Below are 72,089 nucleotides of genomic sequence, written 5' to 3' on the forward strand. Positions count from 1 at the left end.
GTTTGTTTAATAGTTTTTGAATTAGAGAAAAAAATCTCACAAATTCACGTTATTAATTCCTAACTAAAGAGTACATATCTTCTTTAGGTTTTCTATTTTTTCTTTACTAGAAGTTCAGAAGGCTCATTTCAACTAGAATATATTAGAGTCATAAGATGTAGGTTTCATTAAGATATAGAAGCTTATATTGGCTGCATTGGCTTACATTTTATTAGCATATATTAATTATACATAATTACACAATAATCGCTTTCATAATGACATTTTCATTATGTACATCCACTTAAGGTTTAGAAATTACTATTGTCTTTTTTTTCCTATTCTTCTTTCTAGGTTTTAAAACCCATGAAAGAATTTCAAATACCCAAACCCATTTTAAAATGTTTAGTTTGACAATGATATTACAGGTCATGTGAAACAGATTTAGACTGGATTGGGAAATTAGGAGTTCATGGAATTAGGTCGTTGTCTTAATTATTTTTTTTCCTGTGTAGAGATAGTGTAACATGTATGCAATGCTTTGAAAACCAGTCTGTATCATTCTGCCAATTGTAATAATGTGTAATACCTAGGTGTAGGATAAGAATAGAGTGGTACTGTTAATTCCATCTGCCACTGCCCCATTTTTATTGTGCTTATGTTTGCATAATATTTATAAAATCACTCATACACTTTTAAGTGTCCCAGATTCAGTGTTTAGAGAATACATATATGTGGACCCATAAGCTCATGGTATCAACATAGTGTTTTTAATCACACATTCATAAAAAAGTAAAAATTCAGTAATTCACAGATCAAATCTACATTGTCTAATTCCAGTGCTCATCATTGACCAAATGATGCTAAACATAGAAGACTGCAGACCATAGACTTTTACTGTTGTTACTAAGATTGAGCATAGCTTCTGTATTCATTTTCCTCATTGTTATATATCACTGATTTATAAATGATACCAACATCTAAACAAACAAAAATTGTTAGATATATAATGTATATTTCAGAAGTTCTATGACTATAACTTATAAAAATTATTTCTTTAACACACAAGTAGTTGAAGTTAACTATTACAATTGTTACAAAGTATTTGAATATCCTATTACTGACTGAAAATGGAAAAGATTCATTTTTCTCAGTTCATGTCATTCACCATTTGCATATGGTTATATATTTTAAATGCAGATTTTTAACTATGTAGCGGGAAAGGGTAATAGCACATTTTCTGGCTGTTCTATTCACACAAAAAGCTATTTATATCATGTCTTCCTATGTTTAGAATCATTGCTGAAACATTGTTAATGTTGCTAATCCCTAATAAATATTGAGAACAGTATTAGATTCCTGCCTGCATCAGTATTTCCTATAATGGAATTTTAAGTGTATCTGTCCACTGATCTTTTAAAACTGACGCATGCTCTAACAGCAGCATTTACTCATATTTACTTATAGAGGTGTAGCATTTGATGGTGTTTAGTGCACTGGTATAAATATTTCCTATTTTATTACATAACATTACACACAGATATTTTCATAATCTTGATATTAAATGTTACTTTATATGTAACATTAAGACTATACCAAGCAAGTCAAACTGACAATAGAAAGCAAAGACTGAGTGAAAACAAAACAAAAAAAATTATAGAAATCTAAATTAATTGTTGAATTTTGTCAAAGAATTAGAGAAATGGGGACTGAGGAGATGCATAAAAACCCATGGGTGTTTGCCTTGCTGCTCTTCTAGAAGACTCAACTTTGATTCCCATCACCTGTATTGAGCAGTTCACAATCACCTGTAATTCCAGCACTAGGAGGATCTAATGTCTCTGACATTTGAATACATCTACACTCACATGCAAATAAATAAACACACACACACACACACACACACACATACACACACACACAAGTAATACAAATAAATACTAAAAATCAGAGAATTTTAATAGATTTCATGATTTTCCGCAAGGAAAAATGAAAGCAAGAAGAAATTTTTGGGATTCACTTTTTTGGAAGATTTGTTTCTCATCATTTTATGTATATGAATGTTTTGTCTGCATTAGGTGAATGTAGTGCCTGCAAAACCCATAAGACTGTTTTAGATCCCTTGGAACTGGAGTTACACATAGTTGTGAGCCGCTATGTGAATGCTAAGATCAAAACCTAGCTACTCTGCAAGAGCAACAAGAGGTTAAGTGATCCTAACCTCTAAACCATCTCTCTAGTCTCTTAATCTTTTTTTTTAAAAAAAATAATAAAACAAGATAAAAAAAAAAAACCAGCACACCTGAATTGGACAAAACAAACCAACAGAAGGAAAAGAGACCAAGAGAGGGCACAAGAAACAGAGACCCACTAGTTTGCACACTCAGAGATCCCATAGAAACACTAACCTGGAAGCCATTAGTATATTCGGAAGACCTGGGGAAGACCTGTGCCAGCTCTGTGCATGCTACCTCAGTCTCTGTGAGCTCCTACGTTTTTTGATGATGTTGATTTATTGTGTCCTCCATTCCTTCTGGCTCTTATACTCCATTTCTGAGAGATTCCCTGAGCTCTGAGGGGAGGGATTTGATAGAGATATCCCATTTAGGACTGAATGTTCCAAAGTCTCTGACTCTGTTTCTGTCTCTCTGTCTCTGTCTCTGTCTCTGTCTCATTCTCTCTCTTCTCTCTCTCTCTCTCTCTCTCTCTCTCTCTCTCTCTCTCTCTCTCTCTCTCTCTCTCTCTCTCTCCCTCTCTCTCTCTCTTGCTGGCTGTAGGTCTCTATATTTGTTCCCATTTACTGCAGCAGGAAGCTTCTCTAATGACGGCTGAGCTAAGGAACATAGCAGAATGCTATTATTGATTTATTCATTTAGCTGAACAATAGTACTTGGTTTTCCCCTAGGTCCATCTGGGGTCTACTCTCAGGTTCTTTGTCAACCAAGTTGCACTGGGTATGGGTTCCATCTCATGGAGTGGGCTTTAATTTAAATTGAATATTGGTTACTACCACAAACTTTGTGCCACTGTTGCACCAGCTTATCTTTCAGGCTGGTTAGTTTTGTAGCTCAAAGGCTTTGTAGCTGGCTTGGTGTTCACCTTTCTCCTTTTTTACCTTCCTGTACCATGAATACAAGTCCCTAGGGGTGAAGGTTCTAGGTAGGCACCAGATCAACTTCTCTGTATTCAATGATTTGTGTAGATTTTGCCCTTAGCATAGAGTCTTGTCATCAGCTTGTAGAGTACAACTTCCAGCCTTTGCAATAGTCTTCATTGTTTGAAGGTACCCACGGTAAGATTTAGGCCAACAACTCAATTTCATGTTACCCATTCCAAGTACTGGAAGCTTCATTTCATGATGAGCAATGTCCAGTCTGCCTTCTTATTTGGCAATTTCATTTACATCACCTTCGTATCTGTATATATTTTAGGAAGCTTCTACTATTTTAGGTTTGCGAATGACCTCTCAAATGACCCTGATTTTACTTTTTCCTCCCTGTATTCCCTTCCTGTTCCTGTTTTACCTCCCCATCCCTGTTTGATTCTCCTATTTCAGTCTACCCCCTTCATCCATATATAACATTTGTTTTATGGTATGGAGTGATGAGCTATATATTATCAAAGGAAGATTTGATCAAACTGTGATTAGCATAACTATCTCCTGATAATTTTTGTGGTTTAAATAAACAATAACACTACTTTCTGCTATTTTTATATAAAAAGTACTTTTTTTTTTTTTTTTTTGGTTTTTCGAGACAGGGTTTCTCTGTGTAGCTTTGCGCCTTTCCTGGAACTCACTTGGTAGCCCAGGCCGGCCTCGAATTCACAGAGATCTGCCTGGCTCTGCCTCCCGAGTGCTGGGATTAAAGGCATGCGCCACCACCGCCCGGCTAAAAAGTACTTTTTTATTTTGAAAACTTGTCCAGCTATTCTTTAGTTTGTCTATTCTTATGCCATTTTTAGCATCAACTTTCATTTTTCAATGCACAAAAAGCAATTCTCAAATTTAGAACATATTAAACCCATATCTCCTATTAAGTATTTACATGTTATTTAGCAGGCCTATAATTCTAATCATAATATATATTCATAAGCTTTTTGTTTTATTCCTATATTCTATCAGTATCCTAAAGGTATGAGTTTCACTGTTCCCTGAAATAAAAACAAGAAACCAAAAAACTATTTTTCATAAAATCCTATATGAACAGATATATTTATTGCAATCTGAAATTTTCATAACTGTAATTTATATTTATTGGTTTCTTCACACAATAAAGAATCAAATCCTCTTTACATGTCATACTTTCTCCCCTATATTTAGATATTTTTCACATATCCCATTTTCTATCTTAGAAGATTTTTGCTTTGAATTCAGACTTGAGCAAGTCCTTCATGTGTCAATATATTTTGCCTACTTTCATCTGGACAGTTGTACATTTTTATGAATGAAACTGATAATGTGGAATACTATATTAAGTGCTTATTGACAGTAAAATAATTGTGTTTGAAATCATGATTAAAAAATAACGATATTTTTTGTGATTCTAACAAATGCCCTTTTATTTTTCCTTAACGGTTGAATTAAATATTAAATTATTTGTATTTTCTTTAAATATCTTAATATATTAAAATATATACACATCTTCAATAGTGAACACTGATCTTAATAGCCCATCTCTTAATGAACATAGGTAATTTTTCATTTATCTTCTTACTATAGAAATGCATAATAGTTGATTCAAAACAAATTTGTCATTTAAGTATCACTAGTGTTAATATTTCATTTAATGATTTGCACTTACAACATTTAGTTAACATGAATGTTTATGGTTGGATTTCTAATAATTTCTTTTTCTCTCTCTCCTTTTTTGTTTCTCCTTCTCCCTCCCTCTATCCTTCCCTGTGTTTTCTTTGTCAGTATACCGTGGGCTGACAAACAGTACCTGTGGTATCGAGACTGGTATGGACTTGTTGTCCGGGACGTATATATTTGCGGTCCTGTTAGCATGCGTCGTGTTTCAGTCTGGCGCCCAGGAGAAGAATTACACGGTCCGAGAAGAAATGCCAGAGAACGTCCTGATAGGCGATTTGTTGAAAGACCTCAACTTGTCGCTTATTCCCGACAAGTCCTTAACCACTCCTATGCAGTTCAAATTGGTTTACAAAACCGGGGATGTACCTCTGATTCGGATTGAAGAGGGTACTGGTGAGATCTTCACTACTGGTGCTCGCATTGATCGTGAGAAATTATGTGCTGGAATCTTGTTGGATGCCCGTTGCTTTTACGAAGTGGAAGTTGCCGTTTTGCCGGATGAAATTTTTAGATTGGTCAAGATACGCTTTCTGATAGAAGATATAAATGATAATTCACCGTTATTCCCGACAACTGTCATCAACATATCAATTCCAGAGAACTCGGCTATAAACTCTCGATATTCTCTTCCAGCAGCCATTGATCCTGACATCGGAATAAATGGAGTCCAAAACTACCAACTAATTAAGGTGCGTTTTAAAAAATATTGTGTTAAAGGTATTAACTCCCTTATAGAGTATAAGACTTTTTTGAAATTATGAGTAAATTTTCATCTTAACTTTTCAATATTTATGCAAAGCGAACTAGAGAAAATTCACTAATATACATTTTTCAATCACACCTTTTTTTAAAAACATGCTCTGTGTATATATTTGTAGATGTAATTCTGCTACATTGGGTGCCAAATGTAGTGTAATTCTAAACGGTCTTATTATATAAGAAACACAGAGCCAAATAAAGAGTTAAAAGTCCAGAGATCACAGCAGTAGCCAAGAGCTAAGACCACCTTATCTTACCACTCGCTGCTCTCCTTCCCCTGAGAGAGAGACCTTCTTCCTGTGTCCTGTCTTTTTAATTTCCTTTCTGTTCTGCTTTCTCATTGGTTCTAAACCCAACCACATGACTTTCTCATCACTGCCTGTTTGTACAGACCTCCAGGTCTCTATGGTTCCTACTGAGATTAAAGGTTCTGGTCACTGCCTGGCTGTGTCCTTGAACACACAGAGACTCTGCCTGCCATGTGATTGGATTAAGGGCATGTGCCACCACCGCCAGACTTCTGCTAAATGGCTTGCTCTCAGCTCTAATCCCCAGGCAACTTTATTTATTAACATACAAATAAAGTCACATTTCAGCACAAATAAAATGTCACCATATATATTCCTTTCCAAACATTTTTGTCTACATTAACTAATATAGGCCACAGACAAGGAGCTCAGCTATACTATTTACAAATCAACAGACTTTGGTATCTGACTTTGAATCTGTCTAGTCATGGCTCTGTCATAAACTTCACCTAAACACACAATTTTAAGTGAGGAGGGGAGAGGGGGATCTTTGGTATGTAAAATGAGTAAAAAATATTCTCTAAGTGGGACAATTAATATTTAAATCATTATTTCAGACAAAAAACAATCTTAGCACTTGAAAAGATGTCAAAATTATGAGAGGTTAATAGTAGAACATTGTTCTTGAGGATTTCATGCATTGTATAATGAAATATGTTAGTATATACCCACATCACCTGACCCCCAACTCCTTCCATATCTTCCCAATATTTCCCCATCTAAAAGTTTTATTAACAGCTTTTCTGAATGTATTTGGATTATTGATGAAATTTTTCACGATGATTTCAAGTTAAGGCTAGATCCCTAATCATCTTCACAATCCACAAAGTGTGACTTAATGTTAGCCACTGTTCTTTTAGTTCTACATATTTTTGTCTGAATTATTTGAAAACATGGAATTCATTTGCTCTTATAAAAAATTTAAGTAGTTTTGTGAAAAATTTTCAGTTCATCTAAAGAATTTAGGGTAATTTTTTTGTAATTACTAGAAAGTTTGTAGAATAGTTGAAAGTTCAGGTATTGGTATGCAAAATAATAAAATGTACATAATGGTCTTCAGATAGTGAACATATTTGCAGATATCATATTGATATAGAATATTTTTTTAATTTATATTTTTGCAGATTATGTGCTACCAAATTACAATTAGCATAATGACTACTGTTGTAAAGTACTGGAAGAACATACACATATTGCATTCTGATCATTATAATGTATAGATTTTGACCCAGGGGATGTATAATATGGGGAAATTGCTCAACTGATCCTGTTGTTTTCATAAGATGCATATGTTTAAAATGAAATTGAAGACACCAAACTTCCTGAGTGAACTCAAATTAATGCAGATATTTGAGTGTGTAAATTAATTCTAAAAAGAAGGTTTTATTTGAAGTAGTGATAAAAAACAGTTTAGGAGATTTGAAAATAATTATTTTAGATTAGGTCTCTATAATAATGTTTGCTTTTCTTGTGAACTGGAAAAAATACAGAAAAGATATTAATCAGAATTTTGTGCACATTTCTTTTTTTTTACAAATTCATTTTTTAACAAATGTCCTACCTCCTCAATTTTCTCTCTTTAAAAAATATGTATATGGGTTGTTCTGTAGTTATTAAAGGGCTAAAGTAGGAACAAAGCACAAAGCACAAAGTACAGAAGCATATATGAAATGTTCAGGAGATATATTCAAATATTTGACTACTTAAAAATGTGAATTTTAACACTTTAAAATGTAAACTCTATAACAATATTGATTCTCAAGCAACCCTTTCCAATAAAACTTTCTTCAGTTATAAATGTTCTCAGACTTTGTTAAACAAAGGGTAGCCTTTAAGTATATGTTACTTGAGTACCTGAAAAGTTGCAAAGGATACCAAGAAACTGAATTATTTCTGTGTATGTGTGTAGCATATTTTGATCAAATTCTCTCACTCACTTCCTTCCAACTCTTTCCATATTTCTATCACTTTTCACTCCAAACTTCATGCATATATATACATATATATATATATATATATATATATATATAAAGAAATTTTCTATTCATTTTACATATCAACCAAAGATCCCCTCCCCTCCTTCCTTCCTTCCACCCCCAGCCTTTCTCCCCATCCTATCCACCATTCCATCTCTTCCAGGGCAAGGCCTCCTGTGGAGAGTAGCAGAGCCTGATACACTCAGTTTAGACAGGTCCAAGCACCTTCCCCTGCACCAATGCTGTGTAAGGTGTCCCACCATAGGTAGTGGGCTCCAAATGATGCCCTAGGCATGGGTCCTGATCCCACTGCTAGGGGGCTTCTTAAGCAGATAAAGCTACATAGCTGTCTCACCTATGCAGAGGGTGTAGTCCAGTCCCATGGAGGCTCCACAGCTATTGGTCCACAGTTCATGAGTTCCCACTACTTGGTTTGGTTGACTCTGTAGGTTTCCCCATTGTAGTCTTGATGCCCTATGCTCATAGAATTCTTTTTTTTTAACCCAGAGTCTGTTTAATGCTTCCAGAATCCTCTAACTTAATATCAATTTTAATAGCCATAATTAATAAGTGACTATGGTACTGTACACCAGATCCTAAACACAAAGTGTTTATTTAGGAAACAATAGGATAAATTTAAATTAAAAAGGGGTCTTAAAAAACTGAAACCAGACAATAGGACTATCATGGGTCCCTCGACTAGACATTCTGAAAAATGTGTTTTTTAAAATGCTAGACTTCATTTAAGGAATAATTTTGCCCTTAGGACAACATTACACAGTTTCATATTTATCTTGAAAATTGATTAGCAAATTTAAATGAAACAATTCTGCTGGAATGATTCCAGCTTTGTTAAAATATGTTTGTTTACATTTTTCACTTTCTTAAAAAAAATGCCATGAAATGGTAGATATAGTCTCACTATACAATTGTCAATAACTTGTAGAAATTTGGCATATAATTTCTTTCTGCTTCAGAACACATGACACAACAAAATAACTATATATTGTACCTGAAGTACTTGGGCATTTGTATAGGACCATGAACAAATACTGTTCGAAGTGCTTGTTAAAAATAATGAGAATGGAATAAAAGTATTGCCCTGGGCACAAAAATGGCTATGACATGGGTGACACTAACTGAATGCACTTTGACTTGCAAAAAAATGTCCTGTCAGGAAAGTGGCATGTATTCTGTGGGAGAAGTAGCTAAAACAACAACAACAACAAGAAAAAAAGTGTTCTGATTCATCAATATGTTTGAAAGTAAGTAGGCCAACAATAATAATTTCTAGAAGACTTGCTGTCTTACAACACAGGTTGATATTTAATTGGTATTAATCTTATCTATTTCATTGAATACCAGAGTAGCAAAATTGCAGTTGGTAGTAACTAGGGTAATATAAAATATATATGTAAAGGTCAAATAACAGAAAGAAAATAAAGAAAAAATTCTAGGGAAATTTAGGTCTATTTACAGTTTCAAATTAACTAACTGAATTAAAAGTAATGGTGAATATTTATTAAATGTATAAATATTTCTAGAATATATAAAGTATAGCACAGAATAGTAGTAAAACTTTAGTTAGTATGTAAATGTTTTAGTAAAGTTTGGGTTCATATTATCCTGTGATTTTATGTATGCTCTGGCACAAACCAAGAAAGTATTATTATTCCCTGTGTATAATATGTAAAAAATGTGTCTTAGAATGGTAATTCTCCTGTAACTTGTAAGCAATATGATTAGGAACTGGAATGTACTTTTTGACTCTTAAACTTGATTAACAGACTGACAGATAAACTTGAGATACCAGGACATAATTTAATGCTAGAAGAGTGAAAGGAGAGATGATGGAGAGAGTGTTCGATGAAAGCATGAAGTTATTCTGCTTTATTAAAAAAAGATTTTTAATTTTTAGAATAATCAATTTAAGAACTAAATTAGTCATTTACATGATGTTGGTGAGGTTTATTTTCAAGCTTTTAAACAGAACATTATGATTTTAAGGAAAATAAATAAATACAGGCATCTTTAGAAAAAAAATCTAGATGTGAAACATTTTTTTCTCTGCTTTAAACAATATAATGCAATTTGAATTCCCATGAATTTAATTTTCAAATATATTTTCTCCTCAGATGAAACTGTTTGAAAATTTGGTATATCTATCTATCTATCTATCTATCTATCTATCTATCTATCTATCTATCTCTCTCTCTCTCTCTCTCTCTATCTATCTATCTATCTATCTATCATCTTTATATGTGCATCTATGCAAAACGTATTTATATTCAATACATCATAAAAAGAGTTAAGCTGGATCTAAGAAATTAAATATCTCTATCTGTTTAGGTTTCACTTTTTAAAATTCTAGTACCTTTTATTCCTAAAACCCCTTTGCATTCTCTAGGTCTTATTGACAGATAAGTCAGTGTTTTCACAAACAGAAACATCCCTCAGGCACCCTATCTCACACAGTATATAGACAAAAACCAGAGGTACACACTATTTCCTGTTTGAAACTTGGGAAATAGTGTGTATGATGAAGTTACATATGTCTTCAACATATGTTTTGCCTCTGATTTCCTTTTTTTTTTTTTGTAATATGTCAGCAGTAAACTTCCTATACCATCCCAATGACAGTGAGCTGATTGGTTCTCTTGAGAGAAAATGACAATGTTTAAACTATGCTTGTTTTGTGCCTAAAAGAGCATAAAGACAAAATTTACCCTTGATCATCCCTATCAAAGCACAGATGTGTTTATATACATCTCTAAAGCATTATAATTTTTTCCATCAACCAAAAAGAGTAGTCTATTTTATGTAAAGCGTTTAGGCTCTTATTTTTATGTATATACATTTTCCCATTGATAGGAACCTAAACTTGCATGACTACAAATGACCATAGAGTTACATTTATTGTAAAATATGCTCTCTGAAATTCAAAATTTATTTTCTGCCACAAGGTTTGGTGATGTTAATTTGAGATTATTGATATGAGTCATCAAAAATATGCTGTAGAGAAAAAACATTCAACATTCATTTTTATTGTCAAAAAAGTAATTTTATTTAACTGTATCTCAATGTGTCATATAATACTAAATGGGATAAAAGATTCATTAATGATATAATAGGCAAAATATACAAAAATCACATGTGTAAATGTTTTTAGAAACTGTATAGATGTTATTTGCTCCCCAAGAGTCTCAGAAGAGTTTCAGTACAAATACATCCTCATTTATTAACTATAAAATAGTGTACTTAGACGTTTATTCTTTCAGTTTTAAGATTACTTGAATTCATATTCTTTAGTTCTATGATGTGTGGATTATCATTTCTGATCTCTGTAGAACAGAAATAAAAGAGGACTATTAAATGCTAATGACTGTTAGGTCCCTAAAAGCTGGGGTTATTATCAAAGCGCACCTCCAGTGAGGAAAACCAACAGCATAAAATTCATTGTGTTCATAAATGGATCTTTATTAGTGCTGTCGGTTTTTATTAAAGTGAGAATGTAACACTAATAAGATCAAGTAACTTTTGACTTCATTGCAATTATCACAGTCCTGGTTAGTATTCATAGTCCAATAATGAATTACATTAAATACACTTGTTAGTAATAGTCCCACATGGAACCATATATGTTAGACAATCAATTCAGTAATTTATAAATCAAGACTTTGAAGAACAAATGAGTTAGCAAATCTTTTCAGTTTTTTCACATAATGATTTTTTAATTTAGTATTAGTAAGTAAATATAAGAAACTACTAAATATTACTATTAGGTAAAGACTTTTTGATCTTTTAATCTTATTCATCTGATATATAAATGATAACTATTTTAGTGCTTAAATTGACTATTAAAATATTTTAATATTAATTTTACTATTAAAACATAAGTAAAAAAAATTACCACTTACCAAAATTAAATAGATCCAAACTGTATACATCTTAATGTACAATGCTTAATTTTATGAATGTCAAAAGGAATCACTTAATAGCTAAGACAAAAATGCACTGACACAGGGACTGAGGCAATGGACTAGCTACTAAAGGCGAATAGAGCAATAACAGAAAGACATAACTAAATTTAAACAAGAAAAACCTAACTTGGCACATAACTCTTCAATTATAACAAAGTTTTTGTCACAAAAAGCTGGTTAACACTCAAATTTAGTCAATGATAACAATGTAATACAGGAAATGTACCAATGTAGGTATTATGTTTGGTACAAATTGTTCCTTTTGTTTACTATTCTAACAGCTATAACAACACTCTGCTGTAGAAATATGAAATGAAGTATGCTCTTTTAGTCTTAGCTCAAAAACTTAATGTAAGCCTGGTGGTGGTGGCACATGCCTTTATTCCCAGCACTCAGGAGGCAGAGCCAGGCGGATCTCTATGAGTTAATGCATGGGTAAAATTTTTATATCAAAAATGTTGAATTTGTATATCACACGTGTATGTTTTATGCAATAAGATAATTCTGATATAAGTTATGATTTCATTTATGCTTCTTCTATAAAAATAGTTGATATAAATTTGTGCTTTTATTAAGATATGTGTGTTTAGACATGGTTTTGACAAATATTTTCTTCAGCTGAAAATACAAACTGAATGTAAAAAGCTCTCACTTAGAAATAGAACACTAGGGCCTTGAGAGATGGCTCGGCAATTAATAGCATTGGCTGCTCTTGCAGAGGGCCCAGTTTTGGTTCCTAGCACCCATATGGTGTCTCACAATAATCCATAACTCCAGTTCCAGAGGATCATGATGCATTCTTCTGACATTTGTGGGCACCATGAAAATGGTGCACAGATGTACACACAGGCAAAATACACATATACATAAAATAAATCTAAAAATAAATAATAAATAATAAAATCATAGGTGCAGGAGCTATGGCTCATTGTATAATATGCTTGCATGCAAGTTTAAGTACATGAGTTAGAATTCCCAGACTTCATGTAAAACTGGATTACTGCTATGATAAGATGCTTGGGGGAAGCAGGTGAATTCATGGAAACTTTAGGGCCAGCCAGCTTGGCGTGCACAATGCCAAACAAGTGACACTATCCAAAATGAACTGGAATCTGGGGAATGAGGTTTTCCTTTGACTTTCACACATGGATCATTGCATGTGCATACCTACATTCATAAGCACACCTACACATATACACATGTATACTCACATACACACACACAAATTCTAAATATGAAATAAATTAATAGCTTTCCTTTTCATTCATTCATCTCAAGCTTCATGAAACTGAATCAAAATATGAATGAAGAAATAGCATAATAGATCAAATTATCTGCTTTAAGTATAAATAAGTTTCAATATATTTTTCTTGGAAGTACCTTTTGGTTTACAGGTACAACTAGCAACTAGGTACACCCATAGAAGACAAACATGGACTTCAATTTATTCTAATAACATACAGGCTACTTTTATTACATATTATTTAAATGTTCAATATTCACTGTTCGTTTGCTTGTGGAATGCAATCTTTGCCAATCTTATTCCATAAAAATGTTACAAAACACTTTATCTAGAAATGTTAACTCATCCTTAATAAAGAGCTAAGTATATGAGAATAGATTACATGCACTCAAGTATTTTTGCAAAATGAACACATGTACCCACACACTATAGCAGCTAAAATTATGCATAGATATTTAAATATTTTTCATTTATTGTGCAATATTGCAGACAAGTACATGTGATCAATTTTAAGAAACCTGTTTTTTATTTTTAATATATTAGAAGACTATTTAATGGTATGATGTTTTAATTGCTACATGTACAGATCTCTATATTTATAGGTTAACAAAGAAGAGTATCATGGAATATGCATTTATATGATAGAAAGACATTAGAAACAAGAAGTATAAGTTTGGTTTCATTAAATATAATAAGGTAAAGAGTGATTTTCATTATCAAATCTAACCTTGTCTTTGAGATCTCATTGAACCCTGCATTATATAAAGAGTTCTACCAAGAATTTTTGGTATTCTTTTGTTTCTTATACATGTATAGGTATGTGTATATATATAGTTTATTTGATCACTTCAAATGAATGTAATTTAAAAAAAATATGAAGACCACATATTCTGTCTCACTGTACCAGTAAATAACCATAATACCTTAGTACAATTCCAATGATATAAATTTAATTCAGTTAATGAGCATCTAATGAAAAAGTCTTGAGGGAGAAAAATAGGTTTGAAAATAGTCATTGTCTCCATGGAGCTTAATAATGGGCAGTATAGAAACTACTATCCTGTATTAATGATAAGTAGGAAATATTTATTGTTATGAATGAGCATTTTCTCTTGAACTATTCATACTGTTATAGACTTGCTTGAAATCTTCAAAATCAAAAAATACTTAAAATTTCCAAATCTATTTTAACCTATTAAGATTTTCACTAAGATTTCTGTGGGCCTCTCTAGCACTTTGCTTCTTCCTATTCTCATGTGATCTTCATTTACCATGGTCTCCTCTTCCTTGTTCTCCCTCTCTGTTGTTGATCCAGCTGGGATCTCCCGCTCACCCAAGCACTCCTTCCCTCGACCCTCGCCCTTCACTACCCCCACTCATGTCCAGGCTGTTCATGTAGATCTCATTCCATTTCTCTGTCATTGGGCAATCCCCGTGTCTTTCTTGGGGTCCTGTTTTCCAGGTAGCCTCCCTGGTGATGTGAGTAGCAGTCCAGTCATCCTTGTTCCACATCTAGTATCCTCCTATGAGTGAGTACATACCATGTTTGTCTTTCTGAGTCTGGGTTACCTAACTCAGGATGATTTTTTTCTAGGTCCATCCATTTGTCTGCAAACCTCATGATGTCATTGTTTTTCTCCGCTGAGTAGTATTCCATTGTGTATATGTACCACATTTTATTTATCCATTCTTCAGTTGAAGGTCATCTATGTTGTTTCTAGGTTCTGCCTATTACAAACAATGCTGATATGAACATAGCTGAACAAGGGTTCTTGTGGTGTGGTTGAGCATTCCTTGGGTATATGCCTAAGAGTGGTATAGCTGGATCTTGGGGGAGATGAATTCCAATTTTCTAAGAAAGCGCCATATTGATTTCCAAAGTGGTTGTACAAGCTTGCATTCCCACCAGCAGTGGAGGAGAGTTCCCCTAGCTCCACATCCTCTCCAGCATAAGGTGTCTTCAGTGTTTTTGATCTTAGCCATTCTGACAGGCATAAGGTGATATCTCAGAGTTGTTTTGATTTGCATTTCCCTGATCATTAGGGATGTTGAGCAATTCCTTAAATGTCTTTCAGCCATTTCAGTTTCCTCTGTTGAGAATTCTCTGTTTAGTTCTATAGCCCATTTCTTAATTGGACTGTTGGGCATTTTGATGTCTAATTTCTTGAGTTCCTTATATATTCTGGATATTGCTGGCAATGGTCGAGAGACAGCCCGAACTGACCTACTCTGGTGATGGGATGGCCAAACACCCTAATTGTCGTGCTAGAAACCTCATCCAACTACTGAGGGATCTGGATGCAGAGATCCATGGCTAGGCCCCGGGTGGATCTCTGGGAGTCCAATTAGTGAGAATGAGGAGGGTTTATATGAGCGAGAATTGTTGAGACCAAGGTTGGATAAAGCACAGGGACAAATAGCCAAACGAATGGAAACACATGAACTATGAACCAATGGCTGAGGGGTCACCAACTGGATTAGGCTCTCTGAATGGGTGAGACAATTGATTGGCTTGATCTGTTTGGGAGGCATCCAGGCAGTGGAACTGGGTCCTGTGCTCATTGCATGAGTTGGCTGTTTGAAACCTGGGGCCTATGCAGGATTGCTTGGCTCGGCCTGGGAGGAGGGGACTGGACCTATCTGGACTGAGTCTACCAGGTTGATCTCAGTCCAGGGGAAAGGCTTTGCCCTGGAGGAGGTGGGAATAGGGGGTGGGCTGGGGGGAAGGTGAGGGGCGGGAGGGGGGAGAACAAGGGAATCCGTGGCTGATATGTAGAACTGAATTGTATTGCAAAATAAAAATTAAAAAAAAAATTAAAAAAAAGATTTTCACTAAGAATCTTCAGAAATTACTAGCTTTACAATTATGGTAGTGATATTTTGTTGACATATTTGTTAAGTAATAATTTTGAGCTAAGAAATAAATAATGTTTTGATGATAATGGCAATACTTGTGCCAGTATTAATAAGTACTTTAGCCTATTACCTTAATTTTCAAATTTGTTATCTTTAACTCCAATTATTCTACCATATACTCAAGAAAAATAAAATATATTTACCTAACAATAGTAATGAGTATATAGTAATTAATAAAATAATATTATTTCAAATTTTCTGAATGTTTTGAAGAAAAGTGTTCTCTCAACAATAGTTTTAATGTATAGTTTAAGATTAGCCATTGCTAACTTTTTATGAGATCTGATGCTTTATATTCTTTAAAAAGAGTATTATGTAAACTAAATTTACTTTTTCATACATATTTTATGTATGTGTACAAAGAAAAATATGACAGCATTGTTTTCTTACTCAATCAATGACACTGGCTCCACATTTACTTTTGGAACTAGTTCAAAGTAAAAAGATATCTTCCATTTACCTTCTTTAGCTTAACTCTTGAATCAGATGTCTACTTTTCTTCATTTGTCTCTGCCTCTCCTGTCTCTCCATATGACTATGATGCTGTTAATATGAATACTTTCCCATAGACTGCTTCTACCATCTGGAACTGCTTTATTTACATCTCATTCATATGCCATTTTTTAAATCATATTTTCTCTCTTGTCTTTTATCACTGTGTGAACTTTTTGTTTTTGTTTTCCTATCTTTTTCCTTATAAGTCTAGTCATGATTATCTTTTCATAAGTGGATTTGTAGGAGTGGTATGTAATGGTGTGTTTGTGGTTTACATCTCTGGTCACTCCAAATGGAAAACATCATGCACATTGTTTTTCAAAATTTGACATCGTCAATCTGACATTATGTTAACATTTCTTCTTGGTTTATGGGAGGACAACTGTGTCCTTTGAGGATGATGGTTTACTTAGAAGGAGCATCTTAAAACAGTCTGGCAAGGGAAACACATATTAAATGTCCTGAACCAAACATACAATAGAACAATAAAAGCTTTGTTGTCAGTAATGAAAATCGTAAAATAAATGGTTAACAGAAGAACAAAATGGTCTTCTAAATAACTCAGGATACATACATTTTAGAAAAATGGTTTAATGGTTTATAAATAAATTAAGAAATGTAGAATTTTATAGATTACTTTCATTTGAGAGTAATGTTTTAAGTCGCTGAATGATTATGCAAATGAATGTGAGAGTCCATATAGATATCAAAATACGGAAAATAAAATCTCGGTTATTTAAAGTCTAATAAATATTCCATTAACTTCCAGAAACTCAAGTCCCTTAATAATAAATAAATGTAAAATGAAGAAAGGCTAGAGGAGGTAGTTGAGTATAAAATAAGATTATAACTTTCTGGTGTTAATTATTTCATTCTTTAGTGATCTCACCCTGCTTTTTCTCTCTATAGTTAAGTATTTTAAAAAATTATGTTCTTTTAGAAACATTTAAATCTTTCAACTTAACATGAAGAGAGTTATTACTATGGTAACAACTACAAATAGCCATACCATCCCACCAAACATATTGTTTATCTAAATTGCAATTCCTATGGGGGGGGAGCTTTTCAAGTGGATATAGAAATGGCCACAATGTCATTTTTAATGGTTTAGGAAACATAGTAGTAGCATGAGCGTATCTTTTAGTAGAAGCCCTTATGGGACTGGAAAAGTAAAAATGTCATCACTGCTGACAAACATATATTCCTTTCTTGGAACATTGCTGGCTGGTTTCTGCATGAGCTAAACAGTGTATCCATGTGTATGCTTTAAGAATATGACATTTTCTCTCAATTTATTTTATTCAAAAGCTTTCCATGCATTTTCAGATGAGGGAAGTTTTGCTCTAAACCTTCAATGGTGTTTGTTTAAGATCAAACTTCTAACCAGAATAAACAGAAAGAATATCATACATGTAGAGCTCTCATGAGGAAAACCATTGAAATTTGTATGCATGATAACTAAATTAATAAAACTGATGCTCTAATATCTTTAAGTCTTTGAAATCTGTTTTTGAAATTATTTATTTAACAGATGAGACTTCTTGATAAATATTGGTATATAACAATATACTTACCATGTGGGATAACTAAGGAATTTCATTTATTCTCCAATTACTTAGTGTATATTTTATATGATGTTCTTATTTATATCTAGTCTTTAATAAATCTCAAATGTAAAGGTTTAGGGCAAGAACCATGCAACTCATCCTTGGGGTATTATTTTACACATGTGTGCTTGTTAGTATTTGTCAACCTGCCAGGAACTGAGACACCAGAAAAAGGGAACTTCAATTTAAGAATTGCCTTCGTTAAGTTGGCTTATGGGTGTGTCTTCCAGGTACAATCTTGTGTCGTGGTAGATATGGGAGGACACAGCCCATTGTGGGCAATGCTGCCCCTGGGCAAGTTGTCCTACATTGTGGAAGAGAGCTGGCTAAGCATGAGAGAGCCAAGGAAAGCAAATCAATAAGCAGCATTCTTCCATAGTCTCTGCTTCAGTTCCTACCTTCAGGGTCATGCCTTAGTTCCTGCCTTGGCTTCCATTTATGATGGACAATAACCTATGAGCCATATAAACCCTTTGCTCTCCTAAGGTGCTTTTGATTGTGGTATTTATGACAACAAAAATAAGTCACAAAACAGTGACTAGGCTTATTCCAATAATGATAAATCTCAATGTAACTTAACTACAAAGTTAAGTTTTCATTACTGGACAACTATTCAGTTAGTCAAAAATGATTATTTATTATTCTTTTGTTCATCTTATGAAACAGCATCTCAATTAGAATGCATAAAAATACTAGAAAACATAAACTATTGTTTATATAACTTTATTAATTTTTACCAAGTATTGATGTGCTGACAATTATATTTTTAACTTTTTATTGATTCTTTGCAGATTTCACATCATGCATCCCAATCCTACTCATTTCCCCATCCCCTCGCTTCCACCATCTGACTTTGCAACCTCTCCTCTGAAACAAAATTTAAAAGTAGAACTAAAAATTTAAAAAACAAAAAAAAAAACAAACAAAAACAAATTTAAAAAATATCTTGGCAGGGAAGCTGTAGTGTGGCCCAGTGAGTCATACAGTATACTCTTTATTTTGTTTATAGGTACTGTTAAAGTTTCTTAGGTATATGATTGCAAAATGATTTCATGTTAGTTGATTCATCACTGTTAATGGTGCCATCCTGCATTAATATTTATTTTTGCTCATAGTAGCCTTTTTGTTTCCATTTACAGTGTATTATGTGGAGATTTCTGCTATGTTTGGCTTTTTAACAAATACACAGCTGTGTGCTTTCTTACGTGGTTAGTGATTGAAACTTTGAAAATAATAACGTGCCTTCATATTTGTAGTTGTCAGTATTTGTATAAAAAGATAACTGCTTATTTTGATATTTGGTTGGGAAATACTTGTTCTTTTGAGTACTTATTGCTAGATGATTTTCCTGCAGTGGATTTACAACATATTTCTAACAGAGTTCAGACTCAATGTGTAGACTAAAGAAATAATCAGTTATATGCTTTGTATTTGTTTTGGTGTGTATATAGTTACCTTTCCTTGATGCTCACTGGATTATCTGCTATTTACTTGCATTCTATAAAGTAAGGATGACCATGTAATGGATCCTCTAACCAACTCAGCTTTTTTAAAACTTAAATTAAACAGGAATAATCATAATATTTAGTTATAATATTTCAAATGTCAAAGTTCTACACCTATTTCTGCTTTTCAGATTTATGTTCCATAACCTCTTCTTTCTGATACTCTGATTTACTTTAAGGTAGAGAATTACCACCTCACATGGATAAAATCAACTCTTGAACTAACTTCACCTTCATGTAGACAGAAGTTTTCATGGTACCACCCGGCTCGCAGCCACGCAGATCCAAATAAACACACAAATGCTTAAATTAGTTAAAACTGTTTACCCAAATGGCTCAGACTTCTTGCTAGCTAGATCTTACACTTAAATTAATCCATAATTCTTATTTATGTTTAGCCACATGGCTTCGTACCTTTTCCCAGCTCAGCCTTCACATGTTGCTTCTCATGGCTGCAGCAGCTGGCCATGTCCCCTGACTCAGCCTTCTACTTCCCAGCCTCCTCTTCTCACTTACCCTGCCTATACTATACTTCCTGTCTGGCTACTGGCCATTCAGCATTTTGTTTATCAAGCAATCAGAGAAACACATTCACAGCATACAGATATACACAACACCTTCATTTTACCTTAGCACTACAACACTCAAGCTAGATTATCTACGTTAATAAAAGATTAGCTTGTAAATAAAAAAAAAATTATCTAGCAGCAAACAGGCTGTCATTGAAGTTACATAGGGTAAATCCTTTTATAAACTAAAATTGTTCATCTTATGTAGTGCTCAAAATGCTAAATAGGCAAGAAAGTGACATGCAAAGCAGACATAATTGCATTAATAATTACTTTAGTTTATGTACAAGATGTCCATTCCCCTCATCATAATTCAAACATACAAAGACTGTCTGTCTTGCTTCTACACACAGATATCTGGAAAAGATCTAAACAGTGATAATTTTCAGATGTTTAATGTGATTTACTTTTTCCTTTCCACATTTTTCTAAGTTGCTATTCATCATAAGACCATTTGATTATAGCCTAAATAGACGACAACTTACAGAACTGCTTGATCTTCATTTCTAAATAATAATTGCTTATAGGTCCAAGAGATTTGAGTAGTTTTTAATAGAAAAAGGAGATGTTGACTTCATCATAAATATTTGTATGAGTGATTTTTATTTCTCCTCATTATGCTTGTTTGAATATAATAGATATCACTGATTCATAACCAAGTTTGTATCAAAGTTATATTCAGTTCTCTTTCTCCATTAATGGACATTTCAAAATATGAGGTCACAGATACCAGTCACAAAGCAATTCAATTTACATCATGTGTTTTAGTTTCGTTAGTGGATTTCCTCACATTTTTTTCCTCAGGGATTTGGATATTACACATTACACATATTACATAGATAATATACATTACACTTATTACATGTATCTCATATACTATTATCATTCTCAAAACTTTTCCTTAATGGTAAGTTTTAATTTGATTCCCAAAATGTTGTGTAAATTTTGACTCATTGAATACAGAATTATTTTAGTCACAAATGTTCCATGTCAATAATGTCTTTCATCAGATATTATTCAGAAGTTGAAGTGATTAAGTGAATTTGTAAACACATTTCAAGTATAGTTATTTCAAACTCATCTTAATTCTTAGACGCACTTTGACTGCTTTAATATAATCCTTATAAAAGTAATTGAATTTATTGAAGTACACGTCTAGCTAATATATTTAATGGCAATTTCCACAAACATAGATAACTCTGGTGATAATAAAATCAATTTAAGTAGAAAAGGTGGTAAAGAGTTCACTTACTCTGATAATATAATAGTTAAAATTTTGCTTATTGTCAAGGTACTTAGCTTCATAACATTTATTTATATTTGTCTCAGCAATTTTCCAAATTACAAACATATTATAGAATATGTTTATCATCTTTTTAAATATAAATATTTACTAAACATTTACTTATTCACTCTCATTCATAAGACTTGTTACATTTTAAAACATATACCCAAGAATTGTAATTTTCTTGAGAATTTGTGATTGTATTAAATTAGTATATAGTAATCCAAGCACAACCTCTAAGTTTGTCATATTAGTGCTATTATATTATGCAGATTTCTTTGTGCATGTGAATATGTGTGAGAGTGTTTTAGCACAACATTGCATAATTCCTGCATTTGAATAGCAAATAATCGTATGTCAATTAAACACATCTATCCTCATGTTTACTTTCCTTTAAAACAACTTAAAGATTCTAGAAATTATTTACTTCAGGAAAGTTAAGTGAAGATTCCTAAAAAAGTTTTTAATTTTTCTTTTGTTTTAATGGGCATCAAATCTAGAAAGCATTTTTTAAAACCTGAATTCTTCATATAGTTAGGTAATCACAAATCTCCATTAGAATTTTTTGTTCACGTCAAATCAGTGCTACAATACTACTTTCTTGGTTTCTGTTATATAAAAAGCATCTTTTACAATGTATGGAGTTCTTTTTGTATAAGAGGTTAGGTCAAAAGAAATAGTTTGTATGGCTAGTTAGAATAGTAGTAACCTTTTATACTTAAATTATTTGTTTTTTGAGAATTTCATATGCGAGTAGTAGCAAATTTTGAATAGACTTTCTAGTTGGACTTTGAATGGAGTCAAAATCTCAGTGTAGCAAGGCAATTATAAAGAAATGACTGTTTTAGAAACTTACATTAATACAGCTAAATATCCTTTGAAATATTCTTGATAATCTGGCATACATTTGTAGCTAGAGTTTTTCTCTCCAGGTCCTGCCAATCCCCAGCAATCCTGTAGCCCACTTATAAAATAAATATACAGATGCTTATATTATTTAAACTGCTTGGCCATTAGCTCAGGCTTACCATTGTCTAGCTCTTACTCTTATACTCAGCCCATTTCTGTTAATCTATATGTCGCCATGTGTTCTGTGGCTTTACCTACTGTCTTTACATGATGCTTCCTTATGGCAGGCTGGCGTCTCCTTCTCTCCGCCTTCCTGTTCTCTCAATTTTTTTCTCTGTTAGTCACATCTATACTTCTTGTCTGGCTACTGGCCAATCAGTGTTTTATTTATCAATCAGTAATCCACAGCATACATTTGTTTAAACCATTTTTCTTACAACTGCTGATAACTTATTGAGTAATAAGAGAGTGTACTTAGCTAGTTTTAACTTTTGCACTGAGTCCCATTGGTAAAGTAGAAATGTTATTTCAGTTTTATCACATTTAATACTTTAAACTACTATAAGAATCTTGTTTTTTAAATTTCCAAAGTATCATTTAATAATTTTAATATCATAAAAAGTTTTCTAGACATTATGACTTAGAACTCCATTTTTGAGAATATGCTATTCAAGATATATGACTTTCCACATATACAACAGATATTTTCCTATGATGATGAAAAATTACATTTCTCTTCCTTCAAATTAAGTCATGTATTTATTTATTAATCAAAAATAGAGTTTACTATTTATGACATTAAATTTGTAAGCTTTATTAACAGTGGATAAGGGATAGAAAAACTCTAATTCAATAAAGAGTTAAATTAAATATAATTCCGCTACTAACTTCATACTCTTAAAACACTTATTTTATAACCCTTAACTGTCAAGAGTTGTCACATCTTTTGACATTTTTGTCAGCTCTTTCGTAGAATAAGAGAGAGTTATTGCTATAATAGGTAAAGGATGAACTAGATCAGCTTTGTAGATTTCAAAACATTAATAATTCCTCTGACTTGCTAATGTCTTCATTATATGCTGTAGCACATGAGTATTATTTCTCAAAAATTAAATTAGGCATATTGTGAACTCTGGAAAATTTTCCACATTTTATAAGTACACTGTACTGACTGTATCTATAAGTTGAATAATAGTTCATATATGACCTGAAAAAATAAAATATTATAAAAATTAGATACAAACTGAGATATTTAAATATTGTGGTTTTTGTAAAAACTTTCACATTCATATGCATTCACTATTTTTTGTTGTGAAATAGTGTAAGTCAGGCGTGGTAGTACACATTTATAATCCAAACACTTATGAGGCTTAGTTAGGAGACTTCTACAAGCACTAGGTCAGCTGGAACTACAGAGTAACACCTTGTCTACATAAATAAAATATCAATAAAATAAATTAAGCTAATATGACATTTAACTTTAAAAATATAAAATGAATATATTGGAGATTTGATCATGTATAACAAAATATCCTCTGTGCATATATACACATTCTTATGTTTTCAGCTATTTTCTCACTTGATTCAGCTTTCCCTGAATTAGAAATGGTCCAAAAATGTGAACCACTTTAAGTTTTAGAAATTTAGTTGAAATCAAGATACCTGTATACTAAATCATTTTTCCCACTTTTAAAATAGGGTTGTCTAATAAACTAATCAAATTCACTTGAATTCAATATTATATTTTACATGTACATAAAAGCCAACACACCTACTGTTAAGGTACCACGTTTTAGGACCTTTAAGTGTTATTTTCTTTGGTCATGCAAATAAATTACTTTGTTAAAATAATTAGTTTGAGTGGCATTGAAACTGTTAATGGGTAAGTACACTTGCTCTCAAGCCAGATGACCTAAGTCTGATTCCTAGACCCACATGTTGGCTAGAAAGAAATGAGTCCCTCCCAAAAATTGTCCTCTGATCTTGTAAATCAGCAACACACACCCATTCCTACACATACACACAGTAAAGTGAACATAGGATGCATTTCTCAAATGGTGAATAAAATGAAAATTATTTTTCTTTTTATTATTATACTAGTTTGTTTTTATTATTTGCTAGCATAAAAAATCTGTTAAAAATTCCTCCTCCTAAAAGCCCATTTGTATTTTCATAAAACTCTTAGTTATTATTGACTACAGGTTTTTCAAATGTTCTTTTAATCACAAAATAACAAAATCTAAACAAAACCATGTTTGTTATAGTCTGCTTAATCCCCTTAAAGATTTATGTTTGTACCAATAATTCTCATAAAAAATTATTCTCCATTTACATTTTTCTTGATTATCTCCAATTCTGTATTAGACCTAGATTTTTAATTCCAGTAGTATAGAATTCAGAGTAAAATTTGTCTTTAAATACAATTAAGTATTTTCTTAGGTCTGAAGTTCTTATTTTGTTTATTCAATGATTTTCATAGACATAATTCACATTTGTAACTCTGTATCTTTCTTTTGCATTGGGACATAGAATGTCCTGTGCACTGTACTAAGTTTAGCAGCACCGTGGACTTCTGATTACTGCTTACCAGCCACATTCTCTTATCCATTTATGACAAACAAATGTGTCCAAGGTTTACAAAATATCTTCTGTAAGGAAACATTTATAAAAATATCTTCCCATTTTCTTGTGATATTAAAATACTTTGAATTTTATAAAAAAAAGGGTCATTTGAGGGGTAATATGGAAACCCAACACACACACACACACACACACACGAAGGTTATTCAAATTACATCATCAAATAATGGGGAGACAGGTTCCCAGCTGACCTCTCTTGTCACCAAAGAAAATATTCAGTACCTGGATTGGGTTGCAGTAATTGAGTTGTTGGACAAACAACCCAGGCTGTTGCCAAGACTATAAGTTTCTCTTCACAAACTGATAGAAAGGTCCCATTGCTAAAGATATCATCTCCATAACACATTGACAATGAAGGAATTAAGTCATTGTCTATACAGAGCCTTTACTTATACATTCTAGTTTCCATGGTACAGGAAGGTATATTAATCAAATATCCTTTACTAATCTATTTTCCAAATTTAGAAGACAATTTGAGAGAAAAATTGCAGACATGAGTGTATTTCTTTATATATGTGTTCAGCATTATTGGAGTTCAACTAGTAAAAGAGGATTATTTCTTCATTAGGAAGCTTACTTTTCTAGTTTGAGTTCATGATTTCACAAGAGTTATTGGTATTATTAAAATAGAAAACCTTGAAAAACTTACTTAAACTTGTAATATGTTTAAAAAGTGAATTAGGCAAATTAAAATTTATCTGAAGATTCGGTATGTGAATGAAGCACATAAATTTATAACAGTGTGTAAAACAACTAATACGACTGCTTAGAAATAAACATTCATTAATCTAGTACCTTTAAGTTGTGTTTATTTAGGAAAATATACTTCACTTTAGAAGTTTTGTTTTAAGTAATTTGCAGAAATTACAAGTTGTGTTTATTTAGGAAAATATACTTCACTTTAGAAGTTTTGTTTTAAGTAATTTGCAGAAATTACAGGGATGTTATTATTCTTTTGGAGGTTATAGAATACAGTAAAATTATTAAGGCATTAATAATTTCTCTTGAGCAAAATGTAAATATTTGGCATTATAAAAATATTATCACTAATAATTGAAACTGATCTTAATCATAAATTACTTCTAAAAATCAGTGTCATAGTTCATAATGTTTGTTGAAATTAAATACTTATAGTTTGCTTAATACATTTATGACTCTATAAACATGAACAGTAGCTATGCTTCTAGACCACAGATGGCGTTTTTCATATTATGGTGTTGCTTTACAAGTCTGATATATATCAGAGTTAGAAATTGTCTCACAAGATAGGAAACTTTTGTGGGTTTTATTTTTGTTGCTCTGCCAGAACACCTGACATAAACAGTTATAGAAGGAAGGGCTTATTTTAGCTCATAATCTGACATAGTTCAGTCATATGATGACAACAGTAATATTTGACAGATGACCTAGTTCATGGTAGAAAGCAGGGACAGAATGAGGGACAGAATGAGGATCTAGCATCTACTTCAAATGTTCACACAAGTGACCTACCTATTCCAGCTAAGTATCATTTCCCAAAGTATCAATAACAAATATGGAAAGATCATTCAAATCATGATCCTATGGAGGAACATTTCATAGTGATACCATTATGGTGCTTCCAAAGTAGTAGGAAACTGTAGATCGTATTGGAGTAGTTCTTTTTTGCCCTGGATTAAAGCACACAAGAACCAGGAAAAGGGGCTTTAAAAAACCTCTGAGAAATTCTCACTTCAATTTGCTAAAGAAGTAGAGTCATTCATACCCAGAAAAAATTAATTTCCCATGCTAAGTATAATCTTTTTTGAAGGAATAAAAAATAGAGATGCTGTACATTGAGCATATCGAATGCAAAAGAAATTGGATGAGTCTCTTCAATTGTGCAGAAGTGGAAACACTCAAGAGCTGGGTATAGTGACACAAATCCCAGAAATCAGGAGGTTGAGTCAAGAGGATGGACATTAGATCAAGACTAGTCAGGGATTCATAGTAAAACTGTCTTCACCACAATAAAAACAAATAAAACAAGCAAATAAAGAACAACAAAAGCACAGAAAATGAAAGATAGAAGGAAGGAGACTGAACCCTGAGACTTACAAGGGAAAATATTGTGGTAAAGCTTTAGATCATGTAACACTATTTTTCCTACTCCTGAAAATATCATCTTATTGACTTTCTGAACCAGAAATTGTTTCTGACACTGTATCCAGGCATCTTGAATATTAGCTATTCATTATTAATCAACAAACACTTAGTTCTACATCAAGGTCTATGAAGCTTATGAAACATTTTCTTAACAGACTTAACTTTACAATTTACATAAAACTAATCTTTATATTAGTTACTGATTTAATGATAGTTCAAGTTAAGGGTTTTACACATGAAATATTTCTAAAGTATTTTAGATAATTTATTTTGTATAATTTCCCAGTTGAAAGAAAAATTTTAAGAAAAACAAAAACATAAAGTGAAATATTTTATAATTTAATTACCTAGCATAGAGAATTATGTTTTGTGAATCTGACTTATCCACAAAAAATGTTACAGTTCAGAAGTAATAGAGTAGTACTAAGGATAGCATGGAAGATAATCCTTAAAATATTTTATAATTCAAACTTAATTATGCAATTTCCCTTTCTTCCCTTTAATCCTTCCCATGTCCCACCCTACCACTGCTCCCTCTTAAACTCCTGGCCTCTTTAAAAAAAGAAAAACTTTTTATTGTTAAAAGTTACATATATGTTCCATGTTCCATGTTACTTGTTTCATATATGTGGTTAAATATATAAAGTGACCTGCTGAGTCTTTTTTAAGTTGTATGTATGTATATGATTGGGTAACCACTTATGATTCTCATACCTGGTGAATATTATTTCTCCCTATCTCGTCAGGTAGAATCATATGTAGCTCTCCATCTAGGGGTAAGGCCCCATGAGCTTACCCCGATCCCATTTGGCATGACAGCTGTTGTCATTGTTTAGTTCTTGTTTAAACAGCCATATTGTTGAGATTCCACAAGTCTTTTTTTAAATTAAGAATATGTTTCCATTCATTTTACACACCAATCAAAGATCCCCATCTTCCCTCCTCCTGCCCTCCCACCTCCCCTCCCAACCCACGCCTCATTCCCTCCCACAAGAAGGCAAGGCCTCCTATGTGGAGGCACATTCAGTAGACACAAGTCCAAGCCCTTCCCTCTGCCTCAAGGCTGCAAGAGGTGTCCCATCATAGGCAGTGGGCTGAACAAAGCCCTCTTATGCACAGAGATGGATTCTGATCCTACTTCCAGGGTGCCTCCCAAGCAGATCAAGGTACACAATTGTCTCACCATGCAGAGGGCCTAGTCCAGTCCCACGGAGGCTCCACAGCCATTGATCCGACTTTCATGAGTTCCTTCTAGTTTGTTTTGGTCAACCCTGCAGGTTTCCTCATCATGATCCTGATGCACTTGCTCATAGAATCCCTCTTCTCTCTTTGACTGGACTCCTGGAGCTCTGCCTGGTGTTTGGCTGTGGATTTCTGTATCTGCTTCTATCAGTCATTGGAGAAAATTTCTGTGATGGCAGTTAGGGTATTCACCAGTCTGATCTCTGGGGCAAGCCAGTTCAGTTCAGACACTCTCTCCACTATTGCTAGTAGCCCAGCCTGAGGTCATCCTTGGGAATTCCTGGCAACTTCCCTACCACCAGGTTTCTCTCTATCTCTATGATGTCTCTCTCTATCATGGTATCTCTTTCACTGCATTCTCCCTCCCTCCCTGTTCCAGTTCAACCATCCTATTTTTATGCTCTTATGCTCTCATCCCCTATCCTCTATCCTCCATTGCCCACCCCTCATCTCCAGTTTACTCATGGAGATCTCAGGTATTTCCCCTACCTGGGGCAGTCCATGCATCTCTCTTTGGGTCTTCCTTGTTAGTTAGCTTCTCTGGAGTTGTGGGTTGTTGCCTAATTACCCTTTGCTTTATATCTAGAGCTTTATATCTAGTATCCACTTATGAGTGGGTACATACCATGTTTGTCCTTCTTAGTCTGGGTTACCTCACTCAGGATGATATCTTCTAGTTCCATCCATTTGCCTGCAAGTTACATGATATCATTTTTTTTTCTCTGCTGAGGTAGTACTCCAATGTGTATATGTAGCACATTTTCTTAATCCATTCTTCAGTTGAGGCGCATCTAGGTTGTTTCCAGGTTCTGGCTATTATGAATAATGCTGCTATGACATAGCTGATCATGTGTCCTTGGGATATGATTGAGTATTCCTTGGGTATACACCCAAGAGTGGTATAGCTGGGTCTTGAAGTAGATTGATTCCCAATTTTCTGAGAAACTGCCATACTGATTTCCAAAGTGGCTGTATCAGTTTTCACTCCCACCAACAGTGGATCCCCTTGTTCCACATCCTCTCCAACATAAGCTGTCTGCGGTGCTTTTGGTCTTACCCATTCTTACAGGTGTAAGATGGTATCTCAGAGATGTTTTGATTTTCATCTCCCTGATAATTAAGGATACTGAGCAATTCCTTAAATGTCTTTTGGCCATTTGAAATTCTTCCTTTGAGAATTCTCTGTTTAGCTCTATAGCTCATTTTTAAATTGGATTATTTGTTATTTTGATGTTTAGTTTCTTGAGTTTCTTATATTTTGGAGACCAGCCCTCTGTCAGATGTGGGGTTTGTGAAAATATTTTCACATTCTATAGGCTGTCATTTTGTCTTATTTACTGTGTCCTTTGCCTTACAGAAGCTTCTCAGTTTCAGGAGGTCCCATTAATTAATTGTTCTCAGTGTCTGTGCTACTGGTGTTATATTTAGGAAGTGGTCTCCTGTAGAAATGAGTCCAAGACTATTCCCTACTTTCTCGTCTATCAGGTTCAGTGTAACTGGTTTTATTTTGAGGTTTTTGATCCACTTGGACTTGAGTTTTTTGCATGGAGATAGATATCAATCTATTTGTGATCTTCCACATGTTGATGTCCAGTTATGCCAGCATCATTTGTGTAGTTCTAGATATTCTGGAGGCTAAATCAGGAGAATCTCTTGAGGCCAGGACTTCTGGACTATGTCAATATGGTGAACTTCTTGGAGCAGTGGAAGGATAGGCCCCCAGGTTCAAAGAAACCTGTGGGGATAGCTTAATGTTCCAGAATCAGGAAGCAGAGTTTTATTGTTTTGTTTTGTGGTTTTTTTTTTTAAATTTCTGGTAAAGTTTATTCAAATTACTAAGATTATCTATTGTAGGAATCAGTTTGGCATCATCTTATTCTTTTCTTTTTATTATGTGTTTTATTATTTAAAACAGTTTTTAAATTTAAATATATCTTGATTATATTCTTCCTCTCCTTTAAGTCCTTCCAGATTCTCTCCCTGTCCCAACCCACCCAACTTATAGTTCTTTTTTAAAAATCACAACAAAACCTCTAAACATAATGCAAAAAACCCCTACAAACCAATAAAACAATAACCCCTAAATATATCAAACTGTAGCAAAATAAAAGCACACAAAAAACAGTGGTGTTCATTTTTCTTTTTTTTTTTAATAACCATTACCTGATATTTATCTCATGCTCAGAACTCTTCATAATACAGAGTTCTTGTTTGGATTCTGACAAAAAAGTCATTTACCTTCAGTGAGTTTCAGTATCCTTTTTGGACAAGGAAAGCTATTACATACTTGAAGGACATTCAAATATTAGTGTTTAGTGATGTGACACATTATGTTTCTGTTTTCTTGTAAACTCTGCTCATCTAACTTTTGAACAAGGGAATATATTTTAAAAAGAGCTGATTAGCAGCAATTAGGAATGGCATTTCATTCAATTAAACTATCTAGGCATAAAAATTACAAACTTGGAGATATATTCTTTAAAATAAAATACTTTCAAGTAAAATTTAACAGTAAAATCTCTGGTTCTTGTATAATTTTGTATCAAATATTGACATAGTAAAATAATTTTCAGAGTTATGAGTATGCTTAACCTTTGTAAATCTTAGAGTCAGAGAGAAAAGGGTATAAGAGAGGCAAATATTACAAGCAAGAATTAGAACTTGGAATTAGCATATGTACTCATCAAATATTGTGAGGTTCCTTCTAGATTCGTTTCTTTTCTATGTCTCACATTTGGTCATTTCCATATTTTTCCTTTTTCTGCTGTCCTGGAACTCAATATTTAGCTCAGGTTACATTGGAACTGATAATCCTGCCTCAGGATCCCAAATGCTGTGTATAAAGGCATGCAGAAACATGCCTAGGTTTACTCATTTTCTGTAAGTAAACATCTATATTTCCAAAATTAAGTGAAGAATAGACAAAAAGCAAAAGGAATGAAGAGGAATCCAATGAATAAATTTGTTAAATTTGTCGTCAAGCAACAATAATGATTCCAGTATCAGCATTGTGTAGTTGTTAATACATAAAAACCTTCAATCTGAAGATATATTGTCAATAATATGTTTATTGGTTTAATAGAGTAAGCAGTGGTACATAGCCATAAAAAGACAGAACTTAAAAAAAATTCAAAACTTTTTAAAAATATCTATTCACTTCCAAAAGGAAATTACAAATCTTTAAAAGAAATGTGCAGTGAAAGAATTTCTTTGTAATGACACTAAAAAATGTTGAGTAATATCAATAAAAAGTGAATATTTTGTTCATAATAAGCTTTGCTAAATGCAGGTAATGAAATGATTATATAGGATATCATAAGCACTGTGTTACTTTACCCAAATTTGCACTATTACTATGAATATTTTAGCTCAAATTCATTTTGAAAAGTAGGGATTTGTTTTCTTACACATTATTCTGTTTCCTTAACTCTAAACATAATGTAAGAAGGACTTTGTGGCTTCAGAATTATTGACATATATGTGACTAACAACTCAAGCTATTTTGTTTAAAATCCAATTTGCTGTATTTCCCTTCACAGTGCTATAAATGAATGGTGAAAGAAAGACTCTAGAAATAGTGCATAGAATATAAATGGCAATGTGCTATCGAATATAGATAAGCAATAGTTATTATTATCTCTAATAGTCTGACAACTTATACAGCAAACGACAATTATAGTGGAATAAAAGCAATTTCATTATAGTATCCTCCATTTTAAATGAGAATGTTAAGTATATTTCCCTACTGTTTTCTGAAATAGCCATTTCACTATAGTTTATCTATTTCAAACTGTTCTGTAACCTAAAATCATTCCTTCTACCCAAAGATGTACCTGTATATGTAAGGAGAAAAAAAACCCACAACTTTTAAAATCACTTTTTTTAAAAATAAATCTTGCAGTAGTAAAAGCTGAGGAGGGAATTTTTAGTCTTGCCACCACCTTTTCTTGATCTACAGAGTAAATGCCTTTATTTAATCAGTTTTAGAATCCAATCGCTTTGGAACTATTTTTAGTACTTACTGGCACTGTATGCATTTTCTGGGCAACTGTACCAGATTTATGATACTGAAAGTGCTGGGTTATTTATTACCTTCCAATAAGCAATGAAGTGGTGTTATGCACATGCATGTCAAAAATATTATAGTTTACCACAGTGGTTGGGCTACTTCTTTCCCAGAACAGTAGGCAAAATTTGGTGTTGACATCTATTACTTTTCAAAAGCAAAAGTATGTCTCTTGGGAGTTTCAGTTCAGCATCAACTTTTAGTTCTTTGATCCTATATGATTCTGCATAGAATTAGAGACTCACTCAAGTTTATCATTTTATTTATTTTAGCATGGTTTTTGTCTGTCGGTCTGACATGTATTAACAACTCCAAAGGTCATTTTTTAATCAAATAAGGAATATCACTCATTGATTAAATAAAGCCTTTTGTACTAAGGAGTTTTTTTTTAAGTCTATAAAATAAACGTTCTTGACCTCAATTAGAGAACTAGCAATTGTATGTACTTGAAATCAATGTAATTTATGGTATCAAAGTCTAAAAAGTCATATTAATTATTTCATTTAATGTCATTTTCTCTAAGTTTTACATATTGCTTGGACATATATTTGTTTAACAGATATACACTTTAATATTTCATAAGTAATGCCCTAGCCACAAATTACAAATATTTGTCATAATTTCAACACAAATGTTTATAAAATGTTTTATAACTTTATTAGTTATTAACACTTTTGCATTCATTATACCCTTATCAGAAAATCAAAATTATTTCAGAGAATAATGCTCTATATAATTTTAATAATGTAAAATGCAAAAATATATAAGTATAAACATAATGAATATTCTTTTGTCTACATTGATGAGAACCAAGGGCTGCTAGCTCTTCTCCTGTCTTTGAAAATAAAATCAATATTTTGATCTTACACATTTATAACTGAAACACTTAATGTGCATGTTATATCCTTACATGTTGTACATATAAACAATGAATTGTTTTTTTTTTATTTTACTCTATGCTTGCATGTGTTAGTATATTAAAGGCTTAAATAATTAAATAAATGACTTAGTGATTCACTCACATGACATTTAAACATGAAGGTAGGAAGTCATATATAGACACTTAAATATTTGAGGAAAGGTATGTTTTCAGTAGATTTTATTTTTGTAAAGAAAACTATTTTAGAGGCTGGAGTGATGGCTCATCAGTTAAGAGTGATAAATTAGAGTGTGCAAGTTCATTTCCCAGCAACCATGTCTGCTAACTCCATCTTCAGATGTATCTGAAGATTCTTGCCTCCATGACTACATACTAACACACAGATACACATACACATAATTTAAAAATACGAACAATCTAAAAATAAAAGGTTACATTTTTGAATCATATAGTTTGATGATGTAAGTATGCTGTCTGCATGATCCACCACAATAGCTATTAACCACATGGAGCTGTTGAAATTCCAAAACGATTTAAAATGTTTGCACAAAAAATTAACTGATTTTAAGTTGTTTCTAATTTTAATGAATTAAAATTTAAATTTAAATGCTCCATTAATATTGAAAATTTACTCATTAAGAAAAAAACAGGAGAGCAATAGCCATGATATCCATCAACTAATATATTTATTTTATCATCCTGAACATTACAAAAAACATGTCTTATGATTGTTATAATATCATTTAAAATAAATAAATGACAGTAAGTATGTTCTTGGAAATTTAACTTCATTTAATCTTTATGAAAAAGCAACCCAACTCAAATTTTAGATAGACTAAAATCTAAATATATATGCAGAAAATGCATAAATATACAAGCTTAGTAATTAAAATTTTAATAGTTTGACCAGTGTATATTTAAGTTCTAAGTTGAAAAGTTGCATTTGAAGTGCATTAATTTTGGAATATTTATTTCTTTGAAACAGCATTATATTTATTAAAAATTCAGTAAGTGTATTATTTTGCTGATATCAATACCATTTTTTTGTTTGTTTGTTTGAGGCAGGGTTTCTCTGTGTAGCCTTGGAGCCCATCCTGGAACTTGCTCTGTAGACTAGGCTGACCTCAAACTCACAGAGATCTGCCTGCCTCTGCCTCCAGAGTGCTGGGATTGAAGGTGTGCATGACCACTGCCTGGCCTCAATACCATTTTTAAATACTTTGAAAGTCATTGATTATTATTCACGTCATACATTAATTATTAATGTATGTTAATTATTTTTACTTACCACCATATGTCCCATACTCAGAAAAATTCCATGACCATTTTAGGGAATCACTATTGATATGCCTACAATTAATAGAATAGAATTGAGAATGGAGAAATTTTATAACTTGCAATTTTGAAGCATTGAGAATTTAAGCCTTTCTAAAATTCTATTTGAATATCATCACAAAAAGTTATTTACTAATTACCATGTGTCCCTAATTTTATCTTTGTTAATTGTAATAACCATTATAATTATTAATATATCACATTCTTATAAAACATTTTTATTAAAATGTGCCTGATAAATAATAAATTTCATTTTGCTAATTTCACACTGTATATAAATTAAACATGAAAAACATTTTCTTTCCTATGAAAAGAGACATCAATAAAATGTAAATGGGATGCTTATTTTCATTTCATTTATTTTAAAATGTTGCATTAATTGTCTTATTTAAATGTGTGACTTAAAAACAAGACAGTTAATAATAGCTCCATTATCATGTGAAACTTCAGGGACAATCCTTGTGAAAATTCTGTACCTTTCCTTTGGAAATGTAAATAATTTATGTAATAAATGACATTTACTATTAAAAGACATCTTGTATTGAATATATTAATTTTTTTTACATTGTTTGTGTTCATAATGTTAACTGTAGGCCAAGTTGAAACTCAGAACTATAATTTTCTGCTATTTTTTTCAGAGAGTATCCTACTTTCCTATGGATCTTAGAAATTGGAAATCATTCTTATTACATGATTTAGCATACATTTAATTATAATTTATAAATTATAATTTACAATCATGTGATATTGTATATTAATAAAATTTAAATTATGTATCATTTCATGTTTTCCAGGGTCAAAGTACTTTCGGTCTTGATATCATTGAAACACCAGAAGGAGACAAGATGCCACAGCTGATTGTTCAAAAGGAGTTAGACAGAGAAGAGAAGGATACTTATGTGATGAAAGTAAAAGTTGAAGATGGTGGTTTTCCTCAAAGATCCAGTACAGCAATTTTGCAAGTAAGTGTTGCTGATACAAATGACAACCACCCAGTCTTTGTAGAAAAGGAAATTGAAGTCAGTATACCAGAAAATGCTCCTATAGGTTCTTCAGTGACACAGCTCCACGCCACAGATGCTGACATCGGTGAAAATGCCAGAATTCATTTTTATTTCAGCAATTTAGTCTCCAACATTGCTAAGAGACTGTTCCACCTTAATACCACCACTGGACTTATCACTGTCAAAGAACCACTGGATAGGGAAGAATCACCAAGCCACAAGTTACTGGTTTTGGCAACTGATGGTGGATCAAAACCAGCAAGTGCAATGGTGCTGGTAAATGTTACAGATATCAATGATAACATCCCGTCAATTGACATAAGATACATCGTAAATCCAACCAATGGCACTGTGCTTCTTTCAGAGAATGCTCCGCTTAACACAAAAATTGCTCTCATAACTGTGATGGATAAGGATTCTGAACATAATGGTAGGGTGACATGCTTCACAGATCATGAAGTTCCTTTCAGATTACGTCCAGTATTCAGTAATCAATTCCTCTTGGAAACTGCTGCATTTCTTGACTTTGAATCTACAAGAGAATATGTCATCAAATTACTTGCTGCTGATGCTGGCAAACCTCCTTTGAATCAGTCATCCATGCTCCTGATCAAAGTAAAAGATGAAAATGACAATGCTCCAGTTTTCACCCAGTCTTTCATAAGCCTTTCTGTTCCAGAGAATAACTCTCCTGGTGCACAGTTGACAAAAATCAGTGCAACAGATGCAGACAGTGGACGCAATGCTGAAATTAACTACCTGTTAGGTTTTGATGCACCACCTGAATTTGACCTGGATAGCCGTACAGGCATCCTGACTGCAGTGAAGAAACTAGATAGAGAAAAACAGGAAAAATATTACTTTACTGTCCTGGCACAGGACAATGGAATTCCACCCTTAATGTCCAATGCCACTGTCTTTGTGACTGTTCTTGATCAGAATGATAACAGCCCAATTTTCACTCACAATGAGTACAACTTCTATGTCCCTGAGAACCTTCCAAAGCATGGCACAGTAGGGCTAATCACTGTGACTGATCCTGATTATGGAGAGAATTCTGCAGTTACTCTCTCCATCTTGGATGTGAATAATCAATTCACTATTGATCCACAGACTGGTGTCATCCGGCCAAATATTTCATTTGACAGAGAAAAACAAGAATCCTACACTTTCTATGTAATGGCTGAGGATGGTGGTAGGGTATCACGTTCTACAACTGCTAAAGTAACCATAAATGTAGTTGATGTCAATGATAACAAACCAATTTTTATTGACCCTCCTTCCAATTACTCCTTTGAATGGGTTTTACCATCCACCACACCCGGCACAGTCATCTTCAAGGTTGTTGCAATTGATGATGATATTGGCATGAATGCTGAGCTTCGTTACAGCATTGTTGGAGGAAACACAAAAGGACTGTTTGCGATTGAACAAATATCAGGCAACATTACACTGAAAGAGAAATGTGTTTTTTCAGATCTTGGTTTACACAGAGTAATAGTCAAAGCTAATGATTTAGGACAACCTGATTCTCTCTTCAATGTTGTAAATGTCAATCTGTTTGTGAACGAGTCAGTGCCCAATGCTACACTGATTTATGAACTGGTGCGCAAAAGCATCGACTCACCTGCAACTCAAAATACTGAAACAACTAATTCATCCTCGCCAACAACTGACTACGTCAAGATTGTGGTTGCCATTGTTGCTGGCACCATAACTGTCGTCCTAGTGATTTTCATCACTGCTGTAGTAAGATGTCGCCAATCACCACACCTTAAGGCTTCTCAGAAAAACAAACAAAATTCTGAGTGGGTTACTCCAAACCCAGAAAACAGGCAAATGATTATGATGAAGAAGAAGAAGAAGAAAAAGAAGAAGAATGCCCCCAAGAACCTGCTGCTTAATTTTGTTACTATTGAAGAAGCAAAACCGGATGATGGCGACAATGATAGAAACAGTGTCACACTAGACCTTCCCATTGAGCTGGAAGAGCAAACCATGGGCAAATACAACTGGGGCACTACACCTACTACATTCAAGCCTGACAGCCCTGATTTGGCTAGACACTACAAATCTGCCTCTCCTCAGCCTGCATTCCAGATCCAGCCTGAAACGCCCCTGAACTCAAAGCACCACATCATTCAGGAACTGCCTCTTGACAATACTTTCGTAGGCTGTGATTCCATCTCCAAGTGCTCTTCCAGCAGTTCTGATCCCTACAGTGTTTCTGAGTGCAGCTACACAGTGACAACCTTCAAGACACCTGTGACTGTACATGCCAGACCGGTAGGTAATCCAAGTTCCTAAGTAATCTTTCTAACTTATTATTTTCATTCTTTTCACTTGACATAGAATTATAAAGACCATTGATTTCTAGGAAATATCAAAACAATCATATTACACACAATATTCAAATAGTAATGTGAATCTGTTTAAATTTGGTAGACAAAAATGAATGCTAAATTAGGAAGGTTTAGTACAGATAATAAGGGTAATTTTGTCTGTAGGTGGCAGTGTAATGCTTCTTGCTAGAGTGCATACTACAAAAATTGCATAATAAAGATTACAGCACTACCCTCTTTACCATCTTATTCATGAGAATCAGAAAATCCTGGACTTCTTGCCCCATAGAAAAGCTTTTTCAAATGTGATAAGCAGCTCTCAATCCAAATGGTTTTGTGAATCCTAGCTTCATGTGGGCAAATATGTAGATGCCCAAGGTATTTCAGTGATACTAATATATCCACTTCCTCTTCCCTTTGACATCATGCCACCAACTCCCAACAATGAAGAGTGTCATATTCATAATAGGAATTGAAGACTCTGTTGACTCATCAAACTTTCGTTCACATGGTAAAGCTTTGAAACAGGTTAAGAAAGTGGAAGCATGCTCATTCTCATCTTCCAGCCAGAGAATGAGATAGGCAAGCATCTTTAATTTAGATTACCAGTTAAATATTTGTATATTTCAAGATCCTTCAGGAAACATTCTGAGAAGATAATGACTTTTGGAAAATTGAATATGTTTGCTTTGCCTAATGGGCACAAAGGGAAATAAGAGCATATTAAGAACCAAGAAATCTCTGCACAATAATCTAAAGTCCAATACATTTCTGAAAACAAGAGTTTATACACTGCTTTTAAAATTAGTATTCAAAAGAGAAATAGGCACAAATTTATCGAGAAATTCATGAGTAAATTAAATGGTTTAAGTAAGTTATATCCTTAATAAAGTTAAGTGGTGGAATTTATCTACAATTTTTTTCTCTAAAAGTCATGATACTGTGATTTTATTGTTTCAACTGGGTAACACAGTACGTTAGTAAGCTCATTTGCAATTAATAAACATTTTTTAACTTATTCAGACTTAAGATAATGGTTACAAAATCAAAAATATATTCTTTTTCATTGAAAGTTACAAATACTAAAAGAAACCTACCAGATTCAAGAAAACAGTGCATATAATTGATCATAATTTGAGGAACAGTTTGAATATGAAAGATCATTGGAGATACATGCAATTAAAAAGTAGAATTATACTAATATTTTTCTCTTAATAATACCCTGAAGGTAAGGTATTAATTCCACAGTAGGTCTATTTTTATTGCAATTGACCCACCATTGCATGATGCTACAAAGATAAGAGAACTCTACTCATTGTGTAGGATTCCTGTTATGCTTTGAATGAAGTTAGAGTGGTTTTTACAGTTTGTATGAATTCCGTGATTCTTCACCTCAATGACAAATGTATTAGATGGCTAATATCTTCAAAGTGTGCTTTTCTTTATATTTAACCATTCAAATGAGAACTCCAGTTTTCTGGTTATTATCACTATTATTCTTTTTACTAGTATTATTTCCTCATAAGAATATCTATTATTAGTAGTACTTTAATACTATTTATTTTTCTACAGACAATTTTTCCTGAGCTAAATTTCTCACTTGCTTAGAAAAATGTATACTGAGTGTTTGTGAACTACATTTGCAATTCATAACTTTTAATGCCTTGGCCCAAAAAATTGGTAAAGCAAATATTGTTCATAACTACTTTTAGGAGCATAGAAAATTTTGCATACAGAAATTTTAGTTGAGTATATAAATATACAATGACACAAATAAAATGGAAAATGATGTATTTTGTAGATATTCTTATATTCTAGTTTTACTATTTGATAATTTCTAAAATGAATATAATTTAAAATGCTTTTTTATAATGATATTTTTCATAATACATCTAAGTGATACATATCCTAATCATAAGACAAATGCCTTAGTGATTTAGGCAAAAAAATAAGAAGTGCCACTGAAAATGAATTATTGATTGTTATTAATATTTTACTAACAGAATGGTCTATCTTAGAATCAAATAACCATTGTGATTCTTTGCACAACTTAAAAAAATAAATCAACTGTGTATTTTATGTTAGTAGTCACAATTATTTTTTTTCTTAATGAATATCTTCTTCATATGACTTGGATAATTGCAGCAATCTAACTTAGACCATTAAACTTATCTGAACAGTTACATTTTGTTCTACCTTTGCAATGCTTATTGCACTTTTTGCATACTCTTTAATATAGAACCAATGTAGAAGTGCCTTATATTCACTGGTACTGAAGAAAGATAACAAGATAAGTAAGCACAGAAAAATGAGCTTATGTAAACATTCACATACAGTCAGTATTAAGAAAGACCAAATAAAGTTAGGAAGGGGCAAATGTGTTAGGCTCTAAATTTAAAAAAAAAAAACAAACATTGTTGCTTGAGAAAATTCTGACAAAAATGGCTTAAAATATTTCTGCCAGAAGAAGGCAGAAACATTGCAATTTATGTTACATACAGTGAGTAATATATCTCAAAAAGCGGGCTTAGGTCAGTATTTGCACTTAGCTGATTTGTCAACCATTTAGAAATAAGCATGAGGATAAAAAAGGAGTTCTAGCAGAAATTTTACATTTTAAAAATGAAAGTATACACTTTATTTAGCTTTATTCTGATTCTGGTGTTTGAAAAAATTTGGAACATTGGCTATATATGATTAACCTATTGAATAGAATATCTTATATCTGAGAAATATTTTGCTCTTGTTTGTCATCAATTTCCATTTGGATTATGGAAGGAATTTTTTTACATACTGTAGTAGAAATGTAGAACTTGAAATTGAAGAGGGAAAATTTCTATAGACTCTCTTCTATTAACATCATTAACCAGTTTATATTGTCATTTTGGTATGATCATAGAAAAATGTAGGAATAAACAGTTATTTTAGAATAAGCTTTGTTAATTTTTACATAAAAAATTCATTTGATAAGCACAGTCTTGATTAATACAGCTCTCTTCTTCAAATAATACAGTGAAATCAATAAATATTAACAATAAAGAGGTGAACAAAAATAAAGGTACCATTTTCAGGGTCTTCTATACACCATTCCTTGTCTTTTTATTTTTTATTATACATTTTTTGAGATATGTTCTTTCTGTGTAGTATAGCCATGGCTGTCCTGAAACTTCATTTGCACTACTCCCTCACACCTAATGTTCCATGAAACTCTGTGATTTGAATTAAGACACTCTCAAACCTTAAACTTTTTCAGATAAAATAAAGTGTATAAAACAGTGAGGGACAGGTGAGATGTTTCAGTGGATTAAGTGCCTATGGAGCAAATGTAAGGACTCAAGTTTAGAATCCAGATATGAACGAAATTCTACATCGCCACTTGCTTGTTATCATAGAACTGGGATAGTGGATGGAGACAGGCAGATCCCCAAAACTCTTTGGCCAATCAGTTTAGCCAAACTGATGAGCTTCAGGTTCATTGGCATATGCTATTTCACCAAATAAAAATGGAGAACAATAGAGGAAAGATACCTGATGTCACCATCCAGCTTCCACATGAACACCCACAAACATGCATGTGTACCCTCAAACACAGGTGCAAATATCCATACTGGTAATATGTGTAAAACATACACGTGTAGAATAGTGGAATGTTTGGATAGCTATCATTCATAAACAGATGCATGCTATAGATAAGACATTAGACTAAACCTGAGATAAGATTGCCAATCACTGTTGAATTCAGTGACATTGATTTTGTGCATCAGTATCTTAGCATGTCAATTATAGCCACATAGCATGACTGACAATGAAAGTTCTACAACACAATCATCTAATTTTGATAACATGTTATTTTTCTTGCCCTAGACTGATTCCAGAATATCAACTATTGAAATCTACAGTGAGATATAATTTTCTAGGAATAACAAAATCTATTCCTTTCCCCAAATATTTCAATGATTTGTGATTACAAAATTTGGCCAAAATCATTAACTTTGTAATTTGCATTTCTTTACAAAGTCAAGTCAAACAAAAAAAGACCTTACAAATTAAGTACCACATAAACATGAGCTTTAATTAGCTGTAAATTGGAAGCATAAATTTAAAGATAAATTGAAATTTCTGGAAGAAGAAATGCATTGCTATAGTGGATTTTCAATATTGCCTTTGCTTGCTTGCTCTGGATGTTAATAACTGTGATGTAATGCAATGCCATCTTTGTGTACATACTGGTGGGTGTATATCATTTGTGTAATATAGAATTTCTTGTCCTGTGATCACTGAAGACTTTAAACATCATCTCTTGGAGTTTGGAATTGAAAGTGAACTATTCATCCAAGAAATCCTCTGAAAGGTATCCATGGTAAGAAAAAAAAATTAAGGCAAATCAAATCAAAACTACAACAACAAAAAATAAAAGTAATCTGTAGACCAACATATCAAAAACATGTATTATCATTGTCACTGAGAAAACTACTATTCTTATCTCTGGCTTTTAAAGATTTGTATGATGTAAAATAATTTCGTATATTTTTTGAGTTGATTGTAGTCATATTTTCCAGTAATTTAATTATTAAAAGTATTTTTGCAGTTAATATGATTCATCATACATCCATTTAAAGTGAAGGAAATTCTATGAAGATTGTAAAATTTTTTGTACTCCCTATTTTGATGTTTCTGTTATTAAGAAACATAATTCCATCCATATGGGAATAGAAACAAAGTTTCAGAGATCATATTTCTCAATGATTGTATCTGAATTTTGAAAATCTCTAGGAAAAATTTGTGACACTAGACTATCATTTGAATGGGTTTATTTTATTTATCTGGCATTTAATTATTGAATATACACCATTGCTCTGAGTAATTGGCCTTTAAAAATTTGTCTCTTTTCACAGTGCTCTTTTGATTAGCTATTATTTTACAGAAATAATTGAATGCCTCAGATGTTGTATACCCTATTTTTATTTGAGAAAGAATGACAGAACATGTTTTTATTACATGTTCTTCAAGGTCCTTTTGAGTTACTAACACTACTAATAGAATTAGAACAAAAATTCAAAATCCCACATTAAATCTTGGTATAAAATAATAGTATAAAGGACCCTATAGCATATAACATATGTTTTTAAATTTTTTCTTTCAAATTCTAAATTGTTTATTTACCTGGAAGGATGTGAGTATGTGACTATTATTCTTACATATGTACATTAAAATTAGTGTGTTATATGACATATTTCTTTTGTGATGATATTTAGAAGAGGTTAGTGCTCTACTTAGGGTTTCAGGTTAATACGGTTCTAAGATATTTAATATTTAGTTAGTAATTTAAATTCTGATAATACTAAATTCATTGAATACATATTGTATATAGTTGTTTGAAATTTGTATAGTTGATTATAATGATGGTAAGCACAATGATTTGATTAGTAGTTTAAAATGTTGTGTTCATTATAATACTATATCTACTTATAAATACTATATCTACTTATAAAGTGTTCTCTTTTTTCTACACAGTCTGAGAATTAAAGGGAAATATCTTATATTTGTTATATTTTATTGAGCCTTTTATGACTTTAATAATACTATTTCTTAATTATTATTTTCTATAAAAGAAAGGAGAACTGTCTTAAGATAGTCAATGAATGTCTCTTTAAAGGATTTCTCAATGGCTTTTTAGTATTGTCATTGTACATGATTAAAACAGAGACTTTATTTTTAAAGCCATGACTATCTCTTAGAACCTTGCTTCCTTGAGAAAAGAATTTCTAAATGGCTTTCTTTCTAGCTCTTTGTGTTAAAAAAGTTTACTCATGTAAATTATAGATGGATGATATTTACTATACATGAAAACAGACTTATTTTGACTACTAACAATCCTTCATCTATCAGTTCTTTGTGCTTGAGGGAATTTTCACATTTGAGAAGAAAATGGAAAGCACTAACAGTAGTTTTTCTACTTTTTTCTTAACAAGTAGATTTGCTATTACTTTTAACTTATCTGTTATTATTAATACATCTTTGCTTTACAAGCTCTAAGTTTACTTCGAACTCCTTTTATTGGGATTAATACTACTGGTATATTTTCAGTGAATTTTTTTTGATGGTGTCTGTGTTCTCATTTTAGGTATTAGCAAGATAATGATAGAAAGACTGTAAATATTAAAGACTAATTGTCATAAGCAAAATAATTTTTAACTGACTGTATAAATCATAGGTAGATTAATTGATAACTTGAAATATGAAATATTCTCTGCACTATTAACACTCCAAGAAAGACAGAGGCAGGCAGATCTCTGTGAGTTCAAGGCCAGCCTGGTCTACCTACAGAGTAGGTTCCAGGATAGGCTCCAAAGCTACACAGAGAAATCCTGTCGCAAAATAACCAAAAATAAAATAAAATAAAACAAAATAAAATAAAATAAAAGTAAATACTCTAAGAACTATTTTGATTAAAATCCATGTTGCATAAATCAAAACTAAAATTTAAATTTGTTTATTTTTTAAAGTAAGGTATTCAAGCTATTATATTTCTAAAATTATCTTTATGTTCCATATTGAAATATATAACTTACAAAATCATGTCAGTTTCCATTATTTATGTTTCTATTTTTCCTGGTAGCTACCCTGACAACCTCGCATATAAAAGTGGATGCATTTTCTAGAAATCTTTTAAATTTAGATTTATTCAACTACTGTTTTGAACAATATTTACTAATATTATAATTTCAACACAGAATACTCCTGCCACATCTTCTATTTAGACATTCCTTCTCAAGTCCCATTAGACATTCCCACTCAAGTCCCATTAGACATTCCCACTCATTCCCTTTAGACATTCCCACTCAAGTCCCATTAGATATTCCCACTCAAGTCAGATTTCCATTAGACATTCCCACTCAAGTCACATTCCCATTAGACATTCCCACTCAAGTCACATTCCCATTAAACATTCTCACTCAAATCCAAGTCACATTAGACATCACCCCCATCAATTCCCATTAGACATTCCCACTCATGTCACATTCCCATTAGACTTCCCCCATCAATTCCCATTAGACATTCCCACTCAAGTCCCATTAGACATTGCCACTCAAGTCACATTCCCATTAGACATTCTCACTCATGCCCAAGTCACATTAGACATTCCCTCTCATGTCATATTCCCATTAGACATTCCCAGTCATGTCACATTTTATAAACACTTCTGATAGGTTTCCCTGTGTAATAGATCTGTCCTAGTTTTCACCAAGTTGAGTCTCATATTAAATACTGTTTAGTTTCAAACATATTCAAAGGTGCTGTAATAACAAAGTTCTACAAAATTCATGTTATTTAAAAGAACTATTGTGCAATTTTTCACAAACTATGGGCAGCTGCATATGACATCTGTGATTCAATATAGTATTTATAATTAGTAGTGAGTTTTTAAATGCTAGCCATAGGTTTTTAATTTTATTTTCCATGTAATACATATTTGTTTTAGAGAAGTGTAGAGTTTAGATATGAATAATTTTATTTGTCTTTATTTAAAACTATATCAGGAAGTTTATTACAGCTTACTTGGTATTTTAGATTGAAAGTTCAATAAGTTTGGGAAGCAGTCATTTTACAGGTATAAAATTATTCTCTGTGCAACTTTGGCAGCACATATACTAAAATTAGAATGATACAGAAAAGATTAGCATGGCCCTGGTGTGAGGATAACACATAAAAAATTATTTTAGTTAATATTATGAACTTTACATAGATGGTTTTTCCACATAATAAAGATTTCCTTATTTATACTTATAAGTGTATGATCAAACTGAGTAGTTGATAGTGTAATATACAATCATGATAAGTCATGGGAATGTCTAATGTGACTCCTCCATGAAACTAATCATCCTTCAGTAGAAATACCAAGTCTTGAAGAAAAAACCTTTTTCAGTTAAAAAGAAAACCATACAAATTTCTTGAAAAAGTTCCCTTAGTGTGCACAACCAAATTACTTATTTCCAACAGATCTCATAACACTGTTTCAACTTTTCTATGTTCTAGATATTGTCAATTAGAATTGTTTTAGCTCTCCATTTGTAAATGCCTCATTATTTTTGATGATATGTACATTAACAGCTCCCATCCAAGTAAGACTGATACTTACTTTGTGACATAAAACAATTACATTGTATTAACTCTTATGTAGTCAAACTGACTTAGTAATGAAAATAAAACCCTTAAATGGATTATTAGAAATAGTTGCAATGTTCCCACTTATTATGGATACTTTTATTATTCACTAATTTTTATCTAAAATGGTAATCTTTTTGAGATATGGTTGACTTTTAAAAACAATATATGCTTTTCGCCATAAGACCACAAAAATGGATTGCAAAATATTTTTTAGTAATTTCTCAATTGGAGAGTAGTTTAGATTCTACTGTTCTTACTCCACAGTGGTAACTAAAAAAAAAAAAAAACCTGTCAATTGACACAAGTTATAAGTTTTAAAACTTTGGTTGATCCCAGTCTGCGGGGGAGGTGGGAATAGGGGGTGGGCTGGGGGGAAGGTGAGGGGGGCGGGAGGGGGGAGAACAAGGGAATCCGTGGCTGATATGTAGAACTGAACTGTATTGCAAAATAAAAAAAAAAAACTTCATGAAACAAAATTAAACGTATTTATTGTTTCTTTTATTATCTGCCTGATATGTCCTTAATTACAAAATCAATAAAGGGATTATTTCAATATTATGTTAAAATTGAAGAGAATTGATCATAAATTCCTTTACCTTGAGGTAATAAGAAAAATCATCAGCTCTTACGTCAAGTAAACAGAAATGTTTGCTTATATTCAAGGCTGAAATAAAACCCCAAAATGGAATGACAATGCGTATTGAATTACTGGAAATTGTGACGTTCAAATATAATAATTACATTTACTTTAGAGATTTATTTATTTGAGAGTGTTTTGAATTCCCAGTTGGCATCATGGCTGCATGTATATGCTAGCCAAGGAGAACTGAAGACAAAATACAATATTCAGTACACAATGAGGTATTTTTCTCAACATCACAAATTTTTTTAAATTTATAAACACATGAAGTTTATATACAGGAAAACAAACATATAGTAATATGATTTTACAGATGAAAAAACTTGTTTAGCATGCTACATAAACTTATCATTGTTTGACTTTAGAGGAATTGGTGATATTTAAAACCAAAATTTCATATGGTGCCACAACTCGACTAAACATGTAAAATTTAGTGTTTCATAAGATCAAAATATTTATTTTAAAACACAGAAAAAATAAAGGTGATGAAAAGCATATGATTAAGTCTTCCTACATTTGAAAACTGATAGATATACATCAATCTTATGTTTAGTAATTGATATACCTGCCTGTGTGTCCAGAGGAAATATCATTTTATTTTGATGCTTAAGTAGTTCTAGTATACTAGGATTAAACTAGCTTAGTATATGTATAAGCACTTATCTGTGTATGCATGTTTATTTTTTTAAGTTTCTAGGAGAAAAAATGACATAAATTCAGATTTAAGGCAACTCTTCAAAGACAATGCATATACATTCAGAACATTAGTGTCTTTCTAGATTGTTGTCCCTTACTTCCAAAATATGATCATCCCATTTCATTCACAGCATCCCATTTATCATTCTATGTTTCAAAAACACTCCTATGATATTCAGTACTTTCTGAATATGTGTTCATGTTTATTTTTCCTTTCATCTAAGTTACTAGAATTTGAAATAACCACAGTACTTATCTCTATGAAGTTTTCCTCTTTAATTAAACATTAAACACTCAATAATAATAAAGTAGTATGAATAAAGTTATATTTTGATACCTAAATATTGAGGTTCCAATTCTCTTATGCAAAACATAGCTAAATTCACCTTTGCTAATGTCCAAATTCTGCTCAATTTAATGATTAAAATCCAAGTAATTTTTAACATTATTACTGTTATTTATATTAACCACAATTTTAATGCAGTGTAAACAAGAATATAGTAGTTCTCTGTACAATATTAGATTAGCACATTCATATGTCTATAGTATTAATGTTTTTTCCTTTCATTTTTCCTTATTAAGACATTTTCTATTCACTCCACATACTATCCACAGATCCCTCCTCCCTCCTCCCACCCCCCAGCCCTCTTTCCCAAGCTTCCCCACATCCCCCAAATCAAGGTCTCCCATGGGAAGTCAGCAGAGCCCAGCACACTGAGCCTAGGCAAGTCCAAGCCTCTTCCCACTGCACCAAGGCTATGCAAGGTGTCATATCACAGGCACCAGGTTCCAGAAGCCTGCCCATAGACCAGGGACAGATCCTGATCCCCCTGCCTGGTGCCCCCCAAACAGTTCGAGCCTATTAACTGTCTTCTCTATCCAGAGGGCCTACTCCAGACCCATGGGGCCTCCACAGCCACCAGTCCACAGTTTATGGGCTTCCACTAGTGTGGCCAGTCATCTCTGTACGTCCTCCAATCATGATCTCGACATCCCTCACCTGCAGTATGTCATCTCTCTCTCATCAATTGGGTTCCTGGAGCTCAGCCTGGTGCTTGGCCATGGATCTATGTATCTGCCTCCATCAGTCAGTGGACAAAGGCTCTATGATGACAGCGGGGTTATTTGTTAGGCTGTCCACTAGAGTAGACCAGTCCAGGCACCCTCTGGACCATTGCCAGCAAACCACGGTGGTGTCAACCTTGTGGATTCCTGGGAGCCTCCCCAGCACCCTGCCTCTTCCAATTCCTGTGGTGTCCTCATCTATCATGGTATCTTCCTCCCTGCCCTCCCACTCTGTCCCTGTTCCAGCTTGACCCTCCCATTTCCCTATGTTCTCATCCCCCATTCCTCGCCCTCTGCCACTCCCCCACACACAGTCCACTCATATAGATCTCATCCACTTCTCCTTCACAGGGTCAGCCATGTGTCCCTCCTAGGGTCTTTCCCTCTTAGCTAGCCTCTCTGGAGTTGTGGGTTGCAGTCTAGCTATCCCTTCCCTCACATTTAGTATCCACTTATGAGTGAGTATATACTATATTTGTCCTTCTGAGTCTGGGTTACCTCACTCAAGATGATATTTTCTAGTTCCATCCATTTGCCTGCAAATTTCATGATATCATTGTTTTTTACTGCTGAGTAGTACTCCATTGTGTATATGTGCCACATTTTCTTTATCCATGCTTCAGAGAGGGGAAGCTAGGTTGTTTCCAGGTTCTGGCTATTACAGATAATGCTGATATGAACATAGTTGAGCACACGTCTTTTGGTAAGATTGAGCATTCCTTGGGTATATGCCCAAGAGTGGTATAACTGGGTCTTGAGGAAGACTTATTCCCAAGTTTCTGAGAAACCACCATACTTATTTCCAGAGTGGTTGTACAAGTTTGCATTCTCACCAACAGTGGAGGAGTGTTCTCCTTGCTCCACATCCTCTCCAACGTAAGCTGTCCTCAGTGTTGTGTTTTGTTTTTTTTGTTTTTTTTGTTTTTTTTTTTTTTTGTTTTTCGAGACAGAGTTTCTCTGTGTAGCTTTGCGCTTTTTCCTGGGACTCACTTGGTAGCCCAGGCTGGCCTCGAACTCACAGAGATCCGCCTGGCTCTGCCTCCCAAGTGCTGGGATTAAAGGCATGTGCCACCACCGCCCGGCTGTGTTTTTGATCTTAGCCATTCCGACAGGTGTAAGATGGTATCTCAGAGTTGTTTTGATTTGCATTTCCCTGATGACTAAGGATGTTGAGCAATTCCTTAAATACCTTTCAGCCATATGAGATTCTTCTGTTGAGAATTCTCTGTTAAGCTCTGTAGCCCATTTTTTAATTGGATTGTTCAGTATTTTGAAGCCTAGCTTTTTGAGTTCTTTATATATTTTGATGATCAGCCCTACTGTCAGAAGTGGGGTTGGTGAAGATCTTTTCACATTCTGTAGGCTGTCATTTGGTCTTATTGACCGTGTCCTTTGCTCTACAAAAACTTCTCAATTTTAGGAGGTCCCATTTATTAATTGTTGCTCTCAGTGTCTGTGCTACTGGTGTTATATTTAGGAAGTGGTCTCCTTTGCCAATTCGTTCCAGACTACTTCCTACTTTCTCTTCTATCAAGTTCAGTGTAACTGGATTTATGTTGATGTCTTTGATCCACTTGGACTTGAGTTTTGTGCATAGCAACAGATATGGATCTATTTGCAGTCTTCTGCATGTTGACATCCAGTTATGCCAGCACCATTTGTTGAAGATGCTTTCTATTTTTCCATGGTACAGTTTTGGCTTCTTTGTTGAAAATCATATGTGCATAGGTGTGTGGATTAATGTCAGGGTCTTCAATTTGATTCCATTGGTCCACATGTCTGTTTTTATGCCAGTACCAAGCTGTTTTTATTACTATAGCTCTATAGTAGAGCTTGAGGTCAGGGATCATGATGCCTCTAGAGGGTACTTTATTATACAGGATTCTTTTAGCTATCTTAGGTTTTTTGTTTTTCCATATAAAGTTAAGTATTGTTCTTTCCAAGTCTGTGAAGAATTTTGTTGGGATTTTGATAGGGATTGCATTGAATCTGTATATTGCATTTGGTAAGATTGCCATTTTTACTATGTTGATTCTACCTATCCATGAGCATGGGAGATCTTTCCATTTTCTGCTGTCTTCTTCAATTTCTTTCTTCAGAGACTTAAATTTCTTATCCCCCAGGTCTTTCACTTCCTTAGAGTTACCCTAAGATATTTTATATTATTTGTGGCTATTTTAAAGGGTGATGTTTCTTTGATTTCTTTCTCAGCCCCCTTTTCATTTGTATATAGGAGGGCTACTGACTTTTTTTAGTTTGTACTTTATAATAGTGCTTTTATAAAGACTAAACAGGTTTCTATGAATATATTAAATGAGTATGATAGAAGTTGCTTTACCTGTAATACTTTTAGATACTAACACTTCATTGTATTTGATGCAATTTCAGTAGCTAAACTGTCTGTAATCTTTACTGAATGAAATATCTATAAATAAATTTTTTTCGGCATTGCAATAACTCATCTTCTGATATTTTTTGAAGCACCTGTTGCATGCAAGAGCTAATTGTTTTTATTAACATCACTATGAATTTTAAAATACTTTTAACCTAATAATTTCTACATTCTTTATGATATGACTCATTTTCTGTGATGAGTTAATTGGAACTTTATGCATCAACATCCTTGTTTATCAGCAATGTGAGGTAATTGATCTTTTCCACTTAATTTAAAACAATAATATTGACAGTATTAATTTGTATTTATTATAAATTTATTTTTACTTTATTTATTATTTTATTTATATTCCTTTCTTTTTTCTTTTTTCTTTTCTTTCTCTCTCTCTCTCTTTTTCTTTTTTTAGTTTTTTTGAGACAGGGCTTCTCTATGTAGTTTTGTTCCCTACCCTGGATCTCGCTCTCTAAACCAAGCTGGCCTCAAACTCACAGAGTTCTCCCTGGCTCTGACTCCCAAGTAATGAGATTAAAGGTGTGGGCCTCCACCTGGATTTATTTATATTCTTTTGAACTCTTTGTTTGATAAAACATGCCTAATAATTGAGTTTACCATGATTAAACCTAAAAGAGGGATGTATTTCTCAAATATTTACTGAAAGACAATGTGATACATGTTGATCTTAGTGAAGGATAGATCCTAGAAGACATGAATATAGCACAATGGCTTCTGTTGTTGTGAAGTATCCTCTGGTGTAGCCTAAGTTGTTTAACTGCAAGTACTTTAAAAAAAAAGTAACAAAACAAGACAAAGCAATAATATTTTGTTTCCATTGAAGAAATATACCAGAATAGAATATGATTAAAAAACCCACAAAACAATTTTTACAAAATGCAAAACCAGGTTTTACTACAATAATTTAGAGAGAGAGAGAGAGAAAGAGAGAGAGAGAGAGAGAGAGAGAGAGAGAGAGAGAGAGAGAGAGAGAGTTATGTTTGTATAGTGAATTGCCTTGCAGTGTGAATCCTGAACACCCAATGACAATCCCAATTTAAGAAGCAACATATGGGAGGCAATAGTTACTTCTCCTCAGTCACATGCAAGTAATAATTAAACCCTTTAGGTCGTATCTCTAAAATCCATTCACATTTGTCCCTTTATCACTTTCTTTTTCTAATTTTCTTCACAAGTTACTCATTCTAAAACAGCACATGTTACTTGCTACTTTTTATTTGTTGAATTTCTAATGTCCACTAACACTCTTTCTGTATCAGAAATCCCATAAAATTAAGTCTATGATAGACAGTTTTATCTTTCTCTTACATGAAGAATAAAGATTAAGTCACTGCTTTTCAAAGAATTTTGTAGTCTTAACTATGTCTACATGGGTATACAATTTCCAACCACCTAATGTATCATAAAGTATTGACCCCACTATTTCATTTCCCTAATAATGCCATCAACTTTGATGACCTTATAAATTTGTATAGTTCTCAATAATTTCTTTGTGAACTTATTTAGGTTAAGACAATTCTGCTGGGCAACTATAATAGCTTCATATGGTCAGTGAAGTTCATGTACAGTTTTGTAGATTAAGAAAGGTACAAGTAAATTTAACAGCCTAGAGAATGCAATCAAAATTGCTACCTGATAGTCAATGAAAACCAAAATTTGTAGGTGACACAATATCAATTAAAAAAGCATAGCAATCACTTAACTCTTTCCACTTATAAACCACAAGGTTCTTATAAAATTAAAATTGTTTGTATAGATGAGTTCATCCTATCCTCTTAAACAATACTTTTCCCACACTGCACGTCTTCATTAATTCTGGAAACATTTTAATATATATTTCAGATATTTGATTCTTATTTCATTTCATGTTTATGTATTATACTCTGTTAACATCAAATAAAAATATTCTCATTTGTTTATCTGTATCTAGTTCCTGTCTGAAAGGATAAAAGAAGTATTTAAGAGAAGATGCATCATTGTGTGTGATTTCTTCAAAGAAAAAAATTATATATAAGCAAATTTGTATATATGTATATGATAATAAACTTAAATGGAATTAATAGAAATCAAATTTAATTCCTCATTTGAAAAGCAAAAGTAGGAAGAAGAAAATTATATTCTCCTAGAAATGCATTTTTGACTTGGATTTAGAGAGATATTTTTCTTGAATTATTTTCAAAATGCTTTCTAACTTCCTGGCTGTTTTATACTGACCAATTTAATTTTTACCTTTCAGGTCTGTCAAACACCAATAATTTTTTTATGAAATATATGGTCACATCTGTGATCAGCTTTGATTTCTGACATGAATGGAACTTTACTATCCCACTCTCTGACAAATGGTTCTATCAGGCCCAGGGCAAAAAGATGCTTTCATTAAGTACCTCTTTTATGTAAGATAGTGTGCTTGTCACTTTACATATGTTACTTTATTACTTCATAGTAGCTGTACTGTTAATAAGTGGTGGAATAAGGGTCTTTGTCAAAATCATAATGACTCCTTTTTCCTTTCACTAGACCACATCACAATTTTGGCAAAGCTGTGCTTCCTGGATCTCTTGATTTGAAATCCAAAGTCTTTCTTCATCTTTTTCTTTCCGAAACAGTTCAAGAAGACTGTCTTTCTCTTCCTTGGCCCTTCTTACACTCAGTTACTTCCATTAAAGTGTGGTCAGGTGGTATTGGCAATAATTATTTGTAGTAGAAGTTTATAAAGTTATCAGGAACTATCTAATCTTAATTCTGGAAGTAATATTATTAATATGTGATGTGAGACATAATTAATAAATGTCAGTGAATAAAAATGCAAATAATAAATAATAAATAATCACTTCCAACTATTACCCCACTCCAGGGATGTACATTTTTAATATGATAACTAGCTAAAATTATTTCATTGATCTTCACATAAATACTCTATTGAGAGACTCATCATCTGCCCATTATACCTTTCCAATGTATAAAGAATGACTATGTTTCAAATCCTCTGAATTTCACAGGAACTAATGTAAAGCAATTTCACCCAGGAATTTGTAAAAGAAATAGTTTAATGCATTCAATATAGCTGAACCACACAGGTACAAATAAGAAATGTAAATCAAATAACTCATCATATATTTATAACGAGTATGTCATTAATTTAAGGAACTTTTTTCTTTTTACTTTAGTAATCTTAAAATAGTTTTAAAAGTCCATTATAAACAGTAAATATTAATAGCACTCAATTATTCATTTTTAGTATTTTATATTTTCTTTGTCCTGTTGTTTTATACTGAAGGCTTAAAACAGTTAATTTTAAAAATGATTTTAGCATTTGGCAGTATAAGCAATATTAGTAATTTACAGCAAAAGTAATAATTCCACTTCCATAAATTTCCTGTATGATTTTACAAGTGTTTGAATTTTAAAATATTTTATTTATCATATCGTCAGAGAGTAATTTCTCTAGTAAATAATATATAATTAGTTATAGTTTTCTTAGTGTCTATATCATACATACTACTTTCAAAAAATGAATTTAACAGAAAACCTCTGTTAAAAAGTTTGAAACTTCCTGCCATTGGTGGCACAGGCCTTTAGTTCTGGCACTCGAGAGTAGAGGCCAGTGGATCTCTGTGAATTCAAGGCCAACCTGGTTTACAGAGTGAGTTCCAGGACAGCCAGAGCTACACAGAAAAGTCCAGTCTCAAACAAACAAAACAAACAAACAGACAGTAACTCATTATTTGAGGCTGGAGAGATGAGTCAGCTCTTCTAGAGGACTTGGGTTCAATATCCAGCCAGGCACATGGCAGCTCATACCTGCCCATAGCTCCAGTTCTAGGACTTCTGACACTCCCACAGAGACATACATTCAGGCAAAACACCAATGAACATAAAATAAAAATAAATTTAAAAAAGAGAACAGCACTCCTGCTCTAAACCCAGGTTTTAAAAATTAGTTTATAGTTGTAGTCATTAATGTAATTAAGATTCAATGCCTAGGCCGGGCGGGCGGTGGTGGCGCACGCCTTTAATCCCAGCACTCGGGAGGCAGAGCCAGGTGGATCTCTGTGAGTTCGAGGCCAGCCTGGGCTACCAAGTGAGTTCCAGGAAAGGCACAAAGCTACACAGAGATACCCTGCCTCAAAAAACCAAAAAAAAAAAAAAAAAAGATTCAAAGCCTAAATAAGAAATAACGCTTAATTAATAAAATGATTATATAATACATGGTATTTTGGCTTTCTTTTTAGTCAGTTTGTTTCTCTGTGTTAACTGTTAATTGTTTAATTAATACTATAAAATAGTTTTCTCAGGATATGAAAAAATGGTGGCTTCTTCTACCACATTTTTAAAAATTAGTTTAATTGTGACACTACACAATTCAAAAAGTAAAGATAAAACAACACTGGAAGAAGCCTTACCATTTATAGTGGCATTACTTCTGAAATTTCTGTACATTGCTTGTAAGTCATTAATTCTTATTCACTATACATATAATTAATCACCTTTTGTCTATTTATCTTAAAACTATTGTTTCAATAAATTCATATAGTAGAATCATATAGGTTATGATTCAATGTACATGTAGTATCTTTAAATTGTTGAGCCAAAAAGTTGAGACTAAAAAGTTAACAATTAGAAAAATTATAACCAAGATTACCTAGGAACCCACAGGACATTCCATCAAGGGAACCAGATCAGTGCCTTGCTCAACCATCATTAGAGATTAGCTTCCTTCTGCAACAGATGAGAACAAATACAGAGACCAACAGCCAGACATTATGCAGAGAATAAGAGATCTTGAAACACTGAGTCCTAAAAGGGACCTCTCCATCAAATCCTTCCCCTCAGGGCTCAGGAAACTCTGTGGAAGAGGAGGTAGAAATAGTGTAAGAGTCAAAGGGGATAGAGGACACCATGAAAACTAGGCACTCTAAATCGACACTTACCCCCAGTGATACACCTCCTCTAACAAGGCTGACCCTAATCTTTCCCAGAATAGTTCTACCAGCTAGGAAACAAGTATTCAAACTCATGAACATATGTGCGTCATTTGCATTCAAACTACCACACTCCTACTTGATTCCACAAAATGAGAGGTATAAATCAGTATTGCTATTAAATATAATTAGCATATTCACATAAAATATACCATTATATACATGTGCACAAACTATTGAAATAACAAATGCAAATACAAATAGAAAGAGTTTCTTTAAAATCATCATTTACATTTTTCATAATTTTAATCCTTAAATATTAAGGTCTATTATAAAATAAATTCGACACCTAATAGTTACTTGGGGGCTTTAACTATTTATTTACTTTGATATAATTTGTGCCCAAGAAATACGGAATCAAAACTACAGGTTCTATTTTTTAATTCATATTTTTTATTAACTTGGACATCATTATAATTAGCATTCTAATTTCATAAGTATTAGAAGTACAATTATATAGATGATTCAAATCTTACAACTAAAAAGAAAAATCTTACATGTAAGCAAATGTAGCTTTTTGGGTCTGCTGTGAAGTAACTCAGGAACAAGACTCATGAGACTAGTAAATTTTCCTGACATCTATCTCTCTTGGTGATCTTTTCTGAGTTACTAACATACATTTTCAATACTTATTACTAAATTCACTTGTATTTAAACATTGGCATTCTCAAGAAATATATACAAGCAGATATGTACTAATGTGCACATAGTTGATGCCATATATGGAGGTCTATTTTTTTTTAAGTTTCTGTTACCATATTTTAATATCCTTTATTTGCCTGACAGGCCATTTAAAACAAATATGTTCTAACTCAAGCAAATGAAAGATTCTAGAGTTAAGTCAGTAGCTTCATCTCTTCCTTAATAAGATTACTAAAACTTCATTAACTTGATGTGATTTATTTTTAAATCCTATTTAAGTTAATTTTATATTTATTTCTCAAGTTTATAAACATAAAGATACTTTCATTCAATATGAAATAATGAAACTAGCTAAGTGAGAAAATTAATCTTACCTCCAGAGGTTGTTTTAAAAATAATTAATCGATTATATGTACAGAAAAGCTATTATAGACACCTAGAGATTCTGAACCTATTAATATGGAAGAGTCTAATGAGTTTATTACTGCCAAGGAAAAAGGAAAGTGGTTTCAATTAATTAGGGAATGAAGTTGGAGAAAAATAATTCCCACATTAGTCTATTCAATAATTGATGTTGTATTTCCTTGCCAATTTGTTGAATTTTAACACATTTTACTACTTGAAAAATATAGTGTTGTGATATTCATAGATAGTTGTCAATAAAGAGCTATTACACACATGTACTAAAGAAAATGTGAAGAATGACAAGAATGGTATGTCATTTTGTCTATGGCTTAATTCCCTTATTTATGAAAAGTAAAGGGTTATATTCAGTTTCACAGATTTCTCATAAAATTGTCCCTAACCTAGGAACATAAAACTCTTAATGTTTTTCTCAATTTGATAGGCTAGAAATCCAGGCAGGTTCAGCTAGATTCTTTGCTTAGGGTTTCACAAACATAGACTCAAGGTTTTTGAATTCATTTTCTTTTACCTGTAAGGGCAAGACTAGACTTACCATGTTATTCATGGTTTTCTTGCTGGATGATGGCCAGGAGCACCCTTAGTTTCTAGAACTTATTATTAGCTACATGGCTCCATTCATCTCAGATACTTAGTGAATGTTGAACCCTCTCACACTTTCAATTTCTGTGAAATCTTAAAGCCAGAGGAAAATGATGCTTCTGAAATCTCATGTTACTAAGTTAAGCCCTTCCAAATAATCATTTTGGTAAGTGCTGAGTGAACTGATTAATAAGGTAATTGTATTAGCCAAATTCCTATTACCACTTAAAGTAACATAATCACAGTCATATTAGATTCACCAAAGCCCAAAAATTTGAGCAGATATCTGTGTGAAAGTTAGGCATTTTAGAATTCTGGTTATCACAAAAGGATTGGATAACAATGATACCCTACCCTGATGAATACTCTGTTTTTTAACTAAATTGCCTTCTGGAAATAAAGTGAATTCTAGATAACTCATTGCATATATCATTATTTTCTCAGGGGGTTCTGTTCTACTTTTGTTTCAGATAAAGAAGGCAGAAAATAAGAACAAGCAAACAAACAAACAAAACAACACAATAAAAAACTGCATTGCATTATATGTTTACTGGCAAGTTACTGAGGGATTCAGTGCATTGATAAGACACAGGGACATAATTCATTTTACTCTATTAATAATAAACATTTTTCAGCCCCACGAAGAGTGAGGCTGTTATACATGAACAAGTTTGTTAAATGATTTCCCTCTCCCCTTCCTCAAAAAGAAAGAAAGAAAGAAAGAAAGAAAGAAAGAAAGAAAGAAAGAAAGAAAGAAAGAAAGAAAGAAAGAACTGGATGCAGTGGTACAAGTGTCTAATTCTATCACGTGGGAAGGATCTCTACTACAGGGCCACACTGTGCTCCATATAAGATCTTAATTCAAAAATGTTTAAAAGTTTTAAGGAGAAGCCACATATAAATGCTTAGTCACACTTAGCTATGTGGTCTCATGATTTTATTCACCTTTTTATATGCTCAATGTGGGTTACACAATGTTGGCAGAGTTCATTTGGATAAGTTTCATTTTGGAGTGTTTCTAAATATCCTTACATTTTATATTGGGCAAACATGACAGAGAAGGTGCATACATATTGTAGCATTGCCTAGAAAGAGCATATAATAACATTTTATGCCATGTAGCTTCTCATCGGTATTGTGGAGTCCAATTTGAAATTTCAGGCTCTGCAAATGAGTGTCCATTCAAAGCTTCAGGAGCCTCTCGTCAACTCTAGCTGATGTGATGCCTTGGTGCTGCATAAATTTCAGAACAAGTTAGATTCAAGAAAAGTTAATTAGGATAATGAGGCAGATACACTTGAAAAGAATCATGTGTGTGATAGACAAGGAACAAATGGAAATGCTGCTGCAGCAGAAGATGTATAGAAATTAGAGTGGTTTAGTAGTTACAATATTTAAAGGGAGAAATCTGTAAGGAAGATGGGGTAAGGTGGAAAAACTGATACTCTACTCTTTTTATTATATGATTATTTTATTAATAAAATTAGAAAATGATTTATGAGGGAGGAAGAAATATTATGACAAAAAATCATGGATCAAATGTAATCAAATGAATCAAAGCAATTTTGCTGTCCATAAGTGACCCAAAGAGGTTATGAGGTATGATTTTATCTTCAGCATGGTTCACTAGCTGTTTTAATAAACTTGTTTGTGATCATTTTAGGAAGGGAGAATAGGTTTTGTGTAGAGTTTCTGTATAGGTCATCCTCAGGTCAGTTGTGTCAAAAATCTTGACACAATATGCAAGAAAATTTAATTTAATCAGTTCCAGGTGGTGAGGGCAAGGGACATTTTCCTTTTTATTCCCTTAACCTTTTCCTATCTCTCTTGAATGTCTTAGTTGAGGTACTTGATTAGAGGTAACATGTTTTTCTCTAGCAACATTAATCAAAATTACATAAAATTATATGAACAGATTTTACCAGGAATTCTGAAATATATATACAAGATTCTAACTATTATTAACTAATTTCTTGCCAGCTGGTATGTCTATTTTTAGATTTTGTTCTAAATATTCTTTCGCTTTCATTTAGCATTTTACATGTATTACAACATGAAAATAAAATAAGTTAAAGTGTTATGAAAATGATTTTATATAGCATAGTAATACCTACTAGTCTATCAAGAAATTTAATGAGAAAGAATCCTACAAAATATTACACATTTTAAAGTGATGATTTTGAAGGCCTTCCTATACGTATCACAGAGTGATTTGTTCTGTTCTAGATCTGTAAACAATTTTCCACATGGAAAAATTAGTTAATAAAAGAGATTATTTTGAAAATGTGATTTGTTTTTCAAGTTATTTCACTTAGAGGTATAACAAGACTTTAGGACCTCCCAATCATTTAGAAATTATCAGAGATTAAAATTGACATTCACAAAATAGCATCAAACTGTTTATGGAATTTTGGAGTATCCTTGTCATTAACAGTTGTCTGAAAACTACAGATCTATCTAACCCAGAGAGGAAATAGTGGAAAATACTTGTTTGATCACATACACTGTTTTTTTTTAATTAAAATTATTTGTGTTAATATTGGACATTTATATACAACCAAGATATTTTGTGGTGTTAATCTGGTACATGCAAGGTAATGAATATGCTCAGTGCTTTTAGTACTAAGGTGTAGTTGGAAGTTTTTCTGTTGTCCCGCCTGGCCTGTGGTCAGGACAAATCTCTCACCCACAGTCCTGCAGCCTTTTATAAAATAATCACATAGAGGCTTAATATTAATTAAAACTGCTCAGCCATTAGCTTGGGCTTATTACTGACTAGCTCTTACATTTAAATTAACCCATAATTCTTATCTATATTTAGCCATGTGGCTTGGTACCTTTATTCAGTTCTGCCTTCACATCTTGCTTCCTCTGTGTCTGGCTGGTGACTTTTGCTCTATTTTCCAGAATTCTCCTCATCCACTTACCCAGCCTATACTTGCTGCCTGGCTACTGGCCAATCAGCATTTTATTCATCAACCAATCAGAGCAACACATTCTCAGCACACAGAACAACATTCCACAGCACTTCCCCTTTTCTGTCTAATCAAAAAGGAAGGTTTTAACTTTAACATAGTAAAATTACATATAATAAGAGGGGTGGTAGTGGCACACACCTTTAATCCCAGCACTCAGGAGGCACAGCCAGATGGATCTCTGTGAGTTTGAGTCCAGCCTGATCTACAGAGCGAGATCCAGGAGAGGCACCAAAACAAACAAACAAACAAAATTACATATAATAGGACAGTTATCCTGTTATATTAATAAGAATTACAGTTACAATATCTAGTCTATTTGTATTTGGCAAAATTAAAGAAAATATTCTATCTATCCTATATTTGTGTGTCTAAAGTTTCATATCTAATTTATCTTTTATCATAACCAAGGAAGATTATAATTATAACTATCTAGTCTTCAACTGCATCAAAGACCTCAGAACAATATAATTTTACCTAAGTAAACAGGAAGAGCATTGTAAGTAACTTCTAAAAATCTAGAATGACAGAGACAGCTGGCTGCCTGGACAGTCACCCAAAGTTTGTCTGCAATGTTGGAGCATCCATCTTCAGGCTATAGACCTAGAGTTTCTAATTACAGCTTTCCTAGAGGCCAGGGCACAATTGCAATGGAATGTGGTTTAAAGAGGAGGCTAAAACCATAGAACAACAATGTGGTACTAGAGGTGTGGAAATTTCCCAGGATCAGCTTCTTGGAGAAGGCAAATACACTGATATACAAAGACAATGTTTATATGATAACCAAACCTTAATTCTATGCCATATGGCAGCCATGAATACATGGGACAGAATTGAGGAAGCAGGGAAGAAAATTGAATCATTTATGAAAATTATGCAAGGCCCAAAAGAATCCTTCATGGATTTCTTACAAAGGCCGTCTACAGTAGTAAACTGAATGATATCAAATTCAGAAGCTAGACAGATAATAATAGAATCTTTGGCTTTTGCGAACGTGAGTGCAGCATGAAAAGAATAATCAGGCACCCTTGAGGATTGGATCAGGGACACAATTAATATTGAGTCTTATGACCATGAGATGTAGATAGGAGAGGTAATTTCAAAAGCTTTGAGGAAAAATAAAGTCAGATGTTTTGGTTGTGGTAAACAAACTCATTTGAAAAGGGAGTGTAAACAGGATGTTCCTAGAAAGAACGTTTACTCAAGGAACAATGACAACAGAATGCTCCTCTTTTCTGAATTATGCAGAACGTGTGGTAAGTGTAAACATTGGACCAAGGAATGTAGATCAACAAGGGAAAGACAAGATAATCCTCTGCCTCTGTCCTGGGAAACTCCCAGAGGGGCCTCATCGAGGCCCCCACAGCAAATTCAGTCTAGACCTTTCCTGCCATCATAGAAGAAAACCTTTTTCAGAGCAATTAAATAACCAATGCCTATTGGAATAAACCAGGCTACTTGGGGTGATAGAATAGCTGTAGCAGAGAGAACAGGAAATTCAGGAGAAACCATAAGGCAAATTTTTTGGTAAACTTCTATAAATGAACAAAGACCAAAATTAAGAATATGAATAAATGATGTTCTCTTGGAAGGTTTGGTAGAAATAGGTGTGGATGTTACAATAATTGCATCAGAATTTTGGCATCCAAACTGGCCTCTTCAGGAGGTAAATGTTCAGCTGTTAGTGATTGGAACATTATTTCAAGTGAAACAGAGTTCAAGATGGCTCAAATGTATAGGACCAGAAGGACAGAGAGGAAAATTAAAGCCATATGTGACTAATACAATTATGAATTTATGGGACAATGATCTATTACAACAATGGAATACTCAGATTAACATTCCTCCAACCTCAGAAACAAACCATAAACTAACACATGTTTCTGAGAGAAATATTAGGAAGTATTATTATAAAGATTGGTCACCGGCCATTCAGACTGTACAAGAACAAGGCCCAACAATTGCTGATATTTCAAAGACACCAATTGCTCTACCTTTCAAATGGCTAACAGATAAGCCTGTGTGGGTTCAGCACAAAGGCATATCAGTTTTAGTTCCTTCTGGAGGAATTCACATTCCAATAGACAATGAGAAAATATAAGATCTATTATGTTAATGTATTTTTCTCACATATATACACAAATATATAATTTTTTATATAGAAAGAAAAATATATAAATATATTTTTCATAGATAGATAGATAGATAGATAGACAGATAGATACTACCTATGCTAGTTTACTTTTAATTGCCCACAACTTCTGTTGTTTTATGGCTTTTTATAGGTTAAAAAAAGTGCCTTGATACAGATTTCCTAAATTAGTACTGAATTAAGCAGCATCTTTGAATTAACGTATAAAGTAATATAAAAGCTTTTAGTTTCAGATACTAAAAAAGTATGTGAATTATTTATAGGTAAGAGGCTTAAACAATTGAAATATATAGCCAAGGTACATTCATACATATGGAGAAAATTAATTTGGAACTCCTACATGTTTTGCTACTGCTAAGATATATTTGAGTGTTAGATTTTTGAATTTTATTTCATTTGTAAGAACTTAACCATGAACTGAATTGGTTTATTGCACCACTGAAGTAATGCTGAAATGTGACTATTGGTGGCAAAAAGTTCTCTTCTTCATGTACAGTCTTCTAAGTGCCAAAGTTTCTTTATTCTTACATTAAAAATTCACATATTTCCAGTCCTAGTGCTGCCAGTTTAACTGCGTACCCAGTTTGCTTATACTAATTTTTGTTCTTTGGAAATAAAACATAGATCTCTATTATCTTACACCTTATTTAATAAAATTATTTATCAAGGAGTTTACCTTATTCCATGTGTCTTAGAGTTTCTATTGCTGTGAAGAGACACCATGACCATGGTAACTCTTATAAAGGAAAACATTTAATTAAAGTGTCTCATTTATAGTTTAGAGGTTTAGTCCATTATCATCAAGGTGGGAGGCATGGTGGTGTGTGGGAAGACATGGTGCTAGGCATGCAGCAGACATGGGACTGGAGCTAAGAGTCCTTACATCTTGATCCAAAGGCAACAGGAGTAAACTGTCTTACTGGCTGTGGCATGAGAATATATGAGACCTCAAAGCCCATCTCCATGGTGACAGTGAAACACTTCTTTTAATAAGACCACATCTACTCCAACAAGGCCACACCTCCTAATAGTGCCACTCCCTTTGGGGCCATTTTCTTTCAAAACATCAAATTCCCCTCTTAGGCCCCAAAGGCATGTAGCCATATCATAATGCAAAAATGCATTCAGTCTAACTTAAAAAGTCCCCATAGTCTATAATAGTCTCAATCTTTTTAAAAGTCTAAAGTTCAATTCTCTTCTGAGATTCATGCAATCTCTTAACTGTAAAATCAAAATAAAAAAGCAGATGACATATCTCGAACATATAATGACACACAATATATGTTAATCTTCCAAAAATGTATGGAATGGAGAATAGTGAGGAAATATTAGATCAAAGCAAGACCAAAAACCAGCTGGGAAAACTCCAAACTCTAAATCTCCATGTCAGATGTGAAAATGCTCTTCAGACCTTCAACGCATTTCAGCTCTGTTGACTGCAAGATACTTCTTCCACTTGGACTGGCTCCACTCCCTGTTAACAGCTTTCCTCGGCAGGTATCCCAGGACTCTGGCATCTCCAACATCTTGCAGTCTCCAAGGCAATCCAGGCTTCAACTTCACAGCTTCACTCAATGGCTTCTCTAGGCCTCCATTCAGGGACACCCCTGACAGATGCCTGGCCTCAGCAGCTTTCCATAGACACAGAGGCAAATTTCATAATGACAGTTTTCTATCCTTAAAGTCAGAACCATGTGGCTGATGCTGCCATGTTCTGCTGATTGCTGGGCTGGACCATGGGTCCTTTAATTTAATTACTTCATCAACAGCTTTCTGGATTCCTACACTGCCTGAGCTTGGTTTTCTTTAACTTGCTCTGTAGACAAGGCTAGCCACAAACTGAGGTCTGCCAGCCTCTGACTTTGGAGTGCTGTGATTAAAGGCATGTCCCACCATATACTACTTCAAGATTTTCTTTAGTTCCTTTTCACAAGCTAGAAGCTTAGCTGGGTGGGATCTTGCCTTGCAGTCTTCACTGCCTTTATTCCATCTCTTAATTCATTAATCTCCTTGAACACATGAATTATCTCTATTCCACTTCCTGGTATCCCTTTTCTCAATTTGTACATTTTAAAGTTTTATTTGCTCAGCTTGTTCCTTTTCATTATGAATCTTCATCAGAGTTAACACAAATAACCACATGAAAGGCTGTTTTGAGATTTCTTCTGCCAAGGGAATGAATTCAAAACTCTTCACTTTAGCCTCAGGCAAACTTTTCGGACAAGGGCAAAAAGCAGCCACATTCTTCACCAAGATATCACAAGAATGATTTCTTGGCAGCATACTAAAATTCTTCTCCTGCGAATCCTCTTGAGCCAGGTCTTCATAGTTTAAATAACTCTCAGCAAGATTGTCTTCCATACTCCTTTCAGTATGTCCCATTAAGTAGCACTTAAAGTATTCTACTGCTTTCCTAAATCAAAGTACCAAAGTCCAAATTCCTCCAAATAAAAACATGCTAGGCCAACCACAGCAAAAACATACCCAGTCCCTGGTACCAACTTTGGTCTTAGTTAGGGTTTCTATTGCTGTGAAGAGACACCAGGACCACAGGAACTCTTATAGGAAATATTTAATTGGAATGGCTGGCTCACATTTCAGAGGTTTAGTACATTATCATCATGGCAGGAAGCAAGGCAGCACATAGACAGACATGGTGCTGAAGCAGAGAGTCCTTACATCTTGATCCAAAGGCAAAAGGAATGAACTGTCTCACTGGTCATGGCTAGAGCACATATGAAACCTCAAAGCCCACCTCCACAGTGACACACACTCCTTCCAAGATTACACCTACTCCAACAAGGCTATACCTCCCAATAGTGCCACTCCCTTTGGGGGCCATTTTCTTTCAAACCACCACATCATGCTTTTATTTCTTCAGCTTACTTAACCAAATGGAATCTCACTCAATTTCCTTTAGGTACACTCTAATAATGTCATCTACTCTCAGTTTCCTACCTTTCAATGTTGAGATAGCAAACTTCATAATCTTGTACCTAAGACATTCTTTGATCTGAAATTTTCAACTCATCTCTCAAAGTGGATTTAATTTCTGTAAAAGAAAATCTGACCAAAAGAGTGTCTGTAGAATTTTTTCAATCTAGAGACTATTGAAACTATTAGTTTTCTCATTGAAGTTAAAGACTTTAGAGGAAATATCTTTTCACACTTTTGGGAAGAGCACCTTGGCCCGGAGAGCTTGTTTTCCAATGGAGTTACCCCTAATAGACAGAATCCTGCGCTTGATGGACAGAATGTGCCTTGAGATATTTGACTAATTGTTAGACAAACTTGAAGATGAGATTGTTGAAATCTTTATACTTATTAATCAGAATTGAACACCTCTGATCAGATTTTTTTAGTGTGCTTGTCACTCAGTATTTTGTATTATGATTTGTTGTCCATCCATTTTCATCAGATTTTTGTTCTCCAAAAGGAAATTATGTCCCAGTAAATAGCTAATTTTAAATCTATGTCTAATGATGAGTATATGTGTGAGTGTGACTGTGTGTGTTTGTGTGTATGTTCATACATGCACACATCTAGTAGCTGTGCTCAATGGCAATAGCAGGAAAAGCATAGTAGAACAATATTAAAATACCTCTTCAAAGACTCAGCGTTGATGACCTAAATACTTTTTTTATAAACATTTGAACTCAAAGTCCACAGCAATGGCAATAGAGCCTCCTTTGTGACCAAGACTTTAATACATGGGTCTTAGAGACATATTTATACAAACTATAAGAATTACTTTTGCTTAAAATTTCTATGTGTAAGGAAATCTATTATTTATTTATTTTTTTTTGGGGGGGGGTTTTGAGACAAGGTTTCTCTGTGTAGCTTTGTGCCTTTCCTGGGACTCACTTGGTAGCCCAGGCTGGCCTCGAACTCACAGAGATCTGCCTGCCTCTGCCTCCCGAGTGCTGGGATTAAAGGCGTGCGCCACCACCGCCCGGCTGAAATCTATTATCTTAAAACTGGTGTTGTATGCAAAATACAGCATTAAATTTAGTTTCTGTTGAGAATAATTTGGTTTCTACCTCTTCTACTAATAGTACTGCAGATTTGATTGAGTCTTTTAATGTTGTAGACTGAGTATCTTTTTCTTGGAAGAAAAGTGCTTTTTACTATATTGCTTTAGTTTTCAACAGAGAGTATAAAAGTATTTTTGAACTGGAGTGATAACGGTATAGCAGCATACCACCTATTAATTGTAATTCTATTTTCCAACACTTATGCTAAGTGCATTTTTGCAACATTAAATAATTGTGTCAAACTTCTATGTGATTCCATTCTAGTCAGCACCTAAAATAACCAACTCATAATGAATATCCACGTTAGGTCTATATCATGATGCAATGGGGCATGACACATTCTACTGCATCTGGAAAATATTGCTACAGGGATATTTACTCTAAGAAAAACAAATAATATTTTGTAGTAATGATGAGTCTTGCAATTTTGATGGGAGATTTCTCAATTACTTTATAGAAATTTTATTTTTTTAAATCTTCTTCTGAATTGAACCAATATATGGTTTTGTATATGTAGTTTTCTTTTAATATTTTTCATGGCCAGAGGACAAATAACTTCCTCAAACAATCATGGATAACCAAACATTACACAGACATCTATCCCATAGAATAGGGGGTAGAACAATAGAGACAAGAGAAGTTCATATGCCAGCAATACTTCCCACTGGGACAGTCTAGATAGGATATCACCCACACAAAGGGACACAGCCCTACAGGGAGAATGAAAAACTAAAAGACATAAAATTAAGGGATACAAAAAACCAGATTACTTTTCAATTCAGCAGGGGTCTGTAATTGGACACTGCTCAGGTGCAGATGAAAAGCACTCAGGTCAGAATCAAGTCATTTCAGTAAGAGATAGCACTATAAATAATGAGCTGTTCTCTAGTGAGTCAATCACTACCAACTGCCTGTTGAAATGTCGGAGCTGTCAAGGTCGGTTGCTGTTCAGCTGATGGCAGCACTGACCTAGTGTCTCTTACAAAGAGTCTATAAATTAAATTTGAAGACTCAGAAAAGATTATCTTTGGTTCAAGAGACAATATTGGAAACAATAATATTTGGGGTACTATACTGAAAGTAATATGAGTTGATTCAACTTCACAAGGTGGAGAAAATTATGCTTTAGAACAATTGCATCAATGAAAGCTCTATATCAGTGTCTAGGTATAGCTAAAATATTTGCACTCTTTTCTCTGTCATGACACATTCACTAAGGCTTTTGGAGATTATTGTGGCCTTTGGGGGTGGGATGGGGCTGATGCATTTTATTTCATTTATTTTATTTTATTTTATTTTATTTTATTTTGGTTTTTCGAGACAGGGTTTCTCTGTGTAGCTTTGCGCCTTTCCTGGAACTCACTTGGTAGTCCAGGCTGGCCTCGAACTCACAGAGATCCTCCTGGCTCTGCCTCCCGAGTGCTGGGATTAAAGGCGTGCGCCACCACTGCCTGGCAAGGGGCTGATGCATTTTAAAGTCACCATAAGGACATGAAAAGGGAGCTTCTAAGGAAAATAGAATACTAGCAGAAAGTGAAAAAAAATGTTAGAAAGAAAATAAATAAAATATTGAGAAGACAAATTTTGTCTTCTGAAAATTCAAATATTAAGTGCAGAGACTTTTCAAATAAATTACTGATGGAAATGCAACTTTCTGAAAACTTGCTTGCTCTACTATTTTGATTGTTTTTGTCCTGTACAGGGTAAGTATAAAGTAACACTAATTAAAAGCTTGTCTATTGAATAATCCATGTGCATCACCTTCCAAAATTTAGCTTAAGGGCCTACATTGACAAAAACACATTTTAGCCCTATTGCTTAATTTCATTAGTGGGATTTCTCTAGGACTTTGTGCGAACATTTAGATTTTCCTCCAGAGCATGTAAGAACCCAGAACAATTAGCAAAGAATTTGAAGTAACTACAAGTCAGGGATAACGGGAATGAGCCCTAAAGCACTATACAAACACTTGGGCCATTTATAGATGTTCTGTGCAATGGTGGATAAAATGGGGATGCATTACATTGTACCAGAGGTATTATCTCTAGAGCTTTAAACAAGCACCTTCTATGCTACATTATTAATATATTTTGCATATAGTAAACAACTTAAAATGGTAATAAAGTTCGAAAAAGGAGTTTTCCCTTAGTATAGTTCCTTAAATCTAAAGAGGAAGGTGAACATGTAAAATTATTGCAAATTACCTCCTGAATTTCTACAAAGAAAAGCAGAGAAATATGAAAGTCTACAAAAAAGAAAATCATGCTTTTGTCTTTGTTGTTATAATGTTCTTTTGTGATATTTTCATGTAACTGTTACAATTCCATACTATGTTGCTTTTGCCATTTTTGAACATTACAATGATTAGAAAGAGGGTATTGCATAGAAAAGCATCCATGAAAGCCTGCTTCCTCATAACTTCCTTCCTATTAGTTATAATTCTTCTGGTAGTATGCTTATTACTTGAAAAATATTTAAGACTTAAGTAATTATGTAATCATATAGAAACTCCTGCTTGTTTATCACCAAACGCAAAATTTTAAGAAAACAATAGTTATGACCACATTAGGTAGTTATACTAAATAATATACAAATTTATAATCTTAGAATATACAAAAATGACACTCTCAAATACTCTAGATTTACTAATAATTTAGACTATCAATTTCTAGGAGGAATCAAATGGTCACCCATAAAACCTGGGACAAAGCCTCCTGTGATGTTTGGTTTGTGGATGGATTCCACATCTATGCCTTTATTTCCAGAGCATCCTTGGAAATATCTGATCTGTTTTCTCTTTATAAAGTTTATTTTACTTTTACAGGAGATTTAGATTAATAAGAAAATTTGTTGGAATTTACATAGAAATTTTGTGTACCTCCTGCCCCAATACATACAAGGGCACTAAGTGTGAGCATTGTAAACTTGTATTAACTATCATTCCATGTGTATCAGTAGGCACATTAAATGTCACGGACTAACCACACTATTAAAACACGTATATCAAGGTGGACAAAAAAAGGCTCAAAAATCTTTCATTTGAAATATACACATAGATTAGAGGATAAATGTGTTTATAAAATTACAGCATGCTGACACTCTCTATAACAGACAGAGTAGGAGTATCCCAGGTAGGATAGATCTAAAAGCAAGGAAATTTTGGGCTATGTTTTTACGTGTGCTATATGCTGAAGTCATTAACACACATATCAATAAAGATACAAAGATGGCAAATATACATATAAAAAGGTGTTCCACATTAGATATCATCGGAGAAATGTAAACTCAAATGAGATGCTATTAAGCTCCTAGTGGAACACCAATCACGCCAAATGATGACAATGATGTAGAAAACTCAGAAATCTTTCTTCTGCCTCCTGACTACTGGGATTAAAGCTGTATTCTATCATACCTGTCCTTAAAGGAAGATAATTTTTATAGTTGAAAAAATCAAATCCTGTATATATATTAATATGTTATATACACATATACTTATATCCAGATATATATGTAAAATCTCCCCATAGATGCTATTCTCTCATCTTTCCCATCTTCCTATTTTCTTCAACACCTCTGATATAAAATATAAAGGACATTATTACACTTTATTAGAACATCACCCAGATGTCCAGATAATGCCCATCTTTGTATTCTGTATTTGCAAGACGCATGTTTTTTTAGCCATCTACAGAAACTAAGTAGCCCTTACATTCCATTCATCACTTAAGTTTCACCATCACTGGTTTCCCTGTCAGTCCACTGAGAACAGGCTTGAGATTGAAGGGTAAACTCAACCCACTTGCCACCAACCCTGCTGGTGCTGGTCTCTCATGATTGGAGCGGGTGCCCCACAGATCTGAACTAACCAGCACCAAGAGAAATAGTTGCCAAAATGCAGTGTCACATTTCATCTCCCACCAAGGTTTCTTTTTTTTTTAAGTAGGAAATTAAATTATCAATACATGATGAAGCATGAAACAAGACTATATTTTCGAACTGAGAGAAGTTTATCAAATTCTTCCAGCCTGGAGCTTGTTGTGTACCTGAGGATTATCTTGAATTTCTAAATTTACCTTTCACCTATGGAGATGGAGACATGGTATTACATGTGTGCATCACTACACCCAGGTTGTGGAGTGATGGGAACCTAAACAGTGCATGCTAAGCAAGCACCATGTCAATTCACTGTCATCATCAGGCCCACTTTTTCTTCTACAGTAAAATTCTTGTTATATGGGGTACTTAAATGGTTATTTTCTTATAAGGATTAGATACAGTCAGCTGAGTGACAGGAACTGATAGTACTTTAAGCACTCAAGTGAAAGGAAAGGAAAGCCCACTCTGTACCCAGGTTCCATTCTTACAACTGATTGATTCTGCCAGGTGGACAAAAGATAGAAGAACACATCCCACAGTCACCAAACTAGATGATTACTGTTCCCCTTCCCCAATTCTGAATCCATCCTATGAACAATAGACCTGGAAGTCTTTCAGAATTTATACAAAATTATATTGTTTTCAGGAAGATCTGCGTTACTGGGGATAATCAGACCTTAAGTCCTAGCATGCAGGAGGCAGTGGCAGGCAGAGATCTATGAGTTAGAGGTTAGTTTGAGTTCCAGTACAGCTAGGGCTATGTACTGAGACCTTGTCTCAACAAACAAACAAATACACACACACACACACACACACACACACACACACACACACACACACAGAGAGAGAGAGAGAGAGAGAGAATTAAGTCAATTGTACAAAGAAAACTATTATGCCTTTTCTCATTCATGATTCAAGTATTTTATGTAGAAATATCATGTATTTTTTAAATGAAAAGAAAGTTGAAGTAAACTTCTAGGATACCAAAGAGGAGGAATATGACATGCAAGATGTGACCAAATAGAGAGAAGGGCGAAACAGGGATACTATGCTTGCTTGACATAGTCTATACATTTGCATGAATACTCAAAAAATAAGATTAAAAGTTAAGAAAAAGGGTTTTCTTTCTCATTAAACATGTCACTGGTTAATATCCTTTGGTATTGGAACTGTCTTATGGAATGATAATTTTCAACACAAATGCCAAGAAGACAGTGATGAATGTTATAAATCAAATAGTTTTAAAAAGCCAATAGGTAGTTTTCAAATTTTTATTTAATAATTTATAATTAAATTTGAAGCGTATCCTCACATGAAGTTGGAAAGCCTCCAGGAATGTTTTCTCATGGTTAATTACGTGTTTTCTTCTAAGATCCAGGAGTCCATGGTTTGGTAAATAAATGTAACCAGAGCTTAAGAGTAATTATTTCTAGACAGTACATAGCTTTAGAATACTCCAAATCAAAATTTGTCTGGTATCATTACCATATTATTTAATAATATTATTTTGTATTTAAAAGTTTCTTGGC

At 33.3% G+C, this 72,089-nt stretch overlaps 1 protein-coding gene, 1 non-coding gene and 1 pseudogene across 2 annotated transcripts; 2 read left to right on the forward strand and 1 right to left on the reverse strand.

The window, feature by feature from the left end:
- Window positions 1-4,901: 4,901 nt before the first annotated feature.
- Window positions 4,902-44,056, forward strand: Pcdh11x (protocadherin 11 X-linked). Its single transcript, XM_059251491.1, has 3 exons — window positions 4,902-5,481; window positions 35,366-37,861; window positions 44,042-44,056. Exons 1-3 carry the CDS (start codon window positions 4,942-4,944, stop codon window positions 44,054-44,056), a joined length of 3,051 nt encoding a protein of 1,016 aa, XP_059107474.1. The 5' UTR covers window positions 4,902-4,941.
- Window positions 44,057-45,546: 1,490 nt separating this feature from the next.
- On the forward strand, window positions 45,547-45,652 carry LOC131900261 (U6 spliceosomal RNA). The gene has a single exon (XR_009376178.1). It is a non-coding gene; the product is annotated as a U6 spliceosomal RNA (small nuclear RNA).
- Window positions 45,653-70,214: 24,562 nt separating this feature from the next.
- Window positions 70,215-70,595, reverse strand: LOC131900076 (small nuclear ribonucleoprotein F-like; annotated as a pseudogene).
- Between the last annotated feature and the right edge of the window lie 1,494 nt (window positions 70,596-72,089).

Source organism: Peromyscus eremicus, chromosome X (assembly GCF_949786415.1).
Source record: "Peromyscus eremicus chromosome X, PerEre_H2_v1, whole genome shotgun sequence".
Lineage (NCBI taxonomy): Eukaryota > Metazoa > Chordata > Mammalia > Rodentia > Cricetidae > Peromyscus > Peromyscus eremicus.

What these genes read in the sequence shown, in the direction of transcription:
- Pcdh11x (XM_059251491.1), top strand. Translation starts at nt 4,942, where the DNA reads ATGGACTTGTTGTCCGGGACGTATATATTTGCGGTCCTGTTAGCATGC. An exon ending in AAAACTACCAACTAATTAAG is followed by an intron (nt 5,482 to 35,365) that starts GTGCGTTTTAAA and finishes CATGTTTTCCAG; the next exon opens with GGTCAAAGTACTTTCGGTCT.